Source organism: Quercus robur, chromosome 8 (genome assembly GCF_932294415.1).
Source record: "Quercus robur chromosome 8, dhQueRobu3.1, whole genome shotgun sequence".
Classification (NCBI taxonomy): domain Eukaryota; kingdom Viridiplantae; phylum Streptophyta; class Magnoliopsida; order Fagales; family Fagaceae; genus Quercus; species Quercus robur.
Window position 1 is genome coordinate 56,242,754 of NC_065541.1, and position 72,089 is coordinate 56,314,842.

The 72,089-nt window shown below is 35.0% G+C and overlaps 4 protein-coding genes across 4 annotated transcripts; all 4 read right to left on the bottom strand.

Annotated features, from left to right (window-relative positions):
* Positions 1 to 20,872: 20,872 nt before the first annotated feature.
* Positions 20,873 to 23,218, bottom strand: LOC126697177 (uncharacterized). Its single transcript, XM_050394064.1, has one exon. The coding sequence runs from the start codon at positions 23,062 to 23,064 to the stop codon at positions 21,292 to 21,294; it is 1,773 nt and encodes a 590-aa protein (XP_050250021.1). The 5' UTR covers positions 23,065 to 23,218; the 3' UTR covers positions 20,873 to 21,291.
* Positions 23,219 to 26,906: 3,688 nt separating this feature from the next.
* On the bottom strand, positions 26,907 to 28,987 carry LOC126697178 (uncharacterized). The gene has a single exon (XM_050394065.1). The coding sequence runs from the start codon at positions 28,941 to 28,943 to the stop codon at positions 27,162 to 27,164; it is 1,782 nt and encodes a 593-aa protein (XP_050250022.1). The 5' UTR covers positions 28,944 to 28,987; the 3' UTR covers positions 26,907 to 27,161.
* Positions 28,988 to 45,348: 16,361 nt separating this feature from the next.
* On the bottom strand, positions 45,349 to 47,520 carry LOC126697179 (protein NUCLEAR FUSION DEFECTIVE 4-like). Its single transcript, XM_050394066.1, has one exon. The coding sequence runs from the start codon at positions 47,357 to 47,359 to the stop codon at positions 45,575 to 45,577; it is 1,785 nt and encodes a 594-aa protein (XP_050250023.1). The 5' UTR covers positions 47,360 to 47,520; the 3' UTR covers positions 45,349 to 45,574.
* Positions 47,521 to 56,647: 9,127 nt separating this feature from the next.
* Positions 56,648 to 58,706, bottom strand: LOC126697180 (protein NUCLEAR FUSION DEFECTIVE 4-like). Its single transcript, XM_050394067.1, has one exon. It carries the CDS (start codon positions 58,596 to 58,598, stop codon positions 56,781 to 56,783), a length of 1,818 nt encoding a protein of 605 aa, XP_050250024.1. The 5' UTR covers positions 58,599 to 58,706; the 3' UTR covers positions 56,648 to 56,780.
* Positions 58,707 to 72,089: the final 13,383 nt, after the last annotated feature.

Genomic DNA, 72,089 nt, shown 5'->3' on the forward strand with positions numbered 1-72,089 from the left:
AACAGGATAAAATTGGCTTTTGCCCCTTTCTATCAAACAATCCAGCATTTTGCCCACTTTCCCAAACTAATTAGGGAAATACCCCTCTTTTAAAACTCAATTTTCTCAAAATCGGGTTTAAAAAAAAAAAAAATTGTTGGAGCCCAATAGTGGCGTTTTAAGGGACTTATAGTGACGTTTTAAAGACCTATAGTGGCGTTTTGGAACTCGAGCTCCATGAACTCGAGTTCCATGCAAGTTTTTGTTTTCTTTTTACCTATAACTCGAGTTCATGGAGCTCGAATTCCAAAATGCCACTATAGACTCCTTAAAATGTTACTATAGGTTCCTTAAAACGCCATTATAGGGCTTAACTCAATTTTGAGAAAATCGAGTTTCAAAAAAGGGACATTTTCCTAATTAGTTTGGGAAATGGGGCAAAATGCTGGATTGTTTGATAGAAAGGGACAAAGGCCAATTTTGTCCTTTTAAACAACTAGGCCTATTATTTACTCATATAGCCCACACTTCAAGTGAAAGAAGGCAAGACTCCTCTCGACACTGTTGTCCCACAAGACTAAATAAATTCTCCTAACATAGGATTTAACTCAAAAGTTTTGCCAACTATTTAAATATTCCGATTTCCGAGTCTCATTTTTAGCTCTGCTTAAGTCACTCTTCAAAAGGATTAAGACATTTTAATAGTCTTTCAAAAAGGAAAAGATCATTGCCTTATCTAGTTATCTTGGCATAACTTTTTTTTTTAATACACAAATAATGATAAACATCATTGTAATAATTCCAGTCAACTTAACAAGATTCAACATTCAAGTTAGTGAATCACGCAATACTTGGAGGAGAAACCTCTGGACACTAAAAAAAATGGGTTTGACTTACTTCTAGTACTTTTTTTAACTGGACATGTCCTTCAGTTTTAAATATGTAATGGTAAGTGGTAGTGGGTTTTAACCCTCACCTTTTATTTAGTTAGTGAATGATGTGACAGTCTCTCATTAAAAGAGAAGAAGATTTCTTTTAAAAATATACTGGAGGTAAGCCAAATCCAAAAAAAAAAATAACATATCATCTCTTGCCAAGCGATATGAGAGAATTGAGTGGAAATTTATGTGAGGACCTGTGGGTTTTTTTTTTCCAAGTGATTTTCTCTTTGTTTGTAGCAGAGTTCTAGAGATCTACTTATATACCATAGTAAACATTTTAAAAAATGAATCATACTAAGAACACAATAAGAATTCACAACAGTTTTTCACAATATTCTTATATTAATATTAATTTTTTATTAAAAAAATAATATAGTGGACTATATGTGTGAAATGGTAGGTTAATTTAAAAATATTGTAAAATTATTGTGCACTTTTATTATATCCCTTGCTTTTTTGTTAAGGAATTAATACGGATACTTTTAACTAAACCATGCAACTAGTGTCCTTCCATGTTCAAGGGGTAATAATAAATAAATGTTGAAAACTGAGATAAGTTTGCTGGCTGGATTTTACTGTGGTGATAAGATTGCTAGCTGGATTTTGATAAGTTGTGGCCTTTAGCAGCTATGTAATTCAACCTTCAATTACCGCAATAGCTTCCAATCAAAATATTCTACTTTACCTATTCTCTTCAGACCAACTGACTTTACATTACTATATGTATAGTATGTAGTTGCAAAGAATAGGTACAGATTGTATCAAAAGAAAAGAACCACTTGTACTTCAGCAAACAACAATAATAAAGTGGATGACCACTTATATATAAAATCCTATATACAGTTACTCTAGTTTTTACCACCTTCCTTTTTTATTTTATAACACGTTATCAGCACGAAAGTACTCTAGCCAAATTCCAAAAACGAGTCATCATCATTTTGCCTGTTAAAGTGAAAGGTTATTTCTTTGACACTTTAACTTAACTCACATGTGTTTACATATGAATAAATATTGCACTGCTTAATTAAATTTTGTATGTCCCAAATACTTATCTACTTTAATATTGCTACATCTCTATTGTATATATAGATCATGTCAAACTTGACAAAACTTGAGTTTGTTGCCCTTGATCTATCAAGCACAAATTATCTATCATGGATCCTAGATGCTGAGATTCATTTAGAAGCAATGGCACTTAGAGATACAATTAAAGATGGCAATAAAACAACCCAGCCGGATAAAGCAAAAGCAGTGATCTTTATTCGCCATCATCTCAATGAGGAACTAAAAATTGAGTACCTCACAGAAAAGGATCCTCTTATTCTATGGAAAAAGTTAAGGGAGAGATATGAACACCATAAGAGTGTAATCCTCCCAAATGCTCGTTATGATTGGTTACACTTAAGGCTACAAGATTTCAAAAGTGTTAGTCAGTACAACTCAGCCCTATTTAAGATATCCTCACAATTGAAATTATGTGGTGAAAAAGTCACCAAAGAAGACATGTTAGAGAAAACGTTTACTATGTTTCATGCCTCGAATATGCTCCTGCACCAGCAATATTGAGAGCGCAAGTTCCAGAAATATTCTGAACTTATATCATGTCTTTTAGTAGCCCAGAAGAATAATGAGCTTTTATTGAAAAATCACCAATCCCACTTGACTAGATCCATACCATTCCCTGAAGTGAATGGGATGTCATTTAAAAGAAATGGAGGGAATAAAGGTCGAGGACGTGGTCGTGGTAAAAATAATCAATGCAAGGGGAAGCGTACTCTTAGTCCCTCAAAAAGAAATAACCCACCTTATAACAGAAAGTGGTATAAAAATGAGATAAAACCACAAGAAAGTGGCAGAGGTTTGCAGAATAAACCTCCAAAGGGCCATGAAAGTGTATGTTATTGGTGTGGTATGAAAGGGCATTGGTCACATACATGTCGTACACCTAAGTATTTGGTAGACTTGTACCAAGCCTCCTTGAAAGATAAGGGAAAAGGAGTTGAAGTGAACCTTGCTGATCTTAGTGATCCAGAAGATCCAATGAATTACCTTGATAACTCAAATGAACCAAATGTTACTCATCTTGAAGCTTCAAACTTTTTTTTAAGGATATAAACAAAAAAGTTGAGAATTTAATTGGTGATCAAAATGTTGGTACAAATTAAATATTTCCTCTCATTGAATTATAACATTATGCTATGTAAATTATGTGTATATTTAAATTAATAAATGTCAATGTACATTCTGTATATATAATCTCACTAATTAATCTAAGTAGTCTAGGAAGACCCCGTGATTTAGGAAATCTCATGAATACACTCAAAAACCTGTTCATTGTTCATGCTAATGGCTTATCAGCCATACACACACCACACTAGGGGGAAAAATCCAAGAGCAATATCCTAAAGGATCCTTTGCTCTAGATTTAAGAGATTTTGTTTCACAATAGGCAAGCTTTTGGCCACTAAGCCTTCCCCCCTTCCCTCTCTATATATGTGTGTTTATCACCATTGCAAAACACACCAAAAACAAAGAAAAGATATATATTTCATATCAGCAATATGGTTCTACTATTTTTCCTTTGTATTCTTCTTATGATCTTTTTGATTCTTTACATGTTAGCCGTGCAAAAACATTACTCTACATTGTACTCCGACTATTATCTATGATAGTTTTAAGTATGCTTCATTATGTGTTTATTTCATTTCTAAGCTATAAATTTCAATGTATACATTTTTATATTTTGAAGATGCATGGATCCTACTGATGAGTACAATTTGTTAGGTTCTAAGTACTTAGGAACTAATGTATTAAAACTCTAATTTGTATTGTTGGCAAACTATGATCAAAACAGGTTTTTAGTCTTGTTTTAGACTTGCTCAAAGTATGTGTTTTGTATAAAGTTGGAATCGAGCTGCTGCAGAATTCATTGTGCAATTCAGTCTGGCTCGATCAATTGAGAATTAGACTCAACCGATCGAAAGTCGAGAAGAATGTTTTTTCTACAGAATTTCCAACTCAGCCCTAAGCCCATATGATGTGTGGGGTTTTATGTTTTACCCTAGGTATAAAAGGGAAACTCTAGCCACATTTTTTATGTTGCTCTATTTTGCTGTGTGTGTGTATCTCTTGTGAGATCTGAGAGGTGGTTGCCTTCACACATGCTTAGGATTATCAAGAAGGAGATTCCATTGAGAGTTTGATGATCATTCAGTTGCTGCACTAAAGAGCTTAAAGATACAGAAGCGGGAGTGCTTGTACTTGCTGGGAATCCAAGAAAGAAGGAGTCCGTGGTCTCGGAGATGTCACGTGGTCGTGGTAGTAAGTTTTCTACATGAGGTAGCAATAGGATGTTAGTGATCTAAGTCGCTATTATAAAACTTCGATTCTTTCATAGTGGATTGAGTTTACCTTGAGGATAGCTAGGTTAAATCCTCCCCAGGTTTTTACCGGTGTGTTTTCTTGGGTCATCATATCTTTGTATTCTTTATTTTCCGTACTTTACTATGATATGATATATTTGTGTTAATCTAGATCTGATAATTTGATTAAGTGATCACTTGGCTAAATAATTAGGTTAATCTGATTGTGTTTTAAGGGGTCTAAAAACAAACACAATTCCAAGATGATTGGTAAAGATTTCTATCTAGCAGACAGTGTAACAACACATACAATCCTTAAAGACAAGAAAGACTTTCAAAGCTTAATATTGATCAAAGTAAAGGTCAATACCATATCTGCTTCATCAAACATAATTGAGGGCTTGGAAGAGAAAATATTATGTTGTCGAATGGCACAAAATTTTGTATTTGTGATGTTTTGTACTCTTCTAAAGCTAAAAGAAATTTGCTCAGCTTTAAGGATATACGTGGTAATGGTTATCATATTGAAACCAATAATGAAGGCAGTAAAGAATATCTTTGTATTACTTCACTAGTTTCGAGCCAAAAGCTCATATTAGAAAAACTACCTATTTTCTCTTCTAGTTTATATTATACCACAATGAGAACAATTAAAGCAACCAAAAGTGCTCTAATCCAAAGATATTTATGCTTTGACATGATCGTCTTGGACATCCGGGATCAATTATGATGCGTAGAATCATTGAAAACTCTAATGGACACCCCTTAATGAACTGGAAAATTCTTTCACCAAGTGACCATACATGCAGTGCCTATTCTCAAGGAAAATTGATTGTTAAACCATCACCATCAAAAATTTCTTTTGAATCTCCATCTTTCTTAGAAAGAATTCAAGGTGATATATGTGGACCTATACATCCACCTTCTGGGTCATTTAGATATTTTATAGTTTTAATAGATGCATCAACTAGATGGTCATATGTTTGTCTACTTTTTACTAGAAATGTAGCATTTTCTAAACTCCTTGCTCAAATCATTAGGTTGAGAGCACAATTTCTTGATTATCCAATTAAGAAAATCCGTCTAGATAATGTAGGTGAATTTAAATCTCAAGCATTTAATGATTATTACATATCAATTGGAATTGATGTTGAACACCTTGTTGCACACACGCACGCACACACACACACACACACTCAAAATGGTTTAGCTAAAGCACTTATTAAAAAACTTCAAATGATTGCTCGTCCTTTACTAATGAAAGCTAAATTACATGTTTCTACTAGGGGACATGCCATATTACATGCTGCATCATTAGTTCACATCAAACCAACAGCTAATCATAAACACTCACCAATGCAACTTGTTTGTGGTCAACAACCAAATATTTGTCATCTTCGTATTTTTGGTTGTGCTGTATATGTTCCTATTGCACCCCCACAGTGCGCTAACATGGGTCCTCAATGTAGGCTTGGAATTTAACTGATGATGTTTTCACGGCATGTTTTGATGATTGTCATTTTGATGAAACTATTTTCCCACCATTAGGGGGAGAAAAGTCATTGCCTGAAGCACGACGAGAGATAACTTGGAATGATTTGGCGTTATGCCATCTTAATCCTCGTACAAAGTAATGTAAACATGAAGTTCAAAGGATCATTCATTTGCAAGGTATTGCAAATCAATTACCAGATGTATTCACTAACAATAAGAAAATTGTAAAATCTCACATTCTAGCTGCTAATATTTCAACAAGGATTGAAATCCCAAAAAAAAATCAATTAAAATAGCAACAAATGAATCTAAACCATGCTTGAAGCGTGGGAGACCTGTTGGTGCTAAAGATAAAATTCCTTGAAAGAGGAAAATATAGGAAAATCAAGTTGCAACCCCTGAAGTGGCTATACCCATGAAACAAGCAACAGAAAGAATTGATCTATCCGAAATTCATAAACGAAAATCTCCTAAAAATGAACCTTCTAAAAAGGATCCTCCTAAAGAGGAGTCCCCTGAAGGATTATCCTCTAAAGAGGATGAGGTACCTGAAAATAATGAGATCTCAAATACATTATGTGAGTACAAGAGAATATATAGGATAGAAATAAAATAGTTGTCGACAACATATTTTCATTTAAAATTGCCCTTAACATTATCGGAAGTAGTGATCGTGAAATAGAACCACAATCTGTTGAAGAATGTCGATGTAGAAATGATTGGCCAAAGTGGTTAGAGGCAATTCAGGAAAAATTGAATTCACTTGTAAAATGTGAAGTATTTAGGCCTTTAGACCAAACACCTAAGGACGTAATGCCTATAAGATATAAATGGGTATTTGTACGAAAATGTAATGAGAAAAATGAAATTATGAGGTACAAAGCGCGACTTGTAGCACAAAGTTTCTCATAAAGACCTTGCATTGATTATAATGAAACATATGCTCCTGTAATAGATGCAATCACATTCAGATTTCCATTTAGCTTGGTAGTAACAAAAAATTTAGATATGTGTTTAATGGATGTGATCATAGCATATCTATATGGATCATTAGATAGTGATATATACATGAAAATCCCTGAAGGATATAAAGTGCCCGATGCACATAATTCCACATCCCAAAATATATATTCTATCAAGCTACAAAGGTCTTTATATAGGTTAAAGCAATTCGAACGCATGTGGTACAATCGCCTCAGTGAATATTTTTTGAAAGAAGGATTTAAGAATAATCCAATTTGTCCATGCTTTTTCATTAAAAGATCAAATTTTGAATTTGCTATTATTGCGGTATATGTTGATGATTTAAATCTTGTGGGGACTCCAGAAGAGCTCACAAAAGTCAAAAATTATTTAAAGACTGAGTTTGAAATGAAAGAACTCGGCAAGACAAAATTTTGTCTCGCGCCACAAATTGAACATCTTCCAAATGGAATTCTTGTTCACCAAACAACATACACAAAAAAGGTCCTAAAGCAAGTCCTCATGGATAATGCTCGTCCTTTAAGCACTCCAATGGTGAATAGGTCACTTGATGTCAAAAAGGACCCTTTTTGTCCTCAAGAAGACAATGAAGAAATTCTAGGGCCTCAAGTACCATACCTTAGTGCAATTGGTGCCCTGATGTATCTTGCAAATTGCACACAACCTGACATAGCATTTTTAGTAAATTTACTGGCAAGATATAGTTCTGCACCTACTCGAAGACATTGTAATGGAATCAAGCATGTCTTACACTACCTACATGGAACTACTGACTTGGGATTATTTTACCCCAAGGGATCAAATCTACAGTTGATTGAGTATGCAGATGCAGGATATCTTTCTGATCCACATAAAGACCGATCATAGACAGGATATTTATTCATTTGTGGCAACACTGCTATATCATGGAGATCTGTCAAAAAAACATTATCAGCTACCTCCTCAAATCACTCAGAAATTATTGCAATCCATGAAGCAAGTCGTGAATGCATTTGGCTAAGATCAATAATCCAACATATATGAGAAAATTGTGGCTTATCATCAATTAAAGATAGTCCCACAATTCTATATGAAGATAATGCTGCTTGTATCGCTCAAATCAGAGGTGGTTCTATCAAAGGTGACAGAACCAAGCATATTTCACAAAAATTCTTTTATACACATGAGCTTCAGAAGAACGGTGAAATTGATATCAAGCAAATACAATCAAGTGAAAATTCGGCAGATATATTCACCAAGTCCTTACCAATTGCAACATTTAATAAAATTGAAAGCTTGAAATGTGTGAAAACACAAGAGCTTGTTTAGACCCCCAATTCAAATTACGACTTGATGGATTTTACACTAACTTAATACTAAGTGCGGAATAGTGTAAACGCAAGCAAACAAACAAGAGAGCTACTCTAATTCATATTTAAAGCAACACAACAGTAAAATGAAATGAACAAGAGTAGGGAAGAGAGATACAAACACAGATAACATCGAGACGTGTTATCGAAGTGGAAACCGAAGAACTCGGCGAAAAACCTCTCCGCCGCCCTCCAAGCGGTAATTGATCCATTAGACAATCAGTTGGGATACATGGGTTAGCAAGAGACCCTCCAAGCCTAATCTACCCGATGTACCTAAGCCCTCCAAACTCCTACTCCAACAAGGCTTCAAGGAACCGTGTCTTATCTAGCTCTCCAGATCCCGCAACAAGCTCCATGTTGCATCTGCCAACCTTGGCATCTTCCAATGCTTCCCAACAACACCAAAAACACTCACTACACTCTAAAAAGGTGTGGATTGTGTTTGGGTACAGATCTCCTCTCAAGGTATGATAATGGGAGAGGGAAGGAGAAGAGGTTACAATTAATTCTCACTAAGGATGAGTAGCTCTCTCTAAAAAAGATGGGTGTGTGTGTTGTAGAAAACTTATCTAGGGTTTTTCTCTCTGAATGGCCTTTCTTACATTTGTGGGTAATGAGGGTATATATAGTATGGGTGAAGGGTAAGTAATTCACACATAAAAATCCTCTAGGCAAAATGTTTCGCGACTGTTTCGCGGGAAGGCCTTACCCGCGAGACACTCACGAAAATGACAACCTAGTACGACTCTTCAGCTTCCAGTCATGTGCTCCTCACATGCTCTTTTGCGGCTTAGCTTCTCGCGAGCTTCTCACGAAATCCACTAATTCTTCATTTAAGCTTGAGTCTTCACCAACTTAATACTAAACCCAATACAATAAAATCCCACAAAATTAGAGCAATTACAACACTTTTTGTCATGGAATAAAGCCAACATAAAACATAGTTGTAAATCACAACTTTACAAAAATGGTGAACAACATTGGCATGAGTCGACTTAAAGATCTTCCACGTGTTCATGAGAGGGAGTAAAAGTTTAACTTGACATGTGCTGATTGTACTTTTTTTTTTCACTTAGGTTTTTTTCCCACTGGATTTTCCTTTGCAAGGTTTTAATGAGGCAATCCAAAGGCACTTGAAGGTTCACAAGAATACCGTACTCTTTTTCCTTTGCTAATGGTTTTTCCCCACTGGGTTTTTCCTTGGTAAGGTTTTAATGAGGCATATTCTTAGCAAGTGGTCATCCAAAGGGGGGTGTTGAAAACTGAGATAAGTTTGCTGGTTGGATTTTACTGTAGTGATAAGATTGCTAGCTAGATTTTGATAAGTTGCGGCCTTTAGCAGTTGTGTAATTCGGCCTTGAATTACCACAATAGCTTCCAATCAAAATATTCTACTTTACCTATTCTCTTCAGACCAACCGACTTTACATTACTATATATATAGTATGTGTTGGTGAAAACACAATAATAATGAAAATAACACAACAAGAAACTGAATAATACTCTGAATATTATTAATTTAAAGAGAAAAATTACATAACACTATTTAGACTGAGGCACAGCACTTGTTCTCTTTAAGGAGATTCAAGCCCTTGGTTGGCTAAACTTTGTAACCGATGCAAACATTCTCTGACTTGTCTCCCCCAAGATACAATAGCCCAACAAGTGTCATATGGCTAGAACAACCTCTACACAAAGTGTTCAAGCCCAAAACTCCACCAGAAAGAACACCCTTCTTTGCCAAGAACCCTTCTAATTTTTTAGTGTATATTGTAGTAACTTGGATTGGATCTGAATGAGTCTATTTATAGGCTCAATGGGCCTCACGAAATTACTACCCAAATGAATCTGATTAATTAGGTCCATTATTCTGATGTAGTGGGTGTTACAAGATTAATTACTAGATATTAATCTGATGGGATGGAGTTACACAATTAATGGTGAGATAAGGAGTTTCTGAAGAATGGAAAGGCCCAAAAGGATAGTCTATTAAGTGGGTTAATGACTCTTCATTTTCCATAATAAAAATGGAGTATTAATTCGGGCCATTTACCCACGAACGGATATAGTAATTATTTTTAATGGGCTATCAAGTAGGAGGATCAAAGAGCCTGATTCATTTCCATTTTTGACACCTCCACCCTTCACCTCCTCCTTGCGCACGTATCTAGCCCAATATCTGAATCAATTCATATTGGCCCATTAATTACCACAATTAAAAAGAACAAAATAGTTCTCTCCTTTTGAATGTAGGATTAAACATTTTCACTAACTCCTCATCTTCCATATTCACTCCCACATCTTTACATTTATGTTGTAATATTTATTCATTTTAATTGATTAATATTAAAATACTCCAACAGTATGTAGTTGCAAAGAATAGGTAGGTACAGATTGTATCAAAAGAAAAGAATCACTTGTACTACAACAAACAGCAATAATAAAGTGGATGACCACTTATGTATAAAATCCTATATACTTTTTTTTTTTAGAGAGTTTTCAATCTATAGCGTCCGATCCTGATGATAGCTCTTTATCATCAAACCAAAACACCAATTAGTTTTTAATGTAGGTGGAGATTGAACCCCAGATCTCTTATTCAATCATTAGAGAGTTTACCAGTTGAGCTAACTGAAACCCATATAAAATCCTATATGCAGTTACTCTAGTGTTTATTATTATTATTATTATTATTATTATTATTATTATATAACAATAAAAGCCTTATAACCTTACTAAACAAGCAAAAAAGACCACCACACAAAAAAAAAAAAAAAATGACATGAAATTACAAGAAGTCAAGAACCACAATTAAAGTTCCATAGTCGCCATTAATGGATGGAAAAAGGGGAGGATATGAGCGAAGTGAGTGGAAATTTTTGTGAGGGAAAAAAAATAGCTCACACATTTATTCTTCATGTCCTAATGGACCCAAGCTCATTATTACCATATTTTTTGCTGAGCTCATTGTTACCTTCAGTCCACCTAGACACCATTTGCATTTGCGGGAGTAATTCTAGTACTATATAAAAAGTCACAATTATTTTACGTGATGGTGACATACCGTGATTACTTGTTTGACACTTTTACATGGACCCACATTTTTTTCTCCATCACTCACAATTTGTTACATGAACAATTGTGAAAAAATTGTTATTGTGAGAGTCCGAGAAAATTGGGTGCTCTCAAAAAAGAGATTTGGGTACTTGTTAGGGCACCTCTCTTTTGGGTAGTAGTGTGGAGTTGTCACTTATTTTTTATACAAAAAAATAAGAAAAAATAAATACAAATTACATGATCAAAATATTTTGAATGTCATTGATTAAATAAAGACAAGTACAATTTTGGTAAATTAAACCTTACAAGGCTTTGGGTCCTAGTTACAATCTATGCAAAAGGATACAAAACTTTGGTCCTAGTTACAATCTACCCAAGATTAAATAGACAAAACACTAATCTACCTATCCAAAAACCCTAAGCTCGGGGGTTAGGTTACAGAATGGGAAGGTGTTAGGCACCCATTCTGCCAAGACAGAGTTTGGTCTTCTAGACTCTAATGACCAATATACCCTTTTTGCATGATGTTAAATGATATGTTCAACACACATGACGCACACTTGAGAAAATTAATTTAAATAAATTTACCTTATGGATGTGTCCTCTTTTTCAAGAAAATTCATATCTATTTTGTAAATAAATAAAAATTGGATTTGTAAAGAAAATCATATCTGTTTTTATGTAAAAGAAAGAATAAGATTTTAGTTAAAAAGTATCAGATCTATTTTGTGTAAAGTTAAAAAAAAAAAAAAAAAAAAAAAAGTGATTTATCAAGAAAAAAAAAATTATGTTAAAGAAATATAAAAAAAAAATTGAAAGAGGATCCACATTCATGAGATAAATTTATTATACATACATCATATAGTTAAAAAAAAAAAAAAGACAAGACTTCAACCTAACTTTCAATTCCTTCTTTTAAATTTCAAACTCTGCAATTTTGTAACAAATAAAACTTTTTCTAAAAAAAAAAAAAAAGATCTATATTTAATGAAAATACAGATCAGTTTTTGTGTTAAAAAAATTCAAAACTGTATTTAATGAAAAAACAGATCAGTTTTTGTGTTAAAAAAAAAATCAAATTTGAAAAATACAGATCAGTTTTGCATTAAAAAAAAAAAAAAAAAAAAAAGCAGATATGAAAAATACATATCAGTTTTTTGAGTCTTTTAAGAAAAAAAAATAGATCTAAAAAGTACAGATCAGTTTTTAAATTTCATAAAAGAATTTTGTTAGCCATTGCAGATTTTGAAACTTAAGAAAAAGAGTTACAATAAACAATCACCTAAGCACATGTTAAAGAAAATTCTAGCAATGTATTTAAGCATGGTAACCATATCAAAAACAAAACATAATAAAAAATATGCTAAACATATTCATGCATCAAACAGTAACCAAAATTAATGAAAGAAGAAAAACAGAAAACCTCTTGCATGAGCGTGCTCTTCTAATGAAAGAATATTTTAGGATTCAAAGAAATTTGTTCACCTCTTTGAAGCCTAAAATACTTAACTTACAAAAAAGAAGTTCCTAAAGCAAAAGCCTTCAGAACATCTTTAACATAAGGGGAATTGAAAAGTTAAAAGAGAAAAGCCCTTAATTCTGATATGTTTCCTCTATTTATAGAGGTTAGGATGCTTCAATGAGATCAAATACGAATTGGGACACGCCCTTATCTCTAAAAAATTGTAAAAGATAGGTCTTATCTCAATCAGGGAGTCCCCGAGCGGTGCCAACAATTTGGGCCAATCGACACTTAGGGAGTGTCGAATGGCCCTCTTAGGTGCCAAGCTTGTGTTTGAGTTTTGGCCCATTTTGGACTCCTTTTTTGAGGATTTTTTAGCCAAGAATTGTACTTAGACGCATTTTAATCTGTATTCTAAAAATAAATCTTTTTTTTTGGATATTTAGGTCTTTAAAGTGATGATTATCTTGTAGATAAATATTCCAAAAAGTCTTGATTATCCACAACTTTTTTGTTATCTGATTATCCACTTTATTCCCATGCAAGCAAGTCTATTTTTGACACTAACCAACAACTAATCACAAAATAATTTAATTAATTTTAATTGTCTAACCAATCAGAATTAATTTAATTAATCATGTGTGGTCGGTTCCACCCAAACAAAATGCATGCAAATCGTACAAACTTGATCATGTAATATCTTTCAATCTGACGGTCCGATTTGGAAATCGGACACACCATCGCAACCATCAGAACCTCAAGATCATTTTTATGATATGCAATGAATGAATTAATGCATATAATGCAACTCTAAATATCGGGTATATGAATGGTCACTCTAACCATCTTCCTTGATTAAATTATGAGTGCAAAATCAAGTGTTTACAGTTATTATTCATGTGTCCTAGAAGTTTTGCCATCTCCAGCCATCACGGTTTTAGTTTGAGCCACATTCTCATTTTAACTTAACTCGATCCATAAGTATATGTTTGGGATGCACTTAAATTGCTGAAAAACTACCAACTTATTGCTTATTACTTTTAAATGTTCAAAATACTTTTTTGGATCCTGTTCCGATTTGCCTATTGAAATGGAAAATTTTGGCACCTGTCTATTTTGGCATACCATTTCGTGGTTACCACTAAAGTTTCACACATACCTAAGTTTGCATCACATGATATTATACCATGTTAGACTATTAATTCAAAATCAAATAGTGCACATACTTAATATCATCATTAGATAATATAAGTATAAAAAATGTCATATATAAGTATATTAATGAAGAAAAAAACAAGTAAAAAATAATGAGTGAAGTAAACAAGAAAAGCACGTTGTTAAAGGAAGATAATAGTAAAATGTCATATGTAAGTAAAATAATAAAAGTTTCTTAAAAAAAGGTTTAAGTAAAAAATAATGATTTGTTCACATACCAGTCAAAATCTCAATACCTAGTAGAATTTAGTGGAATGGAGTGAAATAGACTAGAATTTGGAACAAGATAGAATAGAAAGGTGAATCATACCAGTAGCCAGTTAACTAATTGGAATGGAAAATTCAGACATTTCTAAGTAGAATAAAATGGAATTTATAACTATTTTTACTGTTTGCAGGTCCCATGGGTCTTGCAAAGTAGAAATTTTTTTGGCTTAAAGTGAGCTTAATTGCTCAACCGGCTTGGCACATTTTAAGAGTCTTACTATAACTTTTTGTTCAAAAAGTGAGGTAAAGTTGATTGTTTGTGGGTCATATGTTATAGATTTTGTACAAATGATAATTAATTTTTAATTATTGTGGGTTCTACTCTACTTTTTTTGCTACAATACTTTCAACAACAAAAAACAATCAACTTATTTTATTTAGTTTTTATTTTTTATTTACAATATTTTCAATGGTAGAAAACTAAACAAATTATTCCCAAACTAACCATAATTGTCACTCTTATAAAACTCCATCTCCTGCCAAGGAGGATATGGTGAAGTGAGTGAAAATTTATGTAAAATTCATTTTATTTCCACATATTTTTTTTGTCTTTGAAATTTGGGGAATTGCTTCTCATAGATGCTTTGCCAAAACAAAGAAAATCACATTAGTTCCAAAAAGCATGGTTTCAAAATTTTACCAAAGGTCTCATTCCATCTCAAATGACATTTTGAAAATGCCATCATGACTTTTTGTCCATAAACACTAAACCAAACGGGCACTAAAGCACATCCAAAATCCAAATGCATACTGTGGGGCCCAATAATTTATGGGCCAGGCCCACTTATTCATGGGGAGTCCTAAGGCCCAAGCCGAAGAAGGCTATAGTCCAAACTCAACAATGTAAAGCACAAAATGGCCCGGAGAAGCAGCCGAGGACAGTCCAGTCCTCGGCTGACCCAAAGCTCCACCGAGAAGAGGGGCAAAAACGGCATAGGGACAAACTTGAAAGAAAATCTAAAATATCTAGGAAATGCTGCCCTTACTACCTTCCCCATACACGGCTCTGCACCTAACAGAGCCGTATTCTTCAGCTTTATCAACCACTCCCAACGACTTTGGTCTTGGACTGACGGGACAAGTATCAGTCTTGGAAAGGTCGACCCTACACGTGGACGAAGGAAAGCGAACGCAGGCTAGTATAAAAGAAAAAATAAGTAATCTGGAGAGGGGACTGGAAAAAATGGCCAAAAAAGGAGGGCCTCCCAGTCTACCTCCTGGAGTCCGACTCCAGGGGTGAAAACACCTTAAACATGTATGAACACCACAAAAACCCACCGCCGGGTAACCGAGGCCTAGCCTTTCAAACCCACTCTCTACAAATGATATTGTCTGGGCCTTTTTACGTGCGAACCCAACACTGTTGTGGTTCGTTGCGTATCATGTCCTTACAATTGGCGCCGTCTGTGGGAAAGGCTTGCGCGTTGGCTCAGGCGACAGTGGAGTTAGGCTTTTGTCGAGCAAGAGTCTAGGAGTATGCCTTTGTGATCGGCGACACATTGTTGTTGTTCCAACATAAGTTCCCACTAGGGGCTACGCCTCGCAGTGCCAATGGCGTGGGCAAGTCTAGGGGCTTCAAACGTCAAGCTGACTTCCTCCACCCTATTCGAGGAGCTAACCTTTAGAAAATAAATAAATAGAGAAAATACAAGTTTTGGACAGAACCAAGGCCTTGCATGGTCCTCAGACTCAAGCCTCTGGGGAAACCAACTACTTACACAGAAAATACAAGTTTTGGACAGAACCAAGGCCTTGTATGGTCCTCGGACTCAAGCCTCTGGGGAAACCAACTACTTACAAAGAAAATACAAGTTTTGGACAGAACCAAGGCCTTGCATAGTCCTCGGACTCAAGCCTCTGGGGAAACCAACTACTTACAAAGAAAATACAAGTTTTGGACAGAACTAAGGCCTTGCATGGTCCTCGGACTCAAGCCTCTGGGGAAACCAACTACTTACAAAGAAAATACAAGTTTTGGACAGAACCAAGGCCTTGCATGGTCCTCGGACTCAAGCCTCTGGGGAAACCAACTACTTACACAAAAAAATACAAGTTTTGGACAGAACCAAGGCCTTGCATGGTCCTCGGACTCAAGCCTCTGGGGAAACCAACTACTTACACAGAAAATACAAGTTTTGGACAGAACCAAGGCCTTGCATGGTCTTCGGACTCAAGCCTCTAGGGAAACCAACTACTTATACAGAAAATACAAGTTTTGGATAGAACCAAGGCCTTGCATGGTCCTCGGACTCAAGCCTCTGGGGAAACCAACTACTTACACAGAAAATACAAGTTTTGGACAGAACCAAGGCCTTGCATGGTCCTCGGACCCAAGCCTCTGGGGAAACCAACTACTTACAAAGAAAATACAAGTTTTGGACAGAACCAAGGCCTTGCATGGTCCTCGGACTCAAGCCTCTGGGGAAACCAACTACTTACACAGAAAATACAAGTTTTGGACAGAACCAAGGCCTTGCATGGTCCTCGGACTCAAGCCTCTGGGGAAACCAACTACTTACACAGAAAATACAAGTTTTGGACAGAACCAAGGCCTTGTATGGTCCTCGGACTCAAGCCTCTGGGGAAACCAACTACTTACAAAGAAAATACAAGTTTTGGACAGAACCAAGGCCTTGCATAGTCCTCGGACTCAAGCCTCTGGGGAAACCAACTACTTACAAAGAAAATACAAATTTTGGACAGAACCAAGGCCTTGCATGGTCCTCGGACTCAAGCCTCTGGGGAAACCAACTACTTACATAGAAAATACAAGTTTTGGACAGAACCAAGGCCTTGTATGGTCCTCGGACTCAAGCCTCTGGGGAAACCGACTACTTACTAGGAAAAACTACATTACATGGACCTTAGGATCTATCCGAGGAAAACTCTCCACTAACAATTGGGTTAACTCCTAAATTACGATAATTCTCAAGTCTGCCCTCGGATCTTCAGCACCAGAGTGATTGATGCAATGTAGAGCAATATGTTGCCTAAAATACAATCGGAGTTCCATACTGCTCAATCACCTCCTCGGATGAATTATTTAGAGATTATCATTCTTGGACGGTATTCTCGCACTTACTACAGAATATTTAACTGTTACCTCGGTTAGTTTCCTAAATTTAACTTACTATGAATTATCGTTATAATGCCTGGTAGTGTCGGTAAATTAGAATTAGTTGGATTATATTTCAAGGTTTCATGCTCTAAGTATCATTGAAGAAAAACATACATGGAGCACACCCATTCAAAATGTAGTGTTGCAAAAGGAAAAGTATTCAAAACAAGTAAATAAATTTCCCTTTTTACTAAAACAAAGAAATAGTACAGCGTACAATGAAAGCAGGAATCAGCTTATATCAAAGCTACCAGCATAGTCGAGAAGAAAGGTACAAGAGAATAACATAAAGCCGAGGAGACAGTACAGACGAGAGCTTGGCTTCTAAAGCTAACCACCTCGTCAAAAAGAAAGATACAAGGGAATAAGATAAAGCCGAGGGGATGACACAGAGGAGAGGTTGGCTACTGCTTCAAGACCTTGTTCTTCCTCAATACTTTTACATGCCCATAACTCAGGCAGCAAAAGAACCCAGCTTGGGGCCTGCACCATCGAAGAAAAGGTGCAGAGAGAGCCCAGCTTCAGGCTAGCGTAGCTGAAGAAAAGGTGCAGGGAACCCAACTTGAGGCTCACACCGTTGAAGAAAAGGTGCAGGGAGCCGGAAGTTGAGAAGCCTACCCCAAAATTTGCCTGCGACAAGGCAGACGGCGCTGATGGCGGAGAATCTTTCTTCTGACACACCAAAATTCTGGCATGAACAGATTCTGCTTCGGATTTTGATTAAAAGAAGGAGAAACACCATTTCCCCTTTTGTTGTAACGAAATATTCTCTTGAATTTGTGCCTCCTTTGCCCATACCTCACTTCTTTGAGTCTCAGGAGGACACGGCACCTCTGTGGAGGAGAGAGTTCCTTCACCCTACCCCGCGTCTCAAACATGTTATACTAAGGAAGGATAGCACCGGATATTGGAGTAGTGACTTGGGAGGAAACTGAAGGATTTATGTATAGGTAAAGCAACTTCCTCTCCTATTTATTTAAAAAGATAAGGTGGTGGCATTTAATTCACGCAGCGTCCCAAGGAACGCTACAGACAAAATGGCTCCGGCTCAATTTCCAACGTCACCTGTAACCATGAGATTAAAGGATTCTCGTGAAGGCGCACCTCGAACACTGGGACGCCAAAAGGTACCGCGTGACCAAAGACTACAGGAATGCCTCTTAATTTGTGGGCCTAGTGAATTTGCGGCCCAGGCCCATTCTGCGTAGGAGCCTAGGGGCTACGGCCCACGCCGAGGAATAGCCATTGCCGAGGACAACCTCCTGCTCGGCGCCTCATGAGATACTTGAGGAAAGGGAGAAACCGAGTTTAGGGGCAGAACCAAGGCATTACATGATCCTCGAACTCAAGCCTATGGGGAAACCAACTACTTGGACGACAAAACTAGGTTGTGGACAGAACCAAGACATTGCGAGGTCCTCGGACTCAGGCGTATGAGGAAACCAACTACTTGGATGGGGAAAGTCCTCGGCTCAAATACTGTAAAAGGTTAAGGCCAATAAGAGTGTTAAGAAGATGGCAAAACACCCCACTATTCTGTAGCCTAAGGGGGCAGTTCATTTTTGCGGGTGATATGTCTCCGGACGGTTACTTCCTACACCGCATAGAGCGTCCAGTTCTCATCTCGGCATGTTTTGGGGTAAGTATCGTTCTTCATAGGTCGGCATTGTTGCGCCAAACAATTCTATTAAAATTATGGAGACATCTTTTTATTAGCAAGTATGTTGGCCCTAGTTGTCATTGATTCAAATGCTATATTATTGTGCCGAACAGCACTTGCAAATTTGTAAAGACATAGAGATAGAATATGCGAAGTAAATTGATAACAATTTTTATTAATATGAAGATGTATTACAACGTACAAAGAGGGGCTTAAACAAGCCTATATAAAAGGTGAACTGCCGAAACAATATAAAAAAAAAAAATTAAAAAAAAATTAAAAAAAAAAAACATCAGCAATATAACTAAGTAAACGGTCAGGTGTCTTTTAAACTCGTCTCCGAAGTCCCTCCTAACTCTGCCTCGGTATCGCCCATATTGAGAGAAGAACCTTCTTTAGAAAAAGATGGAGGAGATGAATGAGGAAGATGGAGGAGATGAGTAAAAAGAAGGAGGAGAAGAAGAGGGAAGAGATGAAAAGAAAGAAAAAGGAGCAAAAGAGGGAGAAGGAAAAGCACCAGGATGGATCTGGTGGTGGAAAGAAGAAGAAAGAGAGGCAAAAGGAGGCGCCAGTGAACAAAGAGAGGAAGAAGCAGGGGCACTTAGTCCCTGCCCTAGTCCTGACTCCTAACACACTGGTGCCATATTAGATATGCTTATAAGGGAGCGGGTGGTACTGATCATGGGTGTCCTCGGCTCAGTCACGCCGAAAGTGTGACGTGACGAGTCCCTGCTTCGGATTTTGGCTGAAAGGAAGGTGAGGCAAATCTTGAGTCTCCGCCATCCTTGCCCTGACCGAGCCATTTCGAGTTTTATTAGAACATGGTATTTTTGGGAGGGGAATGGTTTCTTCATTGCCTATGACTGTGGTAAACGTATTACGGGTTGAGGTATAATTAGAAGGTAAAAGTAAACTCTGGGAGGAATCTAAGGATTTCAGATTTCTGGGGGATTAAGGGATTCATCTATGGGAGAAACAACTCTCGTCTTCCCTCTTTATATAATGGACGAAAAGGATGGTACTAAATGTGTTCAGATCTCCAAGGAAATCTGCAAACAAGAATGTGCCCGTTCCGCTCCCCCACACCATCAGTAACCATTGAATCTGGGAGGTCTCGTGAAGGGAAACCATTAAAGACATGCTTCGGATAACCAAACGGCATGAATGTATCGAGAATAAATCAAGAAGAACATCTCGTAGACCGGTGCATTTCTTGGGCAGGTGGAGAATTGCCAATGCCAGTGAAAGGTTGAATTAAATGAGCCGTAATAAAGGCTTGGTATTATCAAAACCCCCCTCTCCAACCAGGAGGTCGGACAGCATGGTTTTGAGGGGCTATTATGGGGCCCAATAATTTATGGGTCAGGCCAACTTATTCATGGGGAGTCCTAAGGCCCAAGCCGAAGAAGACTATAGTCCAAACTCAATAATGTAAAGCACAAAATGGCCCGGAAAAGCAGCCGAGGACAGTCTAGTTCTCGGCTGACCCAAAGCTCCACCGAGAAGAGAGGCAAAAACGGCATAGGGACAAACTTGAAAGAAAATCTAAAATATCTAGGAAAGGCTGCCCTTACTACCTTCCCCATACACGGCTCTGCACCTAACAGAGCCGTATTCTTCAGCTTTATCAACCACTCCCAACGACTTTGGTCTTGGACTGACGGGACAAGTATCAGTCTTGGAAAGGTCGACCCTACACGTGGACGAAGGAAAGCGAACGCAGGCTAGTATAAAAGAAAAAATAAGTAATCTGGAGAGGGGACTGGAAAAAATGGCCAAAAAAGGAAGGCCTCCCAGTCTACCTCCTGGAGTCCGACTCTAGGGGTGAAAACACCTTAAACATGTATGAACACCACAAAAACCCACCGCCGGGTAACCGAGGCCTAGCCTTTCAAACCCACTCTCTACAAATGATATTGTCTGGACCTTTTTACGTGCGAACCCAACACTGTTGTGGTTCATTGCGTGTCGTGTCCTTACACATACTAAATTTTCTTCCATCAAGGAAGTTGCATTAATAAATACAAGCTACTTTAAGAAAACCATAAATGTGAAGTGTCTTTTATTATCTAGTTAATAATACTAATACTGCACACAAATACACATATTTTGTCATAATTTTCCTATGTGATAGACTATGATTGGTTATCTTTTACTATCACATAAATCTATTTTTTTTACCTTTCATAATCTACCACGTAGGATTGTTTTGCAAAAATTAGTGTGTTTGTGTGTGGGACTAATATTATTAATATCCAGTAGGAATTATTAAAAAAAAAAAAAAAAAAAAAAAAAAAAAAAAAAAAAAAAAAAACCTTGTAACTTTAGAAATCACTTGGTAATTACAAATAATTTTGCAAGAAAAGACCCAAAAAGTGGGATATAGCTCCCAGTCATTACCTACCTAACTGGTGCCTCCACCAGTTGGGCACCATCTCCAGCTATCACGGTTTTCGTTTGGGCCTGATTCTCATTCTCACTGAACTTCTTATAGATGTCACTTTTATAGAACTTCCTAGTCCTTAGCACCAGAATGAACGAAACAAGTGTGCCAGAAAAGGTCACGGCAGCAATGATAATGAAAGACAATTTGAAGCACTCAACCCCATTACACTTCAAGTCCTCCCCAACCTTCCTTATGAGCCCCGAGGCTGCCATTTGCTTCTCAGCTTCCTTGTCATATAAATGCCCAGTGACTCTCACATTGAGCAAATATGACCCTATTGGACTTGCCACTGCCGCAAAATTGAACAGTGTAGAGTAGTACTTGAGGCCAAAGATTTCAGAAATAATTGCAAAGAGCAATGGCCATTGTGCACCAAAACAAAACCCAATAATCACTGATGCGAAATAGATACCATTCGGTATATTAAACGCGATTAGGAGGTGACCAATACATGATACTAGGAGACTCAAAGTGAGCATGAGAGTGCGTGGGATTTTGTACTTTGTAATGAAAATTTCGGAGGTAATACCTGCGACCACACGTCCGAGGTAGTTCCAAATGCTTACAAGTGACACAAAAGTGCTTATGCTTTGCTTTGGATATCCTAAGGAAGCTCCAATCTGACCCAAGTTGTCTATTACCGTTAAAGTTCCCCCTAGGCCACAGATTGTAGCAAAGAATATCAGCAACATGTCAATGCTGAAAAGTGCTTGTAATATCGTGTAGTCCTCCCCTCTATCTGGTGGCTGAAAAGCTGTTTGCCAACAAGAAACTTGCTTTTTATTTTGAGCACTTGTCGTGACTGAAATTGTTGAAGCTCCATTAGAAATTGCCTCCTCTGTAGTAACTTTTATTGGTGAAGGGTCATTCATGGCTTCATTCTTACTCTTCCAAAGCCTGTACTCGTCTCTAATGACAACTGCAAGTGGGAGAAACAGTAAGAAAAGTACCATGGCTGCACTCCCTCCATATTCACTTTGTGTAAAGGTGACCCTTTTCTCTACTATGATTATAATCATCAAGAACCCCGCGAGACCAAGCGAAATATAGAGGAAATTATAGAGAAGGTTGAGCTCGTTAGGCTGCCGAGGAGCCTTCATGATCCTCATGGTTCGAAGAAAAGTCAAACATATAGCTGCTGGAAGCCACGCAATTAGCAAAATCAAAGACTTCGCGTCATCACCATAGATAGCATGGTACAACTGTGTAATCACAGCCCCACTTAGACCCGTGTAACCCTTCAAAACACCAATAAGAACTCCACGGCTTTCAGGGAAGTTCTTGATGCAAGTGACAAGGGCTCCAGTGTTGACAAAAGGTTGTGAATTTGAGCCAAGGCATATGTATAAGCACATTTGCCAAACATGGGGCTTGGCAACTCTTCCGGTCACGCTTAGCCATATCATGAAGTACCCAAAAAAGTTGAACCCTGCACCCATAGCTAACACAACCCATGGGGGTGTGATCTCATTGATTAGGCCAGAGATGATTCCAATATTTGCACCCAAGTCCTTGTAGAAGCTGATCAAATTGAGGGTGGTTTGGTCATAGCCAAGTGAGGACTTGATCTCGCTGGAGTAAAGGCCAAAGATGTAGCTCAAACCAGCCGTGTTCATAATCAAAAGAGACCCAAACATCATGAATCTCCGCCCCTTTAGAATTTGGAGGGTGAGGCCACCCTTCATCTCCGCCCAAGGGCCTCCACCACCACCACTGCTAACAACCATTGATCTGTTCTCTGCAGTGTTTCGCTCAGTATGATGTACCAAACAGTCCAAACGTTGACAAGGTTGTCATGTACCTCATGGAGTCATGGTGGTCCTAGAGATGTGTGTTAATTATTTGGGAGATAGTCAACATTTCTATAGTATATTTGAATTTGAGTACTTCAAGATACCTTTCTGAATAAAAAAAAAGGTACTTCAAGATACTTGCCATGACTTTTATCAACGTTACACGTATAATAGAACAAAAATCCTATTAAAAAAAAAAAGTGTTTTATTTTATTTCAGCAAAAAGAAAAAAGAAAGATAAAAACTTGTTTTATTTTATACTCCACCATTACTAAGTATGTCACGTATGCTTTCTATAAAATAAAAAAATGTTTCATATTTCTTTTTTTCCTCTTGATAATATATTAGTGAAATATGATCAATTGTTCCTTCTGTATTATTATTCCTTGTTTTTTTTTTTTTTGGTGGCTGAGTGCTCATGCTCTGATAAACGAATTGAAATGAAGAGATTAGGTGCCACCAAGAAAATTACCCAAGTTGGGTCCGCATTTATGTTCCCCGCCTCCTATTATTGTGGATCTTAATCTTCCACATGGTTGAGAAATGGGACACATAATTTTCAAAAATAAAAGTACCCTCTTAGTGTTTCATGTAGAAATATTTAAAATTCAAATCATTTTCTCCGAATTATACATAAACACCCTATGAAAAAAGGGTAATTAAATAAAAAAGCATATGAATAGATAAGACATATAAATTATAATTTTTAATGTATATTACGTATTTTATATATATATATATATATATATAATTTAGTTGTTACAATAAACGAGGATAGCTAGCAATATAACTGAGATGTTTGATGAAGGCTTAACAATTTGTAATATGAAGAAGATGATAAATTATCTATTTTTAGAAAATATGATTGCTTTTATTTTTGTAACTGGTTCCCCTTGATTAATTAAGGATGTTGAAGGAGAAAAATAATTAAAATTTTCAATAAAAAATTAGAAAAGTAAAATGAAAATCCTAATATTTTTTGGAAATCTCATTTTAGCTCCAAAAATAAGAAATTCAAAATAATTTTAAAAAAAATTACAATTCATAAAAACCAAGAAGACTATCAAATATTATAAAAAATTGTAAGAGATATTTTCTTTTATAGAAATTTAGGAAATCCATTGATTATTTGATTTCCACCAGAGATGTCAAATAACAAGTAGACAAAATAAGGAGAGAGATGACGATATCGAGAAAAGAAAGATGGCTGGATATATAATTTTAGATAGTTGAAGCAAACCAAAACCCAAGTAAAATTGATAGATAGCTCACCATTAAAATAAAAGACCAATGAGATATAAAAATCATCACCTAATGGAATTTAATTAAGGATATATACAAGATGGAATAAATTCACCACTCAATAAAATCCACGAAATGACTTATATAGGACTTAGAATAGCCCTCTAAGCATAGGAAAACAAAAATAACATTCCGGCCAAATAACTTATATAGTACTTAGAATAGCCCTCTGAGCATAGGCAAAAAAAATAACATTCAAAACATTACATTTTCAAGATTAAAGTCAATTGGACTCATAGAAACTAGTAAAACTAGTAAAGGGCTTTTCTACCTTATCGAGAAGCTGAAATGAGAGACTAATATTTCCTAGAAATTCTAATTAAACGTTGTTTGATTCCTTGGACAAAATGACTTATTAATCTTTAAATATCATCTAAATTGGAGGAAAATTTTGATAAAAAAAATATGGGTCTTATTCATTGGGCTTAAAAGTCATCTTAGTTGGGCTTTTTAAACTCATATTAGATTAGCTAAAACTTCAAACGCTCCTGTGTCAAATGGATTATTAGAACTTAGGAGGAATAATGGACCGATTGATATTAACTAACTAAAATGGTAAATTAGTTAATTGCCAAGAGTTTTGTATCTCAATTCATTCATATATTCTATATTTTAATAGAAACATTATTCCAGATTTAAATATCTTATTCTCCCCAATTATCAAATCAAAAAATAATAATAATTAAAAAAAAAAAACTAATAAAATGGTCACATGGATTTTAAACATTCTTGGGGATGGTGCATTATATATTAACGACTAGGGTACAACAAATGGGCCGTAGGAATTCTCCTAATTAGTGAGGGAAAAAAAACTTTTCCCACGTCAAAAACAAAAAATTATATTAATTATAAACTGTCAATTCTGATCATTCAAAACGTGTTCGTTTGTCAATAGCCCAAAATTTATCCCATATTTTTTTAAATGGTTTTATAACTATAAATGTATAGCAATGGAGCTAAAAATTTAGTTATTTAGCATAACAAAAAGTTACTTTATCTATTTTACATATTCACATATTATAGCAGTGAATCTATTTTAGCTTTCAAAACAATAAAATAATATAAACATCACAATAAAATAATATATCTATTACAATAAAATAATATATTTTTTACAATAAACAACAATCACAACCATTGCCACCACCACTGTCACTACCACCACCGCCACCGCAACCACCGCCACCACCACAACCGCCACCATCAAAAAAATTATTTTTTTCTCACCAATATTAGATAGTAATAACCTATCACTTAAAATTTATTACAAAAATATTGTGATAACATTTCTTAATTTTAATTTCTTATTATTCTTTATTTTATTTTTCCCATTATCTTATTTGATTTCATCCAAGTACACGTTTCTTTCTTCTTCTTCTTCTTTTTTTTTTTTCCTCTTTTTTTCTCCCTACACACGTATACTCCTCTTATCTCCTCCACACACATATACTTTCTTATCTTCACTCTATCTTCACTTGCATTTTTGTTTTTCTACTTCATCTTTGTGTTTCTTTCTCTTTCACTCTATCTTCACTGCCGCCCCCACAATAGCCACATTGGAAAACACTGTAAACAAACCGTTCCTAACATGGATGATGAGATCTTCTTGGAGGTTTGTGAACTTTTAGAAGATGAAAGAAAAGCCAAGATGTTCATGGCCATGGAATATGGATGTCACAGCACGGAGGAAGTGGTTACTAAAAAAGCTTCAACAGTAGCATCTATTTTTCTTGTTAATGTCAGATATAATTTTGGTTTTTTTTTTTTTTTTTTTTTTTTGTGTGGAGTTTTTCCAATGTAAATCAGATTTGATATTAATGTAAAGGCATTTTTCAAAGCAATATCTGGTATGATTTCCTTGTTGAAATTGGGAAAAAAAAAAAAAAAGAGGAATTGAATTTGTTTTTGCTGGGCGGCCCTGCACATGGTGATGGTTGATTGTAGCTGGATTTATGGTTGATTGCTTTGAATGTTGATGAGGGTGAGGACTGAGTAGAGAGGAGCAACGGGCAGAAATGGAAAAGAGGAGAGAAGAAAAGAAAAGAAAAAAATAATATTAAAATATTCTGATCAGTGTGAACACAACTTAAAATAATATATTTCCTTTTTTTTTTTTCCTTTGAGCTACACATCTATCTTTAGATGTGCACTGTAGCTGAGAAATAAAAAATTTTAGCTTTAGCTCCACTACTATAACTCTCTCTTTTGTATTTTGGTGTAGCTAAAATAGCTATATAGCAATTTAACTACATTGCTGCAAGTGCTCTAACATGTAACCATTATCAAATGTATTGGGATTGATCAAGTCAACTAATAAAGTCACCAGCTCTTTATTTTATTTCGAGTTATTTAAACAAGCCCAAACGTCAATACGTCTCAAGAGACAATTTTTTATTTTTTTTACCTTGCAAGTTGCAACCAAAAAAATAAATAAAGATAGAACATAGTATTATATTTTTTCTTATAAGGAACAATTTAAGCCTAACAATGAAATTCTCACTATTTATACCAAATCTGTATTTTCAAGCTGAATCAAGAATCTTGTAACTTAATATTATATGTTTTCCCTTGTAAGGAAAATTACTATAACCATCATTTTTTTTTTTTTTTTTATAAATCCGTAACCATCAAATTATTAAAAAGAAAAAAATTTATGAAACTTTCATCCTCAAATAAAACCAGTTTATCTATCCATTTCACTGATAAAATCAACGACTGTTATGCGTAGCCTAGCGACCATTTTCGGGTCCAATGTGGTCTCCGGCCATAGCCATCTCCCTCTCAGCCAACTTCGCCTCCTCCCGGAACTTCTTGTAAATGTCACTCTTATAGAACTTCCTAGTCCTCAACACCAGAAAGAGAGAAACAAGCGAGCCAAACAATGTCACAGCAGTAATTATAATGAATGACAATTTGAAGCACTCAACCCCAATACAATTCAAAGCCTCCCCAGCATTCCTTACTTGTCCTGAGGCAGCCAGCTGCTTTCTAGCTTCCTTATCATATAAATGCCCAGTGACCTTTACGTTGAGTACATACAGTCCAATTGGGCTAGCCACTGACCCAAAATTGTACAAAGTAGAGTAGTACTTAAGGCCAAAAATTTCAGAAATTATTGCAAAAAGTAATGGCCATTGTGCACCAAAAGAAAACCCGATAATTATCGATGCAACATAGAGACCACCTGGGGGATTAAACGCGATTAGAAGGTGACCAACACATGCTAATAGGAGCACTAGAGTCAGCATGAGAGGTCGAGGGAACTTGTACTTTTTCAATAGAATTTCAGAGACCAAACCAGAGGTCACTCGTCCAAGATAATTCCATATGCTCACAAGAGATACAAATGTGCTTATACTTCGAGTTGGGTAACCAAGCGAAGTTCCCATTTGTCCCAAATTGTCTATAGCTGTTAAAGTGCCTCCAACACCACAAATTGCTGAGAAGAACAATATCAACATGTCAATGCTGAAGAGTGCTTGTAGTATGGTATAGTCGTCACCTCTATCCGGTGGGCTGAACACGTTTTTCCAACATGAAACATGCTTTTCTTTGTCCAATTCAGGGACCAAATTGGTTGTGTCAGGAATGCATTGTGCAAAAGATGCTGTAGTACTTTCTGCCTTTGGCTTCTCAGTGATTACTTTCACCTGGGAAGAATCGTTGGGTGATATATTCTTGTTCTTCCAAAGATAACGCTCTTCTATGATAACCACAGCAAGTGGGAGAAAGAGCAAAAGCAGCACCGCAGCTACACTTCCACCATACTCGCTCTGCGTGAACGTGACCTTTTGCTCTACTATAATCATGACCATTAGAAACCCAGCAAGGCCAAGTGATATATAAAGGAAATTATAGAATACTTGGAGCTCGTTCTGTTGCCGATTCACCTTCATGATTCTTATTGTACGTAGAAAAGCGAAAGATATAGCAGCAGGAAGCCACCCTAGAAGCAAAATCAAAGACTTCGTGTCATTACCATAGAAAGCATGGTAGAGTTGAGTGATTATAGCACCAGTGAGACCAACATATCCCTTTAGAAGCCCTAGCACCACGCCACGGCTTTCCGGGAAGTTCTTCACGCAGGTTACAAGTGCTCCAGTGTTGGCAAAAGCAGTTGAATTTGCACCAAGAAAGATGTACAAGCACATCATCCATACTTGGGGCTTTGCTATTTTTTCTGTCACGGATAGCCATATCATGAAGTACCCCAAAAAGTTCACAAGTGCACCAGTTGATAAGACCACCCATGGGGGTGTGACCTCGTTGATTAGGCCTGGTAGGATACCAACGTTGGTGCCCACGTCCTTGAAAAAACTGATCAAATTGAGTGTGGTTTGGTCGTAGCCAAGCACAGATTTGATCTCGCTGGAATATAGTCCAAAGGCATAGGGTGTGCCTGCAGTGGACATGATTAGCAATGATGCAAAAACCATGAACCATGGTCCAGTGAGGAGTTGGAAGATGAAGCTCTTGTTGCTAAAGAGACCATTGGGTTTTCTAAAATCCATTTTTTGTAACTATTTGAGAGTAGTACTAAGTATGTTATGAAATTGGATGAGAGGATCATAACATATATATAGATAAACACACACGTAATGTATGTATATATGGTCATAGATAATCAGTGTGGATGCACGTACAAAATTAATTTTATATATGTTCTTCTTCAATTTTGCCCATTCGAATGGGGAACCTTGTACGTTGATTCGAATACGTGGACTTAGCTGCAAAAATGGACCTATTCCAACAAGTAAACGCAATTAAGCACTTGTGGTTGTGGATATATGGATAAATAGCGGTGATAACTGGTGTAGTCTTGTATTGGTGCTTTTTTTTTTTGGGGGTGGGGGGGGGTGTTTAGAAGCAAGAGTGGTAGATTGAAATCAAATTGAAAATGATGCAGTTTTAAACTGGAAGATGATTGTTATGATTACATCAGCTTTTGCTCAATAAATAATTCGAGAATCGTTGTTATAAAAACTGGGTGTGACCGGAGTTGGTACTTGAATTATTGACTGGCCGACATAAATCTAATTGATATATATATATATATATATATATTTTTTTTTTTTTTTTTTGAAAAGGAAACTTTCATTCAATTATAATAATGAAATATCATGAAACAAAGCCGCCAAAGCAGGTGGAGGAGAATCCTCAATCCAAACTAAATCCTCATCTAAATTTCTAGCAAATTGGGCAAGAACATGTGCCACTGTATTCCCTCCCCTCCTAATCTGATTAGTCCTAGCCCAATATAGCCCATGTATCAAGTGGCGAATATCATCCACCACACATCCAAGATAAGAATTGTTAGGGAGAGATGAAGAAATGGCTTGAATGGCATTAGCATTATCGCCCTCAATTATCAAACTTGAAAACCCAGCATCAATGGCAAACTCCAACGATCTTCTACAAGCCATCAACTTAACTTCTTCACTATTTTTTGCACTTGGTCCAACAGCAGACATTGCAACCATAACCTCCCCCTTATCATTTCGAATAATGGTACCTATACCTATTCTGTTCAGCCCCGAAAACACAGCAGCATCAAAGTTTAGCTTGTAGACATCCGGCGATGGAGGTTGCCACTAATCAGAAATATTTTGCTCAGTCCGAGCACTGTCAACTGCACCTGAGCTTGCTGAAATTCCAGAATATAGTCCTCTGCTCGCTTGTTAAGACATTTAGGATCCTTTAATTTACTTCCATGCACAACACAGTTTCGCTGGTTCCAAATAATCCATGCTTGCACCCAGAACAGCTCCAGCTCTTCAACCGTTAACCTGTCCACTAGAAACTCCATTAGTTGAAGTGTATCACAAAAAACAGAGGGACCTTTCTACAACTTGGAAATGCTACCAACCCATACGTCTTGCACCGCAGCACATTCCCACAAAGCATGAGCTGTTGTCTCCACCTCTCTGGTACACAGTTGACAATTATCTTCATTTATGATTCTCCGACGTGACAGATTGTAGGATGTTGGTAAAATATCATGGCAAGCTCTCCATCCAACTATTTTGACTTTATTTGGAATTTTAAGCTTCCACAATACCGGCCAAATTATTCTCCCAGCACAGCCACTTGAAGTCTTGGCCCTGTCTCCATGGAGTTGAAGCTGTCTAGCAAGCTTATATGCAGACTTAACAGAAAAATTACCGCTCCTGTTGTGCAACCAATAAATTGAGTCTGGAACATTTCTTTGACTGAGGGCGATTCTACAAATAGCCTTAGCATCTTCTCTATGAAACATTCCCATAATCATGTCTCTCCTCCATATATGTAATTCCGGATCAATCAAATCTGATACTGCTAAATCTCCAATCAGCTCATGTCTTGGGTACAGAATTTTATTAGTGGGATGGTTAGAAAGCCACCTATCCCCTACAACACTTATAGAAGACCCATTACCAACTCTCCAACAAGAACCCGATCTAAGAATAGGCAAGGCAGCCAATATACTTCTCCACACATAGGAACACCCAGGCGATTCTTTGGCCTCTAGAAACAAAGTCCAAGGGAAATGTGTGAATAGTTTGGCAAAATGGGCAAGTCAGGTCGGGTTAATCGTGTTGCGGGTCGGGTCGGGTTGACTCGTATTTTTCACATGAATTTTTTATTTTTATTTTTTATAAAGAAAACAACATGTATTTACCATTTAGAAAGTTATGCAACAAATTATTTGATGTAAAATGCATTATTTTGAATTTACCACTTATATCAAGAATTAACTTAGTTAAACTTATTAATACTTATTCAATAATTTTAAAATTATACAAATCCTAACATTGCTATCTAAAACAAAATAACACAAAAATAAGTAAAACAAATACACAAGTTTTATTTCTATACAATATCAACATTCCAAAATATAAAACAAAATTACAAATGACTTATTGGATAACTCATTTGATAAATAATAAAAACATATAAGAAATTTATAATATTGAAAATTAATTTTATAATCTATTATCAATTGTGGTTGGCACTCTATTTTAATTTGAGATATACATTAAAGTTTGATTGCTTACTTATTTATACATGGTCTCTTTTATGAATATCATATATTGTTAAGTAACACACACTCTAGGAAATATTCTAATTTATTTTAAAAAGCCGTTTATTTTGAACATAAATTGTTAAAAAATAGGTCTAGGCATTTATAATTTATACTAATTTGATACTTTAGCTTCACTATTTTCACACTTGTGAATGTTTCTCACACATGTCTACAATTTTAAATCTGATTTTAACTCTACTGTAATTAGATTATCTTGGCATGTACTTTGCTATTTAATATCTAAAAATCTTTACTCATGCTCAATCATTTATCTTTCAATTAATTTGCATACAGTTATGTAAATGTATCAATTGTTTCCTTAAAGCTCACAATAAACAATTAAACCAATATTGTCTTAATTTTACTATTTTTTTTTACCAAAAATTTTTTTTTTTTAAATGGTTCGGGTTTGGGTCGGGTCAAGTTGACCCGCAAAAAATACTGGTCGGGTCATAGGTCAACCTGTTTTTTCTTCGGGTCAAAAAATCGGGTTCGGGTCGGGTATTTTTCGAGTCAGGTCAGAAAATTTTGACCTGTTTTGCCATGTCTAAGTAAACTATTCCATTACCTTTTTATTATATTATGGAACGTTTTTTATTTAATAACACAAAAAAAAAAAAAAAAAAATTGTTACATCAACAGTAGTATGAAAAATTAGGTTGCACAAATGAAATTTACCACTTGATTATGGTATCTTAATTTTTATATTTCAAAATTGTTATAGGAAATTCTACAATCATAATATTTGAATTCCATTTATTAAATTGTTAGAATTTAGATCGAGGAATTCCATGACAGTTCAATATTTATTGAATCTATAACTGTTATTCAAGTTTTCAAGATCAATGTGTGTATTGAAGTACTTAAAAGACACTCTATCTAAATTTCAACAATCACTCGATCAATTGAGATTCACAATTCCATAGACATTCAATTGATACTTAATCTATCAAAAGTCACACACTCAGTGATATGTTTTAAATTTTGAAGTCAATACCTTAGATTTTGTACCCTAGTTACATCACATATAAAAATTGGGGCTTGAATCGAGAATCTAAATTTTCTATCTCATTTTTCCTAATTCACTCTATATTTTACAAATAAAAACTTGTTACATGTCAAGTATCAAATGTTATATCATTAAAAAAAAAAAAAAAAAAAAAAAAAAAAAAAAAAAAAAAAAAAAACGTAAATTTTCTTTAAAAGCATGTAGGGAATTCTATTGAAACATAAGTTGTAATTTCCTTAGAAAACGGGTCCAAAAGAGTTTGAAAATATGTGTCATACTTCACTAGATGTGTGTCTTAATTCCCTTGAAATTGCAAGTTAATTTGATTAGAAAAACTGATTTCTCTTCGAATGTGCGATGATTTTCGTTGGGTACGCAATCAATTTTCTTAATCTTTTGGCCAAAATGCAAAATTGACCCTTTAAGTTTCTTTAGATTTCATTTCAATCTTCTAGTTTTGCTTTCATTCATTTCAATCCTCTAAAATTTCAGGTTTATTCAATCAAAGTTTTTCTATCGACTTTTGTTATATGTTGTGGTTAATTTTTCAATTTTTTAGATTTAATTTTAAAAATTCAATTAATGATTGAAAAATATTTCCAATTTTTTTTTTCAAAAAATTTTAATTAAGATAGAAAGGTCTTAATTGAATAAATCTGAAACTTAGAACACTGAAATGAATGAAAGCAAAGTTAAAAGACTGAAATGAAATCTAAAGAAATTTAGAGGATCAATTTTGCAACTAGAATTTCTACTATTTGAAATTTTGTTGCTGATGAAAGGTTTGTCGACACTACCAAAAACCCAATTGAATAGATTAATTACTCTCAAGCAAATATAATAGATTAATTACTCAAAAAAAAAAAAAAAACTAATTGTGTAAAGCCCCCAAAAGGAAAATTGAAAAGCTTTAAATTTAAATAAAGAATTCACAACTAATTATAGTAAATTTATGCGAAATAAAAATAATTAAATAGATAAATATTATATAGGAAACACTAAAATTTACGTGCTTCAATTTTTTCTTTTTTCTTTTTTGAGAAACCAAACTAGTAGTTTGGGGTTATATTGAAAGAAAAAAAAAATTAATGAACATCAAATAGCAATAGGGGAACAATGTCATCTAGAGGATCTTCCATCCACACCTGAAGTTCCAAAACTTTTTTAGCTTTTTTAGGTAAAACATCAGCAACACAATTACATACTTGACTAACATGATTGAACTTGACAAACTGGAAATTTGCAGCAATACAGGAAATGTCATCAATGATGTTTCCATAGGTAGAGAAATCAACACCTCTTTGAGTAATAGCATTGATCACCAAAGTTGAATCCCCTTCAAAAATAACTCTGTGAAGCCCAATTTCAACAGCAAACTAGACAACTCTTCAACAAGCTTGTGCTTCCATATCTCACTACAAAAAAATTGTCCTACACCAATGTTTTTTTCCCTACGCCTTTCAAAACCGCCGTAATAAATTAACCTATAGCGGCACTTTTAGAAACCGCTTGTATAGGACACCCTATTACGGCAGCTCAAAACCGGCGTTTCCAAAACCGTTGGTATAGGATGTCCTATTACAGTGTTTTATAACCACCGCTATAGGTTAGATTATCGATTTTTTTTTTAAATTATTTTCTTTTTTGAAAAGAGTCTATCCCAGCACTTTAAAAGCATTGGAATAGGGATAACCTATCCCAACGCTCTATAAGCGCTGGAATAGGGTTATTCCATTCCCTTCTGGGGTAGACCCATCCTGATGCTTTATAAAGTGCTAGAATAGGGTTAATTCATTCCCTATCCCAGCACTTATTAAGGTGCTGGAATAGGGTACACATATACCAACGCACTAGAAGTGTTGGAATAGGGTTACTCCATTCCCTTATGGGAAAGACCTATTCCGGCACTTTTAAAAGCGCTGGAATAGGAATTTCTCCTAATAAATGACTAATACACCCCTAAAACTTGAGCAATGACCAAAGTACCCCCCGAAACATCGAAAAATACCCTTGATTACTTGAATAAGACCAAATTACACCCATAAATCGAAAAAGTGACCAAAATACCCCCGTAAATGCAAAAAATGTCCAAAACACCCCCAATACCTAAAAAAAGACTGATACACCCTCAAAACTTAAAAAAATGACCGAAATACCCCCCCCCCCAAAAACATCGAAAATGACCAAAGTACCTCTTATGCCTAAAACAGACCAAAACACTCTCGATTACTTGAATAATACCAAAATACCCCCATAAATCGAAAAAGTGACCAAAATGCCCCCATAAACACAAAAAATGTCCAAAACACCCCTGATACCTAGAAAAAAACGGATACACCCCTGAAACCTAAAAAATGACTAAAATAACCCCCCATAAACCTAAAAACTGGCCAAAGTACACCCTAAAACATTGAAAATGACCAAAGTACCCCCATTCCTAAAAAAGACCAAAATACCCTTAATTACTTAAATTCGACCAAAATACCCCCATAAATTGAAAAATAAATAAAATGCCCCCGTAAACACACAAAAAAAATGTCCAAAACACTCCCAATACCTAAAAAAGACCTATACACCCTCGAAACCTAAAAAAATGGTTGAAATAACCCCAAAAACCTAAAAATTGACTAAAGTACCCCCCAAAACATCAAAAATTAACAAAGTACCCTCCATGCCTGAAAAAGATCAAAATGCCCTCGATTACTTGAATAAGATCAAAATACCCCCATTAAGCACAGAAAATGTCCAAAATGCCCCCATAAACACAAAAAATGTCCAAAACACACCCAATACCTAAAAAAAGACCAATACACCCCCCCGAAACCTAGAAAATGACCGAAATAACCCTCAAAACCTAAAAACTAACCAACGTACCCCCTAAACATCGAAAATAACCAAAGTACCCCCCATGCCTAAAAAAGACCAAAACACCCTCGATTACTTGAATACGACCAAAATAACCCCATAAATCAAAAAAAATAACCAAAATGCGCCCATAAACACAAAAAATTTCCAAAACACACCCAATATCTAAAAAAGACAAATACACCCCCAAAACCTTAAAATGACCGAAATACCCCCCCCCCCAAAACCTAAAAAAATGACCAAATACCCTTTAAACATTAAAAATGACTTGAGTATTTTAATAATTTTTTAAGTTTACAAGGCATTTTGGTCAGGTTTTATGCTTAGGATGTATGTGTGTAAAATGTTTTAATGCTTAGGGGGTATTTGGTCATTTTTAGATTTTGGGGGTATTTTGGTTTTTTTTTTTTAGGCTTAGAGAGTATTTTTGGTCATTTTTAGGCTCAAGGGTACTTTGGTTTTTATTAAGTTTCCAAGGTATTTTGGTCACTTTTTGGCTTAGGGTGTATATTGGTCATTTTTAATGCCTAGGGGGTACTTGATTCATTTATAGCCGTTGGGGGTATTTTGGTCATCATCTTAGGCTAAGGGGGTGTTTTTAGTCATTTTTAGGTTTCGGTGGTTTTTTGGTCTTTTTTTAGATTTCAATGGTATTTTGGTTTTTTTTTTTTAGGCTTTAAAGGTATATTAGTTTTTTTTCATGTTTCGAGAGTATTTTAGCCATTGTTTTGGTGGTAGGGGTGTTTCGGTCATTTTTTAAGTTTATCAGGTAAGTTGGCTTTTTTTTAGTCTTAGAGGTATTTCAGTCATTTTCAAGAATTATTAAATTATATTTTATTAATTTCGGTCTTTTTTTAGGTTTCAAAGGTATTTTTGCCTTTTTTAGGCTTCAAGGGTATTTCGGTCATTTTTCATGTTGTAGGGGGTATTTTAGTCATTTTTTGGGTGGTAGGGGTGTTTCAGATTTTTTAAGTTTATGGGGTATCTTGCCCTTTTTTTGGTCTTAGGGGTATTTCAATCATTTTAATGATTATTAAATTATATTTTATTAATTTTTAGTATTAAATTATATTTTATTACTTTTAGTGTAGGAAAAAAAAATCCCTAAAGGCCTATTACGGCGGTTTTAAAACCACTGCTATAGGTTTGAAGTAAAAACCGAGCTTTCAAAATTTTCAAAAAATTTTGAAAATTTCATGACTAATTGTGGCAGTTTAAAGTCGTTGCATTAAGTGGAAAAGTCACCATAAGTGCCATTTTCATCACAATAAGTCCCTCGCATCACTTACAAATTTTCAGACTTCCCACTTATTTTTTTAGCTTCCCACCACTTTGGAATCTCATTTTTGGTCTCCCACTTTTTTACTTCAGATATTTTCCTCTCACCCACAGTCTCTCTCTCTCTCTCTCTCTCTCTCTCTCTCTCTCTCTCTCTCTCTCTCTCTCTCTCATGGATCTTCCTTAATCCACTTCCCCTCCTCCTCTCTTCTTCTTTACTCAAAACTCACCATTTCTTTTCCAAAATTTCAAACACAAAAATACTACCCAAAACCACAAACCCTACCCAAAGCAAGGTAAGTCTCTCTAGCTCTCATTTCTATTTTGTAGCAATTTTTGTATATATATTTGTTGTTAAATTTCTGGTTTTTTAGTTTTGATTTTGGTTGAAGTTTGGTTTGGGCTATGTGTATTTTTTTTTTTTTGTAACTGTTGGTTGATTGTGTGGGTTTTAGTTTTGGTTTTGGTTAAAGTTTAGTTGATTTTGTGGCTTTTTATTTTTGATTTTGGTTAAAGTTTGCTCTATTTTGGAGGAAATGTAGGTGGGTTTATTTTTATTTTTTTTTCCTCTGTATTTTGGGGTTTCATGAAATGGGTTTTTGGACTTTCATTATTGGTATATAAATATGTTGTTCTAACTTCAAAGTTCCCTCTTTTATTTTTTGGTTGGTGGTCTTAAGTTTATTTGTCAACTTTTGAGAATATGGTGCACTGGCAACCAATTGGCTGAGCATATATACTCTTGTATTATTTTTGTTATTATTATTTTGACAATATATACTCTTGTATTACTGAATCTCTAAGTTTACTTGATGTTTGCTATTAATTAATTTGTTTTTAATGATGTCCCACTGTTCCAGATTAAGGCTAGTGTTACTGCTTTGGATTAGTTTAGGTACAAAGTTGTGCTAAATGTTAATAACTTGTTTCTATGATAGCACCCGGGCCACCATTGTTGCACAATTAGTACTTTAATCACTTTACATAGATTTGATTATGCCAAGCTTGATTTTCATGGAACTAGTGCTAAGAAAAGCAGCATCTTCTTGGTGTCATCAAATAGTCATTCTTGTTTCAGTTAGCTCATAAAGCATTTCTGCATCAAGGACAAAAGAAAGTAAAACCTTGCCATTGTGGCATCTTGAACATACATGAGACTGTCTTGGCAACCTTGTTAAACTTGTTTTCTTTTTTGCTCTCATTGTATTGTAGCTTAGTGATGAATATATTCCTTTATGTGGAAGCAAAATGAATGGAAGTTCATAGGTTGTAGTTAGCATCTTTACGCCTTTTTATTTTTTATTAAAAGCATATTGAGGAACAAATAAATCCTAGGTTCTTAAGAGTGATCTTTAATAGTAGCAATGATATATACAATAATTTGTGATTGTTTCTTGGCAAGATATATTAGTTCAGTTTGTGATTTTTGCATATATTTCTTTTGTAATGGAGGTTGCTAACTTTTGCATTGAATTTCTTTTGATTATTATTATTTTTTTGTTGGATGTGTTTTTATACAGAAATTATTAAGCACTAAATTTTGTTTGTCATGCGTAGATGCATTGTGTGTGTGTTCATGTTAAATTTCTCTTGCTCGATCAACTAGATAACTATTATGCCTAACTAATAGGTATAAAGGTGTCTTTAAAAATGATTTGATAAATGATGTCTTGTTTTTTTTGGATGCATTTAAAAATCAAGACATAAGTTCCTTAATTTAAAAACTATGTACGTCTAAAGCAATTTAGTTATAGAATGAAAAATGCTAATAGCACCCTAAGGCTGTGAAAGGTAATTGAAAAATGCTAATAAGCTGTAAATTCAAATGGCAAAGAAGGAAAGCTACTAAATTAAAGTAATAGAATGAACCCTTTATATATGCCTAAGTGTTTGTTGACTTGGTTCCTTATTTCTATGCCATTACTCTTTTGATGCATCACTCTTCTTTCCGTGAGCAAATCAGTGGATAGCTAAAGGGTGAGTAAAATCTACTTCTTATTACCCTTCTAGTCTATAATTATGTGTCAACATTACTATTGTGGTGGGTTGTTGATTTGGAGCAAGCGGGTGGCTTGCATGGAAAGAAACGGTGGTATATTTTATATTGGAAGTGTTGTTTGTTTTGTGAATTTTGTCATATTATTGTTCAATTTGTTGTCAATTTATCGTATTTTGTCTAAGTAAATTCATATATTCTGCTATGGTGGATTGTTGATTTGGAGCAAGAGGGTGGCTTGCAGGGAGATATAAGGCAATGTATTTTATATTGGGAGTGTTGATTGCGTTGTTCCTATTGTTCTACTATGCAAAATCAATCATCAAGCTTGTAGTTTTTTATTTTTTGTTTTTTGTTTGCAACTTTGATATAACATTCTAGACATTTGGAATGTCTTGTATTATAGCTAGAAATTTTTTATTGTATTATATTAATTTGATAGTTTGAATATGCTTGATTATTGTGGGGTCTATATTGGCGTGTGTTTAGCTATAAACAGGCTGGGAAAACAAAATGCAAGGGTAGTAGAATTTTTAAGTGGAGTAGAATCTTTAAGTGGCATTTTGATTTGGTCGATGTTGGGTAATGCTCTTCACAAGGAGGATTGAGTGAAGAGCAAGAAAGACTGGGAACCTCTCCAATTGAGGAAGAAAGACGACAATCCTATACCAATGAAGAAAGACTCATCTTGCAATTAAATAAAGCGGGCTAGCCGATTGAAAAGCTTGCAGGAATTTGGTCAAGGTAGTTGGGATCTATGGCACAAATGCCATATATGTGCCCAATGGATTAAGTTCGATGGGATTTAGTGCCACAACAATATAAAAACCAATGTTGGGAGGCCACTCAGGTATTAGACAAGACAACAAAACTCGGGTTCTATGCTTAATTGTACTAAGTTTTATATATGTTTGTTACTATATTGAATTTGTGAAATGCGCTAACTCAATTGTTGATTTTAGAAACAATGGACCATACCTACAGATTGCATCAAACCTAGGAGACAAAGGAAGTGGGCTTTGTCTCAGCTTGGGAAGTGTGGAAGGGCCACAAGGCTGATTTGAAGAAGCGTTGTAAGAACTCTACTTCTTAAATTTGTAGTTACATAATGTCATATATATTGCTCTCCTTCACATGAACAATTATATATCATACACAACTATGGGTAGCTATAATTCAAAGATGATGGAAAGTAAACTTAAATGTGTAGAAACACCATAATCACTATTTTAATGAATTTAATGACTATGTTGTAGGAAAAAAAAAAAGGGGGAAGCCCATAGAGTATGCAGAGATATGAAGTTATCCTGGTTTATTATATTTTAGAGTGGTGATAATGCAAATGAATATTCTCCAATTTTTGTAAATTTATCATCTAGGGATGCGTATTAGGAGATATGCAGCTGGTGGTTTTTATTTTGTCCCACTCAATGTATTATAAAGTTTCAAACATTGATATATGCTCACCATTGGAATGTATTATTTTGTTCAAAACATTCTAAACATTTGGGATGTATTATTTTGTGAACATTCTAGACATTTGGGACGTATTATTTGATATATAGTTATTATTATGGTGTAATTAAATATATTTGGTTCGTTGGTTTACACTATTATTGTATTTGTTATTTGATATTGTATTTTGATTACACTACAGGTGCTTGGAAAATATGTATTACAGGTGCCTTAAAAAATAAAAATAAAAAATAAAAAACCTATGGCAGCACTTTCTAAACCGTTGGAATATGGAATTTCAATAGTTTCGCTGATTACCCTATTACAGCTTTTTAAAAGCACTAGTATAGGGCTAATTTTTATATCCATTGAAGACCTATACCAATGCTTTTGAAAGCGTTGGCATTGGCAGAATCTATTACAGCGGTTTAAAAGCGCTGGTATAGGCCTTAATACTATTTCCTTTGAAGACCTATACAAGCGCTTTTCAAAAGCGCCGGCATAGGAAATACCTATTACAGCAGTTTAAAAGCACTAGCACAGGTTGTATTCATATTTCTGTAATTACCCTATAGGGGCAGTTTCAAAACCGCTAGTATAAATACACACCTATACCAGCACTTTTTGTAATTAAAAAGCGCCAGTATAGGTCCTGAAATCCGCCGGTACAGGTCTTAAAACTATTGGTCTAGACTGTCTTGACAAAATGACAAAGCGCCAGAACAGGGTCTGAAAAGTGCTGGGACCTATACCTACTGTCACTGCATGGCAGTTTAAAGCGCCAGTAAAAAAAGCGCTGGGATAGGCATTTTTGGCCTATTCCGGCGTTTTTTGGGGCTATCCCAATGGTTTTGCAAATGCTGGGATAGCCCCATTTTTTTGTAGTGTCTACAACTGAGTGAGAAGTCGGGATAGGCTGAGACAAAGCAACAATAACTTCCCAATGCCAATCATGAGCTATAATCTCAACTGAATTAGAAGCTTTGAAAGCAGCCGCATCAAAGTTAAGCTTATAAGAATTAAACAAATTATTTGGTTGAGAGTAAACTTGCGTTAACGAGTAGTGTTGAAGCAAAAGTTTTACTAATGAATTAAACAAATTATAGTAGTATCACAAATCTCACACAAAACCTAAATAAACTAGCTCTAAAAAATAACAAAAGACTTTGAATAAAATACAAAGAGCGAGACATCAATCAATATATCATTAATAAGTCTAGGGAAACAACTTTTGTCACAATGCACTGAGCTAGTTGAATTGTAGGTCATTGTTAAAATGATTGTCCACCACCTTGACCACTTTAGCAAATTGTGCACAAAATTAGGGTAAAAGTGTTCTTGAACCTTGTAAGTTACTATTCCAAAGTATACAACTCCAAAGTCGGCCAAGGTTGGCTACGTAGAATCCTAACATACATTGAATTCGGCCAAAGCTGTTGACCAATTTAGGCCATATTACAACAAAGAAAAATCAGAATTAAATCGAAGAATTTTTTAGCTGAAAAAAGTTTTTAATACATGTTCAGCACATGTGTTGGACGGTGAACATATAAGAAAATCCATTGCTCGTACTAGGTATAAGTTATATCAGGCTGATTCTTTAAGGATTCGATACTTAAAAACTTAAACAAATCCAAGTAGAAACTATGCACGTTTCATAATATAATACGAATATGGTCTAAATTATAAAACTTTGGAATCCTTCGTCAACAATTAAAAATGAATGGTACTTAAATTAAACAAATTTTCTCTTACAAAAGAGAAGCATTAAGCAGAAAATGTGGGCTTAAGATGGATTAAGATTAGGGATGGCAATTTTTCCCCGCCCCGCTTGACCCGCCCCTCCCCGCTTCGCCCCATGCGGGTTTTCCCCGCCCCGCAAAGGTGGTGGGGCGGGGATGGGGCGGGGATGGGTTTACACTTTTTAGACCCACCCCGCCCCACCCCGCCCCGCATTAATAAAGGTTAAATTGCAATTTTATCGTACCCTAAAACCCCACTATTTGATTGAATTTATTTTATCTTTTTTTAGGTTCTTCATCTACCATAGATGGAATTGAAGATAAATTCCAAAATATCTTGGATGATTATGATGATGAAGAAGAAAGTGGTGTCACAATGATGGAAGAAAGTGGAGATTCTTTTTGAAGAACTAGGAAATTTTTATTTTGTTATGTATTAGGAGTTTGGATTATTTTATTGTGTCATACTATGAGATTTTTGTTGTGATATTGTCTTGTTAAACATTTAGATAATATTATTTAGTTTTTGCTAAAAATTAGTTTGATTTGATAGGATAAATTTATTTATAATTTCAAGTATATTTTTATTATTGAAACATGTCATTTTATTTGAAAAAATGGTAATAGTTGTAGGGAAAATTAACAATAAATAAAGTTTTACGGTGTAAGGCGGGGCTTCGCGGGTCTTCACGGGGCCTTAAGGGGCGGGGATGGGGTAAGAAATTTTCCCCGTCATGCGGGGCGGGGCGGGGATGGGGCAAGAAAAATCCAAGCGGAGCGGGGGCGAAGATCTCATCCTTCGGCCCCTCCCCGCCCCATTGCCATCCCTCCCCGCCCCATTGCCATCCCTAATTAAGATTCCTAAGAGTTTATAGGGAAATTTAATAGAGAAATTCTTAAAATTATATACATAAATTGGATTTTGCTGTGTCATCAATATTTTAAAATTTTTGACTATCAGTATTTTTATTTCTATTTAACTTATTGATAATGTGATCAGAAAATCTAATATACTTGTTTCAAAATGAATAAATAGGATTTTAAGATTTTCACCATCCAATTATTATAAAAACTTTAAATTGTCAATACAAAGAAAAATATTTTTTTTAAAAATTGAATCCAAAAAAAAAAATACTAATATCATTGACTACATGACAATGACAAGAATTTATAATAGAATCACCATAATTACGTAATTTTCTAGTTATAATAGAATTTCTATAATTAGAATTTATAGGAATAATTCCACTCAGGTAGAGCTACTGCAACATTATTAGTCTAATGGCATCTATTTTCACGATTACATTTTTTTATTTTTTATCTGTTTTTGATTACATAGTTAATGAAAATAAAAGTGATATTAATAGTAAATTTATGCGAAAGTGGTTTCTCATTTCTGGCAACCTATCACTTCAATAAAGTATGAAGAAAAATAGGGGTGGTCCAAAGTTGTTCGTGCAAAGGGCTTATTGCATCGAAAACATCCGCTAGCTGATTTACCGCTTTCACAAAATGACCCAGCTCATTATGTTGTAAAAGCAACCACACGCCTTTTTAGACTTTTTTTTTTTTTTTTTTTTTTTGACAAAGCCTTTTTAGACTTTGAAGTCCCAGGCTTATCGGAGATTTTCATTTTCACATCTGGGACCAGCTCTACCATGTTTTTCAATTTATTTTATTTTATTTTATTGCGTCATTTTTGAAAAGTCTGCATCTTTCACAAAAGATTTTCATCCCAATAAGTGCCGTTCAGGTATAGACTTGCAATAAAATTGTTAATTCCTGCTCTTCTTTTTATTTTTTAATTTTTTTAAACAGTTTATTTATTTTATAAATAGGTGTACTTTCAGTAACTTTATGTAAACGAATTTTTAAATTTTTATTTTTTAATTACAATTGCAATTTTACTCAACTTAATTTTTTAAGCCAAATAAACCAATATATTTAAGATATTTCCAACAAAGGAGGCAAAGTAATTTTTTCGACCCCCTCTTTTACCTTCTCTCTTTATCTTCTTTCTCTGTTATCAGTTGCTTATGTTCTAATGCCCTTAATGTCTCTTTCTTTAACCTCTCACTTTAAAACTTGGCAATGAGCACACGATCTAGCTACATGACACACATGATGGGAAATAAGGTATGGTCAACCACCAATTGTTGTGGTGCTCATTGTCAAAGACTCGTTTTAGGCTAACCGTGAACGTAAGCATAAGGGTGCCAACTTCTACCCCTTGCGAGGCCCAGGCCAATTACTTATTACTCTCGCAAGCCACCCCTTCGCTTTTGTGCTTATATATGCCCCCTTCTAGCCCTCTGTCTTGCGAGGGAAGATCGAATTAGGAAATTCCAATTTTTCTAGTATTATAATTATTATATTCAATTGATTTTGACGTTAAATATGTCGATGAATTTGAGGTTTAGGCATCTCTAACACAACAGATAAATCATTTTTCTTCAATCTTTAGCGGATACCAAATTCTTGTTCAAACTAAGTAACTCTCAAAAAGAAAGTATATATGAACACAAATTTTATGCTACAATTCTTACCATAATCCGAATATGTTCACTTGTAAATGGTAGAGAAAAAATTTTGAATTCAAATGAAAGTAATAATTCACCCATCATGATGCAAATGTTATTAAATTGTGGTCCTAGAAGAATTGAGGGCGAAAATGAGTAGAAATTTGGCTCAATTTCATACTAGTCTAAACCAATACTACGTATTCTTGGCTACTCTATTTGGAACGTATCGCAACTGACAATTTTGTTCGTGATACTCCTAGGCTATACCAAATGACAATTGACCACTCCTGTAATGATGTAAAACATGAAGAGACAGCTTTGCATGCAAGAACAAATCTGGAAATAAAAAATAAATAAAAGAATAATGAAAATCCTACAATATTTGCACTTAGACCCATTTTGCTATATTACATATAAAGAACATTATAGCTTCTTTTGAATACAACTCATTTTATTGAAAACTGAAAATATTATAGTACGTATAAAAAATTACTATTCATATGTAATGAACAGTGTACCAGTGCTGATTTCCTCTGGAATTAAGGGTCCGTTTGGATTGAACTTATTGTTGCTGAAACTAAAAACTAAAAATACTGTAGCAAAATAATTTTTAAATGTGTGAATAGTATCGTGGGACCCATTTTTAATATTTTTTATGAATAAAGTGACTGTGGGTCTGATGAACAGTACTACTACAATATATAAACAGTACTGCTACAGTAATGCTACAGTGTTAATTGTCCTGCCTTTCTGCAAAACGCATGAAATGAAAAAAAAAAAAAAAAAAAAAAAAAAAAAAAAAAAAAAAAAAAAAGCTGAAACGCGGACGCGCAACATTCAGCTGAATCCAAACCGCACCTCTTTTTTTTTTTTTTTTTTTTCTTTTTCTTTTTCTTTTTCTTTTTGAGAATACCCTCTTGAATAAACTTGTTCACGCGAAGCGAACCTTTCCATGCAAAGACAGATTTGAAATAAAACAAGAAACAAAAATCTAAAAGAAAAATAATTAAAATCGATCCTACCATGTTGAAGTATATATCACCTACTTTAATTTGCATCGCAGATAAATACAATGTTTACACTTAAAACATACGCATCCTCATAAATAAATAAAAAAATAAAATAAAACATACGCATCCATTATTCCCTCTTGAAATAAACCAAGTCATTCCATCTCTTTCTTCTAATATGTGATATCTTTTATAGTTGAAGTCAACGTCTTTGGCCATTATTTGTGTCCTGCGATCCAATGCTGTTTCCGGCGATAGACATCTCCTTCTCGGCCGCCCGCGCCTCCTCCCGGAACTTCTTGTAAATGTCACTCTTATAGAACTTCTTAGTCCTAAGAACCAAAATAAGGGAAACAAGCGAGCCAAACAATGTCACAGCAGTAATTATAATGAAAGACAATTTGAAGCACTCAACCCCAATACAATTCAAAGCCTCCCCAGCCTTTCTTATGCTTCCTGCGGCAGCCAGTTGCTTTCTAGCTTCCTTATCATATAAATGTCCAGTGACCTTCACATTGAGTACATATAGTCCAATGGGGCTAGCCACTGACCCAAAATTGTACAAAGTGGAGTAGTACTTTAATCCAAAAATTTCAGAAATTATTGCGAAAACTAATGGCCATTGTGCACCAAAAGAAAACCCGATAATTATCGATGCAACATAGAGACCACCGGGAGGATTAAACGCGATTAGAAGGTGACCAACACATGCTAATAGGAGCACTAGAGTCAGCATGAGAGGTCGAGGGAACTTGTATTTTTTCAATAGAATTTCAGAGACCAAACCAGCGACCACACGTCCAAGATAGTTCCATACACTCACAAGAGACACAAAGGTGCTAATACTTCGAGCTGGGTATCCAAGCGCAGTTCCCATTTGTCCCAAATTGTCTATTGCTGTCAAAGTGCCTCCAACGCCACAAATTGCTGAGAAGAACAGTATTAACATGTCGATGCTGAAGAGTGCTTGTAGTATGGTATAGTCCTCCCCTCTCTCCGGTGGCTTAAACACGTTTTTCCAACATGAAACATGCTTTTCTGTGTCCTGTACTTCAGTGATCAAATTGGCTTTGGCAAGAGTTGATTCTGGAAGAGATGGTGTAGTTCCCGTGCTGGACTTCTCGGTGTCAATCATTGAAAAATTCTTGCTCTTTGAAATATAATTCTCTTCCATGATAACCACAGCAAGTGGGAGAAAGAGCAAGATTAACACTGCAGCTGCACTACCACTATACTCACTTTTCGTGAATGTAACCTTTTGTTGCACTATGATCATGATCATTAGAAACCCAGCTAGGCCAAGTGATATATAAAGGAAATTATAAAAAACTTGGAGCTCGTTCTTCTGCCGATTGACCTTCATGATCCTTATAGTTCGTAGAAAAAGGAAAGATATAGCAGCTGGAAGCCAAGCTATAAGCAAAATCAAAGACTTTGAGTCATTACCATAGATAGCATGATATAGTTGTGTGACTATAGCACCACTTAGTCCCACATAACCCTTCAAAAGCCCTAACACAACCCCACGGCTTTCGGGGAAGTTTTTCACGCTGGTTACAAGTGCTCCAGTGTTAGAAAAAGCAGTTGAATTTGCCCCAAGACAGATGTACAAGCTCATCATCCATACATGGGGCTTGGCCATTCTTTCAGTCACGGCTAGCCATATCATTATGTACCCAAAAAAGTTTAAGACTGCACCAATTGATAAAACGAACCATGTTGGTGTGACCTCGGCAATGAGGCCAGAGAGGACTCCAACGTTGGTGCCAACGTCTTTAAAGAAGCTGATCAAATTGAGAGTACTTTGGTCATAGCCGAGCACTGATTTGAGCACGTTAGAATATAGGCCAAACGCGTAGGGTGTGCCTGCGGTGGACATGATTAGCAATGACGCGAACACCATGAACCATGACCCTGTGAGTAATTGAATGATAAAGGACTTCTTGCTAGCCAAACCACCACCACCTTTGGGTTTAGCACCCTCCATTTCTTTCACTCTTTAAGTTGTAACAATACTCTTACACAGTCACAATTTTTTTTTCTTTGGATAAGTCTCTCACAAGTTTGTAATGGTGTAAGAAGAAACAAGTAGTGTATATATAGAAATGAATTTGTAGGTGTGTGAGAGTGAGAGTGAGAGTGAGAGTGAGAGTGAGAGGGAGAAGGACAAGAATAGGGCGGACATTTTTAAAATGATAACTTTGGGTTGAATATAATAGTTTGCTGTTCTTCTCAACTTGTCTTTTTTTAATGATAAATTATTTATTTGTAATTTTGTGTACGTATTTGTATGTGTTTTTCTAGGACTATTGACTTATCTTCTTCTTATCTGAGCTTCAATTTCAAGAGGCTTAGGGTGTAGAATCTTTCAAGTGAAGTCAACATGCGAAGCTGGATTGATAAGAAGCTGAGGGTGATAACTGGTGAAATTTTGACTATATATATATTTGTTTAGATGAATGAATATTGAATTGATTAAGTAACCAGTACACCAATACTTGCAAAGAATTCGAGATATATAAGCTAGTATTAGATTAAAATATAAATATAATTTTTTAGTCTATCATGTCCACCAACGCAACAACCCATCAGGGTCATATCTCTTAGAAGAGAGTATGATTCAACGAAGTTTAGATCATAGAAATCTTACGTGACCTCTTCTCGGGTCTTAACTCTCTATTTGGTCCTTTTTTTTAATCAAATAACGATTGAACTTACCTGCGACTTGCATTCTACAATGGTTAGGCATTGACGCAAAGTTAAGATACCCATTAATTAGATAAACACGGATTTATTAACTTTTAAGAGATTACACACTTGATCAAATTGCCTCAATCTATCCACTACTTTACTTATTTTTCAATTAAGCTCTTATTAATTTTTAGTGGAGGGACATAAGGACAATTTATGCGCTTAACAATTAAGCTCTCATTAATTTTTAGCGGAGGGACATAAGGAGCGATTTATGGCTTAACCTATGTGATTCACATGTAGTTTATTTATTCCATGTCAATCCATGATGGCTTAGAAAACTACTTTAATACCATCGCGCATCATAGGTGTAATAGTCATTTTATAAGTACAAAATTTTCATCAATTTTTAGTGGAGGGACATAAGGAGCAATTTATGCACTTAACCTATGTGATTCACACATGTAGTTTATTTATTTCATGTCAATCCATGATAGCTTAGAAAACTACCACAATACCATCGTGCATTCTTGGTATGATGGTCACTCCACAAGTACAAAGTTCTTGTGGGGTGTATGGAGGGGCAAGGGTCAATATTCAAGTCCCTAGAAAGGAGCGTCATACATATATGCACTTAGAATAGGTTAGAATAGAATTTTTATCTTGTATAAAAAAAAAAATGCCTCAAATCGTAAGCCTCTTCATGCATGGTACTTCACTAGTTGCTAGGATAAAACTATTATTTGTCACGTTTAAGTCATATAAGTCGTATATACTTAAATTATGTTAAAATAAAATTTCTATCTCATATATCCAAAAAAAACAAAATACCCCTAAGCCTCTTCATGCATGGTACTTCTTCGCCAGCTGCTAGGATGAATCTATTATTTGCCACGCCTGTGTCATATAAGTAAGTGGAGTAGTATAAGTAATACAGTTAATCTAACATCATATCATCAATTACCAAAAAAAAAATTATTATTTATTTATTATGTTATTGAAATGATATTAATCACATTCATTACCATATTTATTTGTAAGTTTTTTATAATAAAATTGGTAATATATTTAACATTTTTTATTAGCAAAATATCACCAAATTTTATTTTAGATTATGAAAATCAAGAACAAAATCCTATTTATACAGGTGAAAATAATTTCCATCAAGAATAAAAATATGAAAAGAAAAAGACATAAGCTGAGGTCGATATTTATAAAATTATTAGAAATTTATGAAATATTAAAATTTTATTATTTGCCACGTCTGAGTCATATAAGTAAGTGGAATAGTATAGGTAATATAGTTAATCTATCATTGTGTCATCAATTACAAAATATATTATTATTATTATTATTATTATTATTATTATTATTATTATTATTGTGGGGCCCGATAGTTTATAGGCCAGGCCCACTTGCTCGTGGGGAGCCCGCAAGCCCAGGTTGAAAAAAGTTATGGCCCAAGCTTAAAAGTATAAGACCGAGGATGGCCCAGATATGCAGCCGAGGACGGTTTAGTCCTCGGCAAGCCTAAAGCTCCCTTGACAAAAGGGGTAAAAGAGAGCTATAAGAACAAATCCGTAAGAAGATCTAAAATATCTCAGGGAAGTTGTCCTTAATACCCTTCACTGATAAGACTTTACACCTAACAGAACCTAATTTTTAGGCTTTATTAACCATCCCCAACAATTCTGGGATTAGATTGACGGGACAAATACCAGTCCTGGAAAAGTTGACCCTACACGTGGACGAAGGACAACAAACGTAGGCTAGTATAAAAGGAAAGGTAAACTAATTAGGAGGAGGACCCCATCTCACTTCCTGGAAAAAACTCCAGGGATGAGAATGTCCGGATAATATATGTACACCACCACGAAAAACCCACCGCCGGGTAACCGGAAATAAAACATTAGTGCTCCTCGGACCTGATCCGAGGAGTCCAATCCCTCAAGTTATAAAGCTGTGGGGCTTGGATATCCAGGCTGAAGCCTTTTCCTATCTGAGTTCCTTAAAATCCGGTTTGGACCAACACCCTGTGATCAAACGCTAGCCTCTCAAGCCCACTCTCTACGAATTTTATTGTGAGGGATCCTTCACGCGCGAGCCCAACGTCATTGTTGGGCCGTTTGAGAATCGTGTCCCTACAATTGGCGCCGTCTGTGGGGAGGCTTGCGCGTTGGCACGGGTGGCGCATGAGTCAGCTCTCTAGCAAGCAGAGATTCGCGAGTTTTTCCCATCTCCGGCGACGTGCAGTTGTTGCTCTGACATAAGCTTCTGCTAGGGGCTACGCCTTGCACTGCTAACGGCGCGGGCAGCTCTAGGGGCTACCGGCCTCAAGCCAACTCTCCCCTCCCTGGCCTAGGGGTTAACCTTCGAAAAATAAATAAGTATAGAGAAAAAATTACTTAAAAAGATATCTTACAAGTTTTGGACAGAACCAAGGCCTTGTATGGTCCTCGGACCCAAGCCTATGGGGAAACCAAGTACAAAAAAAGATATCTTACAAGTTTTGGACAGAACCAAGGCCTTGTATGGTCCTCGGACCCAAGCCTATGGGGAAACCAAGTACAAAAAAGATATCTTACAAGTTTTGGACAGAACCAAGGCCTTGTATGGTCCTCGGACCCAAGCCTATGGGGAAACCAAGTACAAAAAAGATATCTTACAAGTTTTGGACAGAACCAAGGCCCTGTATGGTCCTCGGACCCAAGCCTATGGGGAAACCAAGTACACAAAATAAAAACCATAAGTTTTGGACGGAACCTAGGCCTTGCATGGTCCTCGGACTCAAGCCCATGGGGAAACCAAGTACACAAAAGCACAATCGAAGTTCCCTACTTCCCAGTCGATTGCTCGGATGGATTATGTAGAGATTCAGCCTTGGACGGTATTCACGCGCTTATCACAGAATATTCAACTGTTACCCCGGTTAGTTTCCTAAGTTTGACTTACTATGAATTATCGGAATAATGCCTGGTAGTATGGGTAGATTAGAGTTAGTTAGATTATGTTTCAAGGTATCTTGCTCTAAATATTCTCGAAGAAACACACACATGGAGCACACCCATTCACAAAGTAGTGTTGCCAAAAGATCAGTACTCAAAACATGTAAATAAATTTCTATTTTTACTAAAACAAAGAAATAGTACAGCGTACAATGAAAAGCTGGAATCAGCCTATGTTAAAGCTAACCACTTAATCAAAAGGAAAGATACAAGAAAATAAAACAAAGCTGAGGAAGTGGATCAGAGGAGAGGTTGGCTACTGCTCCAAGACCTTGTCCTTCCTCAATGCTTTTACGTGCCCATAACTCAGGCAGCAAAAGAAACCCAACTTGAGCCTCACACTGCTGAAGGAAAGGTGCAGGGAGCCGGAAGTTAAGGGGCTTTCTCTAAATATTTGCCTGCCACAAGGCAGAGGCACTGATGGCGGAGAATCTTTCTTCTGACACGCCAAGATTCTGGTATGAACAGAACCTGCTTCGGATTTTGACTAAAAGGGGGAGAAACACCCTTTCCCCCCGGTCGAGATGGAGTATTCCCCTGAACTTATGCTTCATGTGCCCATACCTTACTATTTTGAGTCTCATGAGGACACGACGCTTCTGTGGCGGAGAGAGTTCTTCCTTCCCAACCTTCGCCTCAAACATGTTATGTTAAGGGAGGACAACACTGGATATAGGAGTTGTGATTTGGGAGGAAACTGAAGGAGCTGTGTGTATATAAAGCAACTCTCTCTCCCTCCTATTTATTTGAAAAGACAAGGTGGTGGCAGTCAACTCACGCAGCGTCCCAAGGAACGCTACAGACAAAATGGCTCTGGCCCAACTTCCAACGTCAACTGCAACCACAAGATTAAAGGAGCCTCGTAAAGGCGCACCTCGAACACTGGGACATCAAAAAGTACCGCGTGGCCAAAGACTGCATAAATACCTCTCAATTCGTGGGCCTAGTGAATTCGCGGCCCAGGCCCGTTCTGCATAAGGGTCCAGGGACTATGGCCCACGCCGAGGAATAGCCGCTGCCGAGGGCAACCTCCTGCTCTGCGCCTCGTGATATACCTGAAGAAAAGGAGAAATTGAACTCAAAAAGTTTTGGACAGAACCAAGGCATTGCATGGTCCTCGGACTCAAGCCTATGGGGAAACCAAGTACTTTAAAAAGTTTTGGACAGAACCAAGGCATTGCATGGTCCTCGGACTCAAGCCTATGGGGAAACCAAGTACTCTAAAAAGTTTTGGACAGAATCAAGGCATTGCATGGTCCTCGGACTCAAGCCTATGGGGAAACCAAGCACTCTAAAAAGTTTTGGACAGAACCAAGGCATTGCATGGTCCTCGGACTCAAGCCTATGGGGAAACCAAGTACTCTAAAAAGTTTTGGACAGAACCAAGGCATTGCATGGTCCTCGGACTCAAGCCTATGGGGAAACCAAGTACTCTAAAAAGTTTTGGACAGAACCAAGGCATTGCATGGTCCTCGGACTCAAGCCTATGGGGAAACCAAGTACTCTAAAAAGTTTTGGACAGAACCAAGGCATTGCATGGTCCTCGGACTCAAGCCTATGGGGAAACCAAGTACTCAAAAAAAGTTTTGGACAGAACCAAGGCATTGCATGGTCCTCGGACTCAAGCCTATGGGGAAACCAAGCACTCTAAAAAGTTTTGGACAGAACCAAGGCATTGCATGGTCCTCGGACTCAAGCCTATGGGGAAACCAAGCACTCTAAAAAGTTTTGGACAGAGCCAAGGCATTGCATGGTCCTCGGACTCAAGCCTATGGGGAAACCAAGTACTCTAAAAAGTTTTGGACAGAACCAAGGCATTGCATGGTCCTCGGACTCAAGCCTATGGGGAAACCAAGTACTCAAAAAAAGTTTTGGACAGAACCAAGGCATTGCATGGTCCTCGGACTCAAGCCTATGGGGAAACCAAGTACTCTAAAATGTTTTGGACAGAACCAAGGCATTGCATGGTCCTCGGACTCAAGCCTATGGGGAAACCAAGCACTCTAAAAAGTTTTGGACTGAACCAAGGCATTGCATGGTCCTCGGACTCAAGCCTATGGGGAAACTAAGCACTCTAAAAAGTTTTGGACAGAACCAAGGCATTGCATGGTCCTCGGACTCAAGCCTATGGGGACGCCAACTGCTCGGACAGGAAAGTCATCGGCTCAAATACTGTAAAATGTTAGGGCCAGTATGTTAAGATGGCAAGATGACCCCCTATTCAATAGCCTAAGGAAACTGTTCGTTTTGCGGATGACATGTCCTCGGATAGTTACTTCTTACACCGTATCGAATACTCGGTCCTCATCTTGGCTAATTTTAAGGTAAGTGTCGTCCCTCCCTGGTCGGCATAGCTATGTTAAGTAATTCTGTTAAAGTTATGGTGGCATCTTTTTATTAGCACATATTTTGGCCTTAGTCGTCATTGATTCAAATGCTATACTATAGTGCCGAGCAGTGTTTGCAAATTTATTAAAACATATAAATAGAACATGCGAAGTAAAATAACAATAACTTTTATTAATATGAAAAACTATTACAACATACAAAGAAGGGCTTAAACAAGCCTATACAAAAAATAAATTGCTAAAGCAACAATAGCATCCGCAATACAAATCAGTAAACGGTCAGGTGTCTTTTAAACTCGCCTTCAAAGTCTCTCCAATCTCTGCCTCAGTACTGCTCATATCAGGAGAATAACCTTCTTTAGAAAAAGATGAAGGAGAAGGAAGAAGAATTGGAACACATGGAAGCACTTCAGCAAACTCTTGTCATCAAGGAGCGCGAAGGAAGAAGAAGATGGAGGACATGAGCAGAAGATGGAGGAGATGAATGAAGAAGATGGAGGACATGAGTAGGAAGGAGGAGAAGAAGAGAGAGAGGCAAAGGGGGGCGCCAGTGAACGAAGAGAGGAAGAAGCAGGGGCACTTAGTCCCTGCCCCAGTCCTGACTCCTAACACGCTGGCGCCATGTTAGATATGCTCGTGAGAGAGCGGATGGTGGTGATAATGGATGTTTTTGACTCAGTCACACCGAAAGTGAGATGTGACGAGTCCCTGCTTCGGATTTTGGCTAAAAGGAAGGGGAGACAAATCTTGAGTCTCCGCCATCCTTGCCCTGGCCGAGCCATCTCAAGCTTTATTAGGACATGGCGTTTCTGGGAAAGGAATGGTTTATTCATGGCTGACTACTATGGTGAACGTATTATTGGATAGGGTATAACCAGAGGGAAGAAGTGAACTCTGGGAAGAGCCGGGGGGATTCAGATATGAGAGAATCACCTTTTGTCTTCTCTCTTTATATACGGGACGAAGAAAAGGGTACATAACACGTTCAGATCCCCAGGGAAACCTACAAATAAGAATGCGCCGTTTCGTTCTCCCACACCATCAATAACCGTTAGATTTGGGAGGCCTCGTAAAGGGAGGATATTAAAGACGCGCCTTGAATACCCAAACGACATAAGGGTAACGTGCGCAAATTAAGGGGAACAGCTCGTAGACCGGTACATTCCTTGGGCATGTGAAAAGTTACCCGCGTCCTTCAAGGGCTGAAATGAATGAGCCATAATAAAGGCTCGGCATTACCAAAACCCACCTTTCCAACCCAGATGTTGAACAGCAGGGTTTTGAGGGGCTATTGTGGGGCCCGATAGTTTATAGGCCAGGCCCACTTGCTCGTGGGGAGCCCGCAAGCCCAGGTTGAAAAAAGTTATGGCCCAAGCTTAAAAGTATAAGGCCGAGGATGGCCCAGATATGCAGTCGAGGACGGTTTAGTCCTCGGCAAGCCTAAAGCTCCCTTGACAAAAGGGGTAAAAGAGAGCTATAAGAACAAATCCGTAAGAAGATCTAAAATATCTCAGGGAAGTTGTCCTTAATACCCTTCACTGATAAGACTTTACACCTAACAGAACCTGATTTTTAGGCTTTATTAACCATCCCCAACAATTATGGGATTAGATTGACGGGACAAATACCAGTCCTGGAAAAGTTGACCCTACACGTGGACGAGGGACAACAAACGTAGGCTAGTATAAAAAGAAAGGTAAACTAATTAGGAGGAGGACCCCATCTCACTTCCTGGAAAAAACTCCAGGGATGAGAATGCCCGGATAATATATGTACACCACCACGAAAAACCCACTGCCGGGTAACCGGAAATAAAACATTAGTGCTCCTCGGACCTGATCCGAGGAGTCCAATCCCTCAAGTTATAAAACTGTGGGGCTTGGATATCCAGGCTGAAGCCTTTTCCTATCTGAGTTCCTTAAAATCCGGTTTGGACCAACGCCCTGTGATCAAACGCTAGCCTCTCAAGCCCACTCTCTACGAATTTTATTGTGAGGGATCCTTCACGCGCGAGCCCAATGTCATTGTTGGGCCGTTTGAGAATCGTGTCCCTACAATTATTATTATTATTATTATTATTATTATTATTGAAATGATATCAATCACATTCATTTCCATATTAATTTATAATTTTTTTATAATAAAATTGGTAATAGATTTAACATATTTTTATTAGCAAAATATCACTGAATTTTAGTTTAGATTATGAAAATCAAGAAAAGAAATCTTAATTATACTAGTAAAAATCATTTCCATCAAGAAATAAAAATATGGAGAAAAAAACATAAGCTGAGGTCGATATTGATAAAATAATTAGAAATTTAAGAAATATTAAAATTTTAAATAACTTGTTAAAGATATATTTCAAGATTCAATGTACTTATACCACTGCAATACTTGTTATATTGTACTTCATAGTTTATAACATATACTACTACATCTTAGATTTAATTTATAAATAATTTAGGGCTAATCTCTAGTTCGTTGTAACACAAAATTTTCAGATAACATAATGAAGTAATCTCATAAAGCTTTATGTTGTTACTTCCACTCTCTATTTCTCTCACTTTTTCAATTGTGTAAATAATTCTAATAGATTATATATAATTATATATAAATAATATGAATAAAAATATTGAAATCCATTGGCCGAGATTTATTATAAAAAAATGTTCTTAAAATTTTGGTTTAATATAAATTTATCAATTACTAACCAAGATCTTAGTGTCGATGGATGACTCAGAAATGTCTTATATATTGTTTCTAAATTTAACGCCTTGATTTAATACTAGGAGTAGAGCAACTTATTACCTTTCACGATGCATTACTATGATATTATATATGTATACATCAATTTAGAACAGTAGTCATAATTTTTTCCTCGCCTACACCAAAAACTAATTAGTATTTTTGTGTGATAATAAAGAGCTATCATCAGAAGCAGACGCCTTAAATTAAAACTTTCTCAAAAATTAAAAAAAAAGAACAGTAGAAGTAACTTTCATATCTACCATGAAACAATTTCTTATTTTAATTTTCTTTCCTTTGATACCGTATTGATTGGGGGGCCATGAAGGAATGGACAAAAGACTATTAGCAACCAATTGACTAACCTGTCTTCATTTTATTACTAGTACAACGAAAAGTCCTGCAATATTTTGTTTCAAGAGAAAATATCAAGAAAAAGAAAACATAAAATAACAAGCAAAGCAAAGAAAATCCTATCTCAAATGACACACCAATTTAGTTCTTCCTTCTTCTTTTTTAATATCAATATATACTTCTGCCATGCTACATTTTCATTTATATTTTATACCTATACATTTATCTATTTCAAAAATTGTTAAAGTAAACATTAAAATCTCTAGCCACCTTTTGTCTCTGATTGTCCAGTGCCATTTCCATTCATGGCCATCTCTGTCTCAGCTTGCTTAGATTGGTCCCGAAACTTCATGTAAATGTCACTCTTATAGAACTTCCTTGTCCGAAGCACCAAAATGAGGGAAACAAGTGCACCAAACAATGTAACCGCAGTAATAATAATAAAAGACAATTTGAAGCAATCCACTCCTGTACAATCTAACTCTTCCCCAGCCACCCTTTTGAGTCCCGATGCTGCCATTTGCTTCTCAGCCTCCTTATCATACAAATATCCAGTGACCTTCACATTCAGCACATATAGCCCAATTGGGCTAGCCACTGACCCAAAATTGTACAAAGTTGAGTAGTACTTAAGGCCGAAAAGCTCAGAAATTATTGCGAAAAGTAATGGCCATTGTGCACCAAAACAAAACCCAATAATTATTGATGCCAAGTAGAGTCCGTTGGGGACATTAAACGCGATTAGAAGGTGACCAGCACATGATAATAAAAGGGTTAGAGTGAGCATGAGAGGACGAGGGAATTTGTATCTTTTTAGAGCAATTTCAGACCCAAATCCTGAGGCTACCCGTCCAAGATAATTCCAAATACTAACAAGGGACACAAAAGTGCTAACACTTTGCTTTGGGTACCTTAAAGAAGCTCCAATTTGTCCCAAATTGTCTATGGCTGTTAGAGTACCCCCAACACCACAAATTGCTGACATGAAAAGAACTAACATGTCAACACTGAAAAGTGCTTGTAATATTGTATAGTCATCTCCTCTATCTGGTGGCCTGAACGCTGTTCTCCAACAAGAAGCTTGCTTTTCTGTGCTTGGCTCAGTCTCAGTGAGTGAATTTGTGGTGGTATTGTATGATGGTGCTGGTAGAGATGGAATTGTCTCTGCTGGGCTCGGCTTCTCAGTGATTATCTTCAAGGGAGTTGGGTCATTCACTGCTAAGTTCTTGCTCTGCCAAAGCTTAAACTCTTCGGCAATAACAACAGCAAGTGGAAGAAAGAGCAAGACAAGCACCGCGGCAGCGCTAATACCATACTCACCCCGTGTGAACTGAACCGGTCTTTGTACTATAATCATAATCATCAAAAACCCTGCAAGGCCAAGTGAAATATAGAGGAAATTATAGAAAACTTTGACCTCATTCGTCTGGCGAATGACCTTCATGTACCGAATAGTTCGAAGAAAAACTAATGATATAGCAGCTGGAAGCCAGCCTATAAGCAATATAAGGGACTTTGAGTCAGTCCCATATAAAGCGTGGTATAATTGTGTGATTATAGCACCACTTAGACCCACGTAACCTTTTAGAATCCCCAACACAGAACCACGACTTTCAGGGAAGTTCTTTACGCAGGGAACAAGGGAACCAGTGTTGGCAAAAGACTGGGAGTTTGCACCTATGCAAATGTACAAGCACATTTGCCAAACTTTTGGAGTTGATATTTTTTTGGTCACGGCTAGCCAGATCATGAAGTACCCAAAAAAGTTTAGGACTGCACCTATTGATAAGACTACATATGGGGGTGTAACCTCGTTGATTAGGCCGGAGAGGACACCAACATTGGCACCCAAGTCCTTAAAAAAGCTGAGCAAATTGAGGGTGCTTTGGTCGTAGCCAAGCACTTCTTTGATGTCGCTTGAGTATATACCAAACATGTAGGTAGCTCCTGCAGCGGACATGATTAGAAACGATGCAAATACCATGAACCAACGCCCAGTTAAGATTTGGACGCTGAGACCCTTCATGCCTGCCAAGCCAAGAGCACCACCACCATTGTTAACTGGTCCAGCAACTACCATTTTTTTCTGTTTGTATTGCGGCAAGTCCGAAACACAATCACAAGTTTATTGCTGTTATGGAGTAGCAAAAGATGTGGCGGACTAGTAGTCAATATATAGACATAAATAGTGTTGTCTTTGTGAGCGTGCGTGCATGTGTGTGTGTGGGAGAGAGAGAGAGGGGCCAATTAAAATACTCTCATTAAAGACTTTCTAGTTGACTTGCATTGTATAGGAAAGATGGGTTGGAAAAACCGAAAAAGAAAGGATTATAAAAAACGTTTTTGAAAAGATTTCTTCCAATAGATATTTTCTCTAGACCGACGTACATTGTGTTACAGCGAAGAAATTGATGTATAAGCTGTCTTACAATCTTATCCAAAAGAAAATTCAAAATAACTCTACCTTTTACCGTGGAATGAAGATGAAGATGAAAATTACGTGGCTTAGGTTAAAAAATGGAATAAAAATTATGTTTGGTTTATTTTAGTACTTTTTTAATTGGAGATTTTTTTTATTTTAAATATATTATAGTAAGTGGTGATAGATTTTAATCTTCTTAAAATAAAAGAAATTTTCAATAAAAAAAAATAGTAAACCTAACCCCTAAAAATTACCAATGTCTCTGGAATTATCGTAGCTCGACAAGTTGGTAAGTGCTTTACCCCCCATCTATGATTGCGACTGCTTAAAAGTATGTTCATACCTATGGAAATTCAAGCCACCAATTTGGACATGTCTTTTACTTCCACTTGGCGATGTGTTTTCAATTTGCAATTTTGTTTCCTGCTTCTGTCCAAAATAAAAAGGCCAAAAATAAAGCCAGAAATGCTTCTCTTTTTCTTTTTTTCTTTTTTTTAAATAGTGAAGCTAGTATATGAATGAATCTTTTTTGATAGAATGCATCACGTATATTATCAAAAAGAAAAAGAAAAAAAGAATTCATCTCGTATGATATGCATATGTATAATTTTTTCTATTCCAATTGGTAAATAATATGTCTATATACATCATTGTTTCCAATTGTTTAGAGTTTAAATCTCTCTCATTCATTGTAATTTTGCAATTATATATCTAATTATAAAATGAAAAAAAAAATAGAAAGAAAAACTCTGTCCCATTCCCATATCAATAGCAGAATCAAGAATAGTAAACAGTATCAAATAATTGCAGATTAAATGAGCCCCTTTTCAAATTTTTACAATTCGTACGATGTTTACGTGTTTGATTCAAAACCTACAGCAACATAAATAATACAATATATCTTATATATCAACTTAAAATTAAATGCATGATATTGCATGCTTGTTTCTCAACAAAAAAGTTAAATGCATGAAATATTTCAAATAGAAGTTCATTGATTTGTTAGCCTCATCGTAAACAGCAATATCCATACCTTTAAAAAAAACACTCTAATAGGAATTTCGGAATTGGTAAGATGATTATTTATTTAATTATCTTCCTTCATTTTTTAATAGAAATGGAATGAAAGGATGAGATTGACTATAAGATGCGCAGATGGAGTCTTCTCGTTTATCAATGAAATCCGTTGTTTAGAGAAAACAAAAGGATTCATAGTTTTTTTTTTTTTCCTGGCTAGCTAAAGCCTAAAGTAATTAAGAAAGAAAAAAAATAGTATATTTGTTCTTGTATACATTAACAGAAAGTTCTTAATCAGTTACACTCAGAAAACAATGAAATAATGGTTCCTAATCTCTATTTTCATATTTATGTTGGACTTTGCTATAAATTTAATGAGTGAATCACACCATGAATGTAAGAAAAGGAAGCATGTACTTCAGGATTACTCTGTATTAATAATAGGGTCATGCTAACGAGTGCCCTTAGGATATTGGTTAATAATCCATTTTAAGAAAGTTTTGATAACACTTTTATGAGAAATGAAAAAAACTGTTAAAATATTAATTGATTTTTTTTTCTTTTCCCGTTAAAACTTTTTTTAAATGGATTGGGCATTCGTTAGAATTTCCCTTAATAATAAAAAAATTGTTTACTCATTGGTATTTATTGCTTACATTGATAAGAGCCTTTCTAAATTAATTACCCTACTTATCCAAAAAAATACTCTAAATTATCTTATCTTTGTTAGTGATTTTATTTTGAGTGATATTATATTATACAAATTTTACTATATAAAGATAGAAATGGATGTCACCAAAAAAAAAAAATCAAACATTCATTTATGAGATAATTGAAATCCATCAATTACATTCATTGACAAATCAGTTTGCAAAATCTATATGGTAAAGTTTCTAGTAGGATTAGGAGAGTTAGTGATATATATCCAGGACTAGATAAGGACAATGCATTCAGCAAGAAAGATATATCAGCTTTTTTTTTGGGAAGTTTTTAATTTTTTTTCTTTCTTTCTTGGGGTTTGTAGATAGGCTATTGCTTCAAAATATTGAAAAGTCCCGTGATTTTGATAAGAAGACCCAATAGATACTTTCCCCCTTCGATCTTCTCTCTGTTAGGATTTAGGAGCATATCACTCAATATGTAATTTCTGCCACGTGTAAAAGGTGGCTCAATTATAAATAATACAGGCCAATTCAAAAATGTCACCTAAGAAATTAAAAGCAAACTCAACAATTCTAAGTTGTAATGGATAATCAGTTCTAGTTCAATTGGTAAAATTTTTTGTCATTAAATAAAAAATCTAAAGATCTATTTTTAAAAATTTTTCTATGTCACACTAAAACTAGAGCATTCTCATCCGATTCCATCTAGTCCTTTAAACGGATGAAATGCAAAATACATAACCATGTTCATAAAAAACAATAAGCTACAATCATTGTCTAAAAATAGATACTATAGTTGATTTTACTGTTTTTTATGAATATGGTTATGTATTTTGCATTTCATCCAGTTTTAAAGGACTAGATGGAATTGGATGAGAATGCAAAATACATAACCATGTCCATAAAAAAAAGAGTAAAATCAACGATAGTAGCTTATGCATTTACCTTTTTTTTCCCCTTTTTTTATTAATTTTTTTTTTCTCTCTCTTTTGTCTTTTACTTGTGGGGTGTTAAAAATATTCTTCTAATATGATGATTATAAAATGAAGAATGAAATTTTCAATCACCTTCCCTCTACTTCCCTCTCCTCTCCCTACATTCAAACATCAAGGTAAAGATGAAAATTCCAACCATCTCCCTCTCCTCTCCTTTCCTTCCTCTCTATCCAAACATAGGGAAAAAATATATATAAATTTCCCATTATAAATGTCGTGCAACCAAAATATTGAATAATTGTTGCAAAGAAATAGCAATTCTGATACGAATCTATCATTGTGTGTTAAACATGCCCACATACTTTAATTTGGAGTTGTTGGGATAAATCCTCGTCTATGTGTGAATTAAATTAAATATAACTCAAGCAACAACAAAAAAATAGAAATCTATGAAAGCGAAAAATAAAATAAAAAATAAATAAATAAATAAAACCAACCAACCAACCAACCAAGAAAAACACCAAGAAATTACATGGAAAGCCCTCTAGTGTAGAGAGAAAAACCACGAGGCAAATCCGATCAATCCACTATAATAAAATAAAGATCACAACACTCAAGTTATACCCAAAACTTGAGTTTACAATAAATTGGTAAAATACAATAATATCTCTATGAACAAATACAACCTCATCACAAAATCTAATAGCAAGATCTTCCACTTTAAATACTTCAACTCTGTAATTGTAGAACCTAAATAATCGTCCTAAAAAAAACCCCCAATTTATCTTCCTTATGTGTCTTGAGTAAAAAAAAAAAATCACCTTTTCTTTTTTTCCCTCAGTACCGCACAAAATATTAATATTTTTCTTTCAGTCGGCTTCAAAACTGTGTTTCACTCTTCAGTCTCTCTAAGGGGCCGTTTGGTATAGGAGTTTAAACAAATGGTTCCAATTTTTAAATAACATTACATGCATTTTTGCACATTTTTTCACCCACACATATTTCCAAAAACTACAAATAACATCACTAGAACAATGTTACCAAACAGCCCCTAAATCTCGTTATCTACTAAACCCACGTACAAAGCTTTATATAAAAGCTTTCAAGCCACCTGACACTCCTATTTTAATTAGGAATAGGAGTTTTATTCATGCAAGCTAACTATTCCTTTTTCTATTACAATTAGAAGTCTTCAATGCTTGCATTCTCAATTGGACTGGACTCTTGGTGCAGCCGTGCACCCCAACAGGAGTGACCTTAATAAACATGGAATTACCCGAAATTGTACTGCCAAGATATATAGAAGATCGATCAACTTGATAAAGGAATCTATTCGTTATTATGATTGTTACTTAGAAAAGTCAGTTGCCTCTTATAACTGGCGACAACGACATTTGGAGACTTATAAGTCAGATTTATTGGGCATTGACTTTACTATGATCCTATCACTCTCGATCGATCTGAAAAAACAACATGCATAACCGTAATGAATTCTTAACGTAAGAAATTTTTATTTTTAGGAGTTTCTGTTTATAAGCAATTACAAATTCATGGGAAGAACCAATATTTGGTCATGACTCTAGAAAAAGCAGATTACTTCACCAATTTGCATACTTAAGGAAAACCTTTTAGCACAGCACGACAATGGAATTGATGATGTTGTCGTGAAAAACTTTGCTTCCACTCGTGACAAATCTGCGATGAAATGTCAGAAGAACACTTGCGAGTTTGGTGTATATTGGTGTTTGAGCAAAAACAAATTAATTTTTTTTTATGCTTGGTTTATCTTAATATTAATTGCAGGCAATTTGAAGTGATGGTTCAAGGTTACAATTTGAAGTGAAATCGGACTTAGTAAATTAAGAAACAGGTTCAAAAATGCCTCATTTAGGAAGACTGTCGAATTATAAGTAACAATGAAAAATGGGGCGAAAATATATGGCTTAGATTCCTAAAAAACCAAGTTCTAAATTTTGATTCTAAGTTATCTCCAATGTCTTCTCAAAAATAAATAAATAAATCAAAATCAAAATAAAAGTTATCTCAAATGCCATTGATTAGAAGTAATCTAATTCAAAAGGAATTGTTTTCCTTTCTAAGCAAACTAATTTAAAGTGAGCCAATTCAAAGTAAATTGAAGCAAATCATAGCGTGGATCATCTTACTTACACCAAATTAATTGAAAGCAAACATGATTCAAATCAAACAGAGTAAACAGCTTAATACTTGACTCAAACTTAAATTAACTTGATAACATAATACAAGGAAAACACTTTTACAAGCATAAATTCTTGGGCAAACCCTAAAAACTAGAAGATCTCATAAGAAACGAATTACTACTGATTTCTGAAACAATCTCAATAAATTCTCTGGTGTGCTCTTGCTTTGTAAAATAACTAAATAAGCCTCTATTTATACTTGAGACTTCAGCGATTATGGTTAATTATGCTTTTCACATGTTGTTTCTTTATTATGACTTATGCCATAACTCATTCACATTTCAAGTTGTGAGTGATGAAATTATGAACCCACCACTTTATCTCAATCATTCAAAACTCATCACATGAACAAATTGTAGCAAAAATTATACTACTTATTGTGGCCCTAAACTTTTTGTTCTTGAATTATTGGGGTTGGTTCCATGATTCCTTCTAACTACTTCAATATTCACCATGCCACATCACACATATCAGCATCCTAGGTGTTGCTTATGACTTTAATTATTTTATCAGGACTGCCACATAAATTTTACTTTTCCAATTGTATTTGTATGCTTCTTGCTGAGCTAGTTGTCACGTTCCGAGAGAATTTTATTTTAGTTCCAACACCTTTACTGGCATTAATTCAGGTTCAACCCTTGGCTTGTCCTGTGGGAAGAGACACCTTCCAAAACATGTGTCTTTTGCTAGTGCCCCATATTAAATTAATGCTCATATGCAAGGTTGACCACAGGCACATCATTTACCCTCTGGCCTTTATTTGTTGCTAGAAACGTCGATTGCATGCAATTAAATGAAAGGAGTTATTATTACAATTTTACATGCTGCAAATGCTGAAATGCACATCTATCCGGACTCTGAAGCACTTTGGTCAGCAAAAATGGCAAAATACCCCTTTTGTCCAAAAGTTCCAACAAAATATCCTTGTTTTGAAACTATTTAGGAAAATGCTTTTATTTTGAAACTCGATTTGACAAAAATCGAGTTACTTGAAAAAAACTACATGGAACTCAAGTTCCATATAGTCTTTTTTTTTTTTTTTTTAAGTTTAATTGCCTATAACTCAATTGTCTAAAAATCGGGTTTTTCATTGAAACTCGATTTTTAGAAAATCAAGTTTAAAACAGATGCATTTTTATAAATAGTTTAATAGCATGGGCATTTTGTTACATGTTTTGCACGAAATAGGTATATCCTCATTTTGGCCTACTTTGGTCTCAATTTTAAGACCGACTTTGGTCCGAAACAGATTTTGGGGGTGTTACAAAATTTTATAACATGTAGCCAATTTGGCCATTTAAATGGTTTGCAATTGTTTTTGTTAAAATAAATGGAAGAACTAGAAAATAATGTAGCAAGTGGAAGCAAGAGAGAAGAAAGAAAATTAGTACACATGAAAGTTACGTGGCTTGGTCTGATAACTTACATCTGCAATGTAAAGTCTTAATTAGGCCTACAACTTTACCGTATGTTGAAGTAAAGTACAAAGAACCTTAAGTAAGATATGCATACAGTCTAGTGTTTAGAGTAACTGAGGTTAAGTGTTAGATGGGTTTTACACTAAATTAGACCTCTTGGGCCTTACATCACAATAATATAAATATATAATCCGTTATCTCTAACAAATATTATCTCTAACAGTTTTAATTTTTGGAATCCCAATAATTATTAAATTGTACCAAGCACTATGAAAAAGTTTTTAGATTACAAGATTCAAACACCCATTAAAAATTAATGTTCATTTGCAAAGATAGAAGAATCAATAGAGACTTGGTTTTGACATCGATCCGTAGGACCGTAGATTCTCTTATTCTCTATCTTCCAACAAGAATATTTATTGATAGTAAACTTTCTTTCTTTCTTTCTTTCTTTCTTTCTTAACTTAAAATGAGTAGGAAATAGGGAAGTTCCTAGCTCTCTAAAATTAAGGGAGATCGGACAAGAGAGCAACAAGATTCTTAGGCTAAACTCTAATACTTAATATTTATGTTACTAATTAATTTTAATAGAAATATCATGTAAATGTTTATTAAAGTTGCTCAATGTATAGAGGTGGAATTAGGTAAGATGCTTCCCTCTAGTTCAGGGAAATGCTGGGAGGGAAAGGTTGGGTGGGGGGTATCTCTACTCTCTACTCTCTAGTTGACTATTTAAAATCATATTTTGATCAGTACCAAAAAATAAAAAATAAAAAATAAAAAATCTTTAAAATCCTATAGTAACCATGAAAATTAACATCTATCTATACTGTTAATAAGAAGATTCCTCACTTTCGACTAAACTTTTATGTGATTTAGAAATACTCCTAAATCCTATATTTAACAAGGAAAAAACTTGAGGACAACCCGACAAAAATATATTTCCAATTCCACTAAAAATACCTACAAAATAGGATATTCTCTTACCATCCATGTCTTCAAAATAAACTTATCAAAAAAAATTATTAAAAAAAAAATCATGATACTAAACCCAAAAAAAGCCTCATTGCACGCACAAAATGCGTGTGATGAGGCTAGTATGAAATATAAGGCAATGATGATGCATATATTATTACAAAAGCTGTCATGTTGCCTCTCCCAAGTCCCACCCCACCAAACACGGCTTTCTTATTTTTCTCACTGATCAACTTGCATGCAAGATATAGTCTCAACTTGGAATGAAAATCCTCACAACTTGCATAGCGCATGCTAGCTCCCCCATCTTTCAGCCAAAATTTTGTGGGGAGGGCACATATATTCACATTTATTGTAGTCAATACTTCAGTTCCTCAAACACTATGCTTCTCTGTCAATAAACATGCATCTAATAATGTGGTGCATGTATATAGGCATGTATGGTTTCCTTTGTGTTTGATCCAAGTCAAGGTACAGCTTGCAGTAAATATGTTACAACTAGTATCAGTATGGTATGTATACACTTGGTGAAGGTACATATAAAGATGGTTATAATCTAGCTTTACTCGATGCCCTTTGTCTAGTTTTAGAGATTAGTATATTTGGATATTAGTTCTCCCGATCTCCAATTGTAACGTGACAGGAGTTTTGCTTAGATATATGTGTGTATACATTACATATAAAATAAGATAGGAAGCAGATCATCATATATTATTAATTCAAACAGTTGTTCGCACAAGTTGGAACTTCAAAAAAAAAAAAAGCATCTTCTCTCATCATATATACCTGCATATATATTAATAGAGATTGGAGGGGCCATGTAGCTCATGATTTTTGTTTTTAAGTAAATTAATTAAAAAGGGTTTCCAGAAAATGGAGAAATAATTAACGACAAGAAAGTAGAAGAATGAAAAGAATGTGTAACATAGTAATTTCCTACTGATGACTCGATGACAATTAGAGCCTCTTTGGGGTGTTAAGCAAGTTTCATCTTATTTGAGTTTTTAACTTCTGTTTGGTACTATATATAGGTCTCATTACACTTTTTGGTGTTATTTATAAGTTTCATTCAACAAAAAGTTTTCAATTTCAATTAAATAACTTGTTCCCAAATAAACCCTTAATATTTGTCATCTGATCATAACCAGAAAACGACATGTCAATTGGTTTGTAAATATGAATAGTTAGGCTTGAAAGACTTCTAGTTAAAGAGGTTGTGGAAAATTCTTTTGGCACTCAATTAATACACACTTTTCTTTTCTTTTTTTCTTGTCTTTTTTAGTGTGCCACGTTTATCTAATCTAAATTGTTCATCTATCATTCTAGATGCTTCTTCACAATATGATGTTGTTTTAGTGTTTTAAATTTCTTAGATTACAAAATCTAGAAAACTAATATAAACTTTTTTTTAAGTTTTGAAATTGATTTGGTTTTCAAATTGATGGACGAATACGTAGAAAATAAAACAAAACAAAAATATTTAACAAAATTCAAGTAAGCTACTCCTCTTGGAAATCTGGATTTTTGTGGAAATGTAAGCTACAATATTTGACTTTTGTAGTTATGAATAGTCAATATTAGGTTTCATAATGTTCACTTCTTTTTGATAATGATTGAATAAAAATTTATTAAAACAGTTATTTTGGATTTTTGTATTTATATATTTTTAATGTTGAATGTATAACAATTTAGTTTTTAATTTTATATATTTCTTTTTCTTCAGCTTCCATTAACGAAATGAGTCAAATTTCAAACTGCAAAAACATCAGTTTATCAAAGAGCACATCTTCTTCACGACTTCGATTGATAGTGTGTTTATCATTTTTAAAATAGCTGAATAGGCCAAGCTTTGCTCAAAGAAGATAATTAGGTTATTCTGAGTTATGGCATTTCATGCATCACCAAGACAGTTACCGCTAAGCACTAAACTAAATGATTGTAATATAAGAGGTCTGGTTCATGTGACTTGTTCCCATTAAAAAAAAAAAAAAATCTCTAAACTAATTTGAAGAAAAATTTTTCAAATTTTTCATATATCTCTTTTTTTTGTGTGAATTTTTCATATATTTCTTTTTTCGTTCAAATTGGATATTATTTATTATTCGATCAATAAATTTATTTTTTATACACAATTTTAAATCATAAAAATTTGAAATTTTAACATTTGTTTGATGAGATAGCATTTGATATTTGATCTTCTTGAAATTTTACATGCATGAAGAATATAATAAAAACATGCAATCTAACGGTTAAATTTTCAAAATTTACACTCAATATAGAGATATATAGGGAGTTTGTAGAGTTTCTCTCCAAACTAGTTTGGAGAGAAACTTTTCAAACTTCTCATATATCTCTTATTTTGTGTGAATTTTGAAAATCTAACTTTTGAATTTTATGTTCCTTATGTTCTTAACATAAATATCAAATTTCGTTTAAATTGGATATTTTTTATTATTCAATCAATAAACTTATTTTTTATACACAATTTTAGATCATAAAAATTTGAAATTTTAACATTTGTTTGATGAGATAACAATTGATATTTGATCTTCTTGAAATTTTACATGCATGAAGAATATAATAAGAACATGTCATCTAACGGTTAGATTTTTAAAATTCACACTCAATATAGAGATATATGGGAATACCCAGGAAAGCGATACATACTTAGAAAAAACAAATAGACTTTTTATTTTTTGAGAAGAAAAAAACAAAGAGACTTGGATGGGGATACCCAGGAACGATAAATTATACGTATAAAATGTTAGTTGGTCTAAATATTAATTTGGAGATTAACGTAAATAAATAAAGAATTAATAAAGAGAGGAAGGGAATCTAGAGAGTAGAGATACAGTGATATATATATATATATATATATAACTTTAAAAATAAAAATAAAAATAAACTGTGTTAACTTTCTTTTTCTTTTTTTGAGGGGAAACCTGTGTTAACTTAATTAACATTATCCTCCTTTTATTTCTTAAAAAAATATGAAACAAAAAAAAAAAAAAAAAAAAAAAAAAAAAAAAAAAACTGAATCTAACCAGAAAATAAATTTTTTAATTTGGTACCGGTGATTTTTTTTTCTCACGTATAAATTTAGTTTCTAATTTTTTAATTAAAAATATGCCACGTCATTATAAAAAAAAAATAAAAAAAATAAAAAATAAAAAAAAAGTCAAGTCATTATTTCATTAGTCACGTGAGTAACACCGTTAACAAACGTTAGTAAAATTACCAAATCAACTCAGTTTTAAAATTTAAGGGACTAATTGTGCTCGCTTCAAAATTGAGAGACCAATTACGCACTCAGAGTAAACTTCAAGGACCAATAATATAGTTTCACCCAAAAAAATTGTTGATTTTTTGAACTAATTTCTCGGCGGCAACATATGATTTATTAGCAATAGCATACGTGAATGAGACCTTGCAAGAGGCACAAAACGATACAAAGCTCCCTGATGATAGGCTAGCCAGCCCTTCATTACTTTGACCCATTATATTATTATCTCTTTTCACTGACAGATTCCAATCAGTCGAAGTTACCGTGAAACTTGTTAAAGTATTCACGAAATAAAATACTTGTTAGCAAGGTTTTAATACTACTTTTATAAGATATATAAAAAATTGTCAAACAAATTAGTTGTTTTTTTCACTGATTGATAGGCTAGCCAGCCCTTCATGACTTTGACCCATTATATTATTATCTCTTTTCACTTATAGATTCCAATCAGTGGAAGTTACTGTGAAACTTATTAAAGTATTCACGAAATAAAATACTTTTTAGTAAGGTTTTAATACCAATTTTATAAAGTAAAGTATTCAGTCGAAGTTACTGATTCCCGGATAGGCTAGCCAGCCCTTGAGGTCTTTGTCCCAATATATAATAATAGTTGAAGATATTTTAAAACTTATTAAAGTATCCACTCAATAAAGAAGTTTTTAAGGCATTTATTAATACTCTATTTTTATTATAAAAATAATAATACAACTTTTATAGAAAATATATTTTAAAAAAATTGTCAAACAAATCGGTAGCTATTTTTCTTTCTAAAATTTTTCAAAAAACATTTCTTAAACAAATGACCTTAGAACATCCGACCATCAACAATATTAAATTGCAAATAATATTGTTTTTGTCTTTAAGTTCCTGGTTTAATTTAATCATAAATATTGTCAAACCCTGACTTTCAAAGCATCCAGAAGACGCCCACAAAATTAATTTACACTCAGTTTGGTTGGGATTTTATAGAATATAGTTGGTCATAATTGTACCCCAAAAAAAAAATTTATAAAAGAAACGAAAATGTCATGATCATGAATCTCTCTCCAATTCAACAGTATGAAAGATGATTTTTATAATAACAATACTACTCCCTGGGAAGTCGGCAACGTGCATTTTGATTTAAGCGTCGCTGTTGCCGTTACCACTAGAACTATACTTGTCTTACTATATGATTTAGTTGTTTGGGTCAACGCCTCTCTCTCTCTCTCTAGAAAATTAGAGCGTCATCTGTTAGTAATAATAAAATGTCATCAGGGGCCACACTACGTAGGCCATACATTTTGCCTACTTGCACAAGGCAGCCAAAGTTCACACTATCATATTGACATTGCTAACTGTGACATCTCACATCTTTGAATATTCTTTTTTTTTTTTTAGGTAAGAAAATTCTATGTTTATATTGTAATTTGCAACATAACTTTCATGCTAAACACACACACAAAAAGTGACAAATATTGTATCGTACATATTTGCAAAAAAAAAAAAAAATGTATAATATTTTTCATTTTTACAAATATATATAATATTTATCACTTTTTTAAGTATTTAGAATGTAAGTTTACATTGCAAATAAATAATAAGAGAAAAAAGAGGTGGGATCCAAGAATTGTTAGTTCCAATCATATCTAGTCTCATAAACCTAAAAATATGATAACATTATTACCTAATTATTGCTTGATCTTCTGAATATTTTACTATAAGAGAATAAGAATCATTTTCATACTAATTTTGTAAAAGAAAATTCATCAGGGAAAAGCATTTGGACAGAATCCTTGATGTCAATTTTAAGATCTTAGCTTTTTTCTTTTGCTTTTTAATCCCATTAAGTAAGCAATTAATTAAAAGGTGTAATTTTCAGAGTCTCTATGATAAGGTGGACAGAATTTGACATTTGCAACCCCAAAAAAATAAAAAGTGAAAAGAGAGATTCTTTTCATTATACCTTCCTTCCTAACTAAAACAATTTGTTGGAATTCCACTCACATAGTCATAAAAGATTGCAACACTTCATCTTTTTGGCAATAAAGCCAAAGTTTTATTTCCACACATTTCTCTTTCTCATTATGCATGAACTCTTGCTAGTCAACAACCCAACAGTTCGGGCATCCTTAAATTTCCACAGTTTATTAGAAAAAACCAAAGTGTCAGACTTAGAAAACAAACATGGAAATTAATCAGTCTTCTTTAAAAGCCATGGATGACATGACAAAGTAAGTCAAGCACTCAAATTGTATTTTCATTGTTCCCACGCAAGCAATAAATCTCAGTGATCGTGTTCACATAAAAAAGAACAAGGGGCAAAGACAAAGAAACAGCCCACGTGCATTTTCACAATCTTCATTGAAATTCAATTAATGGATTATTAATAGTCAATACTTTGAGTCGAAAGGTATACTCTGTTTAGTTCCATTCTAGGTGCCGTAAAGATAGAACCATTAGAAAGTTGAAGACGAAATATATTTATGACCTTTCCATGAATATGATTTGGATAATATTTGCAAATTATGTGTATTCAAATCAAGTCAAGCTGTGGAATTATATGTAAACCCTATACACGTGTTTTGATTTTTGATCAACCTATTTGACTATCTAATCTAATATTAATAGAAAAACATATTCGGGACTATTACTTCTAAG

Bases quoted from the DNA above. Each gene is read 5' to 3' on its own strand.
- LOC126697179 (XM_050394066.1), bottom strand. From the start codon at position 47,359: ATGGAGGGTGCTAAACCCAAAGGTGGTGGTGGTTTGGCTAGCAAGAAG.
- LOC126697180 (XM_050394067.1), bottom strand. From the start codon at position 58,598: ATGGTAGTTGCTGGACCAGTTAACAATGGTGGTGGTGCTCTTGGCTTG.
- LOC126697178 (XM_050394065.1), bottom strand. From the start codon at position 28,943: ATGGATTTTAGAAAACCCAATGGTCTCTTTAGCAACAAGAGCTTCATC.
- LOC126697177 (XM_050394064.1), bottom strand. From the start codon at position 23,064: ATGGTTGTTAGCAGTGGTGGTGGTGGAGGCCCTTGGGCGGAGATGAAG.